At 40.6% G+C, this 72,089-nt stretch overlaps 1 protein-coding gene across 1 annotated transcript; it reads left to right on the top strand.

Moving 5' to 3' along the window:
• The first annotated feature begins 12,127 nt into the window (after window positions 1-12,127).
• On the top strand, window positions 12,128-63,026 carry ADAMTS5 (ADAM metallopeptidase with thrombospondin type 1 motif 5). The gene is made up of 8 exons (XM_054047667.1): window positions 12,128-13,870; window positions 25,339-25,471; window positions 43,061-43,228; window positions 49,858-50,141; window positions 51,621-51,804; window positions 52,297-52,472; window positions 53,949-54,124; window positions 57,404-63,026. Exons 1-8 carry the CDS (start codon window positions 12,830-12,832, stop codon window positions 57,972-57,974), a joined length of 2,733 nt encoding a protein of 910 aa, XP_053903642.1. The 5' UTR covers window positions 12,128-12,829; the 3' UTR covers window positions 57,975-63,026.
• The last annotated feature ends 9,063 nt before the right edge of the window (window positions 63,027-72,089 follow it).

The following is a 72,089-nucleotide window of genomic DNA, read 5'->3' as shown; positions in this document are numbered from 1 at the left end:
TAGGGAACAGAAATTTGATAATTTAGGATTCTTCAGTCTAGCAAACAAAGATATAACAAGATCCAATAACTGGAAGTCAAAACTAGACAATTTTAGACTCAAAATAAGGTGCACATTTTTAATAGTGAGGGTCACTGACTATTGGAACAACTTACCAAGGGTCATGGTGGCTTCTCCGTCACTGGAAATCTTTAAATCAGGATTGGATGCTTTTCTAAAAGATAGGCTGTAGTTCAAACAGGAATTAATTCAAGAAAATACTATGGCTTATGTTATACCAGAGGTCAGACTAAACAATCACAATGGTCTCTTCTGTCCTTAGAATATATGTATTTACATCAGGTTAGGATCTAGTCCTACATTTATACTGATATTTTGAACCAAACCTTAGGAGCAATCCCTTATGTTATTTCTGGTCTGTATAGTTTCATCTGTATGCTGAAGTTTAAAGATACAGCCATTTCTGAATGTTTGACAATTAAGGTCCTGATTCACCATTGTCCTGAACTTTGCATAATCATTCAAATCAGGGTAAAGTGATCCATAATGGTGGAATTCTAGCAAATCAGAATGACCGCATTCTATAGTCATACTGTTGTGAGTTTTCATGGGGCATAAATAACTGAATAAGGTACAGGGCAGCCATGAATTGGGCCCACAGTTTGCTGATTTAAAGCTGCGGTGTCCATGGCAAATACAACAACACCAGTTAGCACAAGTTATATAACTGCATCTGGAGCCATGCGGTTAACCAGGTGCCCAAACTGGTCAATTTTCCAAGATTTGTATAAAAATATGTTGCCATATGGTTCCCCTGTTTTGAAGTTGTGAACTCTTGCTCTTCACAAAGGAGAATAGACCCTTTACAAATGGGATGGATGAGATTTTATGAGCCATGGAAGATGGTGCTTCTCACTGACACGACTCAGTATGCATATTTTTCAGTTCACGTTGGAGAGAACACAGAAACTGGCAAATGCTTCTCTCTCTCTCTTTTTTTTTTTTTTTTTTTTTTTTTTGGTAGTGGTGGTTGTGATCTGAACCTTGGAATGTAAATATCAAAATGTCCCTCTAAAACAATCTGAAGACACAGAAGATAATACAGTGAAATCAAGTGGGAGCAGAGGGTGGGGGGAATTTCTCAGAACTAGAGAGAGGGTCCAGTGAGAGAGAATTTAAGAAGTATCTTTAAAAATGTGTACTGGTTAAAAAGTTTAGGACTCCAGATAAGCAGGAAAGCAGAAGTATGGGCTATTTCAGAGAGTTTTCTTGCCTTGTTTTGTATTCTCCCTATGTCTTTACTTTCACACTAATATCAAAAGACAGGCTGTCCTTTACCCCATGTGCACATGCCCTATAATGTAATGTAAATCTGATGAATCTGACTTAGAGCTAGTGACTGAGATGCAGGATCACATCTAAAACTGACAAACTCCAAGTTTAAAGAAAGAGAAAAGAAATGGGAGATCATGCTCCCATTGAAGTTCATGAGATTTCTGCCAGAGACTTCACTGAGATGAGAATTAAATAACAACTTGGGAACTGATCTTCAGAGGCACTGAGCACCCACTACTCTTGGATTTCTGTGGGAGCTGTAGGTGTTCAACACTTCTCTAAATCAAGCCAATGGTTTGCACAGACAATACACCTATTTAGCAATCAGTTTTTCACTTCTTCATAAATTAATGGGTACTTGTTGAAAGCTATCAAGCATCACATTTCACAACATACATTGGTCTCTGGCTGGGGTTGCAGAGAAATTATTTCCTATAGTATAGTATAGTATAGTATAGTATAGTATATTATAGTATGATGTAATTTTTCAGGTGCACTGTGGGGGTGGGTTTACCCTTTCCTCTAAACCATCTTAAAGAATGGTGGAAACGGCGTGGAAGAAATACATGAATACACGGGGAGTTCCACTGTTCCAGTCATTGAAATGGAAACCCAGACTAAAATATTGTGCACACTGACCCTCAGAAAAAGGATCCTCAAGTTGTTACCAGGCTGGTTGTTCCTATAGAGGTTGCATCTACAGTGGTATAACAAGATGTGCTGCACATTGTGTAGTTTTGCCCTGCACTGCAACCACTTGGATTAAAGTTTCTTGGGGTACTGAAGCAATAAATAATAAACATAATTAATAAATAAAAAGACAGACTTCTCTTATGCCACTTTTATTTCAGGGAGATATTAAGTACAAAGAGAGTTTTGCTCTCAGTGGAAAATAGCCAACTGACTCCAGTTTACTGTATAATCATTAGGAACTGGAAAATCTCAAACTGCTTGTCTGTAGTAGCTTGGATAACACCAGTTGGGTTCATTCCAGAAATGAATATTGCAGCTGTGATGAGACATGCTTTGTCTCTCCTTTTAGGGTGAATTTTATCCTTGTGCACAGGCCAGATTAAGCCATATACAACTCTTGAGTTCCATTTAAGCCCTCAAAATAAGGATTAAGTGAGATTTGAATGGTGCATATACCTTCTCGTCATTTGCATAAGGATGAATGTTATCATTAAGGTCTATGATTTTCACTATTAATGACAATAAAATATACACAGAGAAAGACTTCATTTGTTTCTTTTTATCATTTGAATAGTTTATAAAAGTGTCTGAGATTTTGCAACTGAAAAGGAATATTAGTACTTCAGCGTTCAGCTGGCACTCCACCCTTGTTGTCTCTAGATATTTGTCTTCTGATGCTCATCTACAATTGTCTGCTCACTTTGGGTTGTAAGATAGAACCAAACAAAAAACCCTTGCACCAAATTCTGGACCAACATGGAAATAGCACCAAAATGAGAGCACATTAGCGGCAGAAGCAACATCACAGAGCATCAGTTTTCTGACTAGCAGTGTTCCCTTCATCCCCCACCAAGCCCAGTATATATTATAGATACTCCTACTGGGAGGAAGAATAAGCTACATGAATACTTGTGTCAAACCTCAGCCCACTCTGAGAATGCTCTTCTCTGACTGCTGTCTCAGAGGACTTGCAAAGTTCTCTCTCTGCTAGTTTTTGGGGAACCAGAATTCAGATGAAAAATTTGTTCATATGGCAACCAGAACTCGATCCCTTAATGGGGCTTTGTGTGCATTATTGCCAGGTAATATCCAGCAATAGAATTTTTGTTTTAAATTTCTCTTTAATGACTCCTTCAGTTTTACCTTTGAAGTATAGAGAAGCATATTTTCTAGGTTATGTCTCTGATAACATAGAAAAAGACTTCAGCCTCCAGTACTTGAATATCATTTATGGTGTCAAACCCTCAACTGGTGTAAATCCACACCAGCTGAGAATCTGCCCCATAGTTTTAAAAAAATCCTTTGACGTTTATTTTATAATAAATCACCAGTATTGTGGCTTTAGTGTATGTTCAAGAATATACCCCAAATTGGGGAAAGACAGTGTGAGCTAGATATTTTTTTATTGGATTAATTGGAGCTAAATCAGTTTTTAACTCCTTCTGTTGTGACATGGCCCCATTTAAATGTAAAGACGTATCACTGACTGAAAGGGTAAGCTTGCGAATGAGGGGGAAAGGAGTTGAATGTTCAAATCTTTGGAAAACCATTTAAAGAAATAATAGTAAAAATACGGAAGTTTTTTAAATACACTCGGATTTATTTAAGTTCTGCTTTTTTGCCACAGATGTTCTGTTAACTAGAAGAGAGATGTTCAAAAACCACATCTTGGCTGTTAAACTCTGGAGCTGAGATTAATTAAATGTCTGCTGCTTTCAGTCCTTCCAGTCTGCTGAAGAAACATCTGTAGAATACATCATGTGTATATCTTGTAGTCTTAAAATGTATCCTTATAACTAATGTCATTTTTATAAGGAAAATTTAACATTTTACCCTTCCTCTCATTAACTTGCTGCTGTTCAGAGAAAAAGGATAAGCGTCCAGCAGCAGCATCTGATACTTCCTGCAGACTGCTGCCTCCACCCAACATATGTTTTAAACAAAATTCATATTATGTTCAATAGTCATGATTCTTCATTTTATTTTATGGCTTGTGAGTTCAGCAGTTGCATCAGAGGCGGGAAGGTGAGAGAACCTGGTCTGTTCCAAGGTGCTCTAGATTAATATAGGGGAAGTACCCTTTGTCATTTGTGCCTTCTTTTACTAGTCCCCTTTTTGTACAGTTCTGAGTGGACAGGGCAGAGAGTGTTCCTTCGGACATTGAACAAAATATTGTACTGCCGACAGAGAGACATTTGAATCTTTGACGCAGTATGTGGGATGTCAATTAAATTGGATTGTGTTATGGAAGTAAATGTGATACTGTAAGTTGTGATACTATCCTGCATGATTAATTTTATAGTTAGTCACACTAACAACATTTTTTTTCCTCCCCCAAAAGTGGATACCCTGAACAACCTGATTTTCAGCAGGGCCTCAACTCAGCTTCCTAATTTTAATGTTATTTTGTGCTGCAAATTCACAGCATCCTTCTGTCACTGTAATACAACAATAAAACCATATAAATTTTGCTCAATCCAGCATGAAACCCATATCCCACAAGGCCAGTTCCCTTAGCCCTTAGGGGCTAAATGAAACTGATGTCAAATATAGAATTTTCAGCCTGCTGAAACTGTTAGACACATGCTATGTTACTTACACACACCACTTACAAAAACATAAGGCCTAAGCCAAAGGCGTCTCCTTTGCTTCCCACACGGCTGTAGTTGAGGAAGATGTCATTGACCATAAAGAAGAAAGTAAAACATTTCCCCTTAAAGCTATAGCATTCCACACCAAGAAGACTTAACTTTCCTTACTAAGGCACAGCTGTGATGCTGTCTGTAAAGTTTTGGTCTTCTTGTAATTGAATAAGTTTATCTTGAAATACTAAATTAAGTTACAATAAAAGCAGGTGGTTAACTATCACTTTGCAATCCCATGAAAGAAACAACTGGACAATTGTGGTGTTCATGAAATAACATGAATCAGTGCCAGTGTATAGCTCTTCACTGTGATGATATTTAATCCACTTTAATATTTCAATCTTAATGCTTTATAAGGCAAATATAGTCTCTACTTCCACAGTCTCTTAATTTAAAATAATATTACAAATAAGTTAGGACCTACAAAAATGGTGAACTGGCAGCCTTTGAAACTGAAGTCCTTCCTCTAAAAAAAAAAAGTAGTACAGAGGCAGCTGGAATGCAAGCTTCTCTATGTTACTTCTCCACCCAGGTGCAGGGTGGGTGAGAAGAAGATGTTAGTTCAATCTCCAGATGTATTCAGTCTTGGTTGTCTGCAGAGACTGCCAGTATGAGCGCAGCCCAGTGCTAATTGTGGTGATGGCTTACTTATTTACTAGAGACTGGACCATGCCCACAAACTCATTTCAGTATCAGATGGTAACAACTAGTAGCGGTTACTGGTAACAATTTTTAGTCACTATCAGGCATGGCTAAATATAAACTAGTGGTAGAATTTTCAAAAGCCCCTAATTGTCTTAGAAGCATAGTTCCAAGGAGAGACAACGGGACTTGTGCTCCTATGTCACTTAGGTGCTTTTGTAAACCCCAGCCTGGCAACCTATAGGTGAAAGGATGTATATTCCATTACAAACCCCGACTCACCTAGTCCTTATTAAAATACAAAAGAAACAAAAACACATTAAAATACAAAAGAAACAAAAACAGTCTTAGAACTGTTTGCAAAATGATCTTGTAACATATTTCCTTTAATAATAAGCACTTTCCATGGAAATTGCTTAATTGGTTTTGGATGCATTTTCATAAGAAATGTTTAAAACAAATTGACTAAAAATTAAGGTCTATATGCTTGGATTGTTAAAATTTCTGACCAAATCAATATGCTGCAGTGATGGATTTTTATTGCAAAGACTACAAAGAATTACTTAAGCAACAGAGGGTCCTGTGGCACCTTTGAGACTAACAGAAGTACTGGGAGCATAAGCTTTCGTGGGTAAGAACCTCACTTCTTCAGATGCAAGTAATGGAAATCTCCAGAGGCAGGTATATATCAGTGTGGAGATAACGAGGTTAGTTCAATCAGGGAGGGTGAGGTGCTCTGCTAGCAGTTGAGGTGTGAACACCAAGGGAGGAGAAACTGTTTCTGTAGTTGGATAGCCATTCACAGTCTTTGTTTAATCCTGATCTGATGGTGTCAAATTTGCAAATGAACTGGAGCTCAGCAGTTTCTCTTTGGAGTCTGGTCCTGAAGTTTTTTTGCTGTAAGATTTTTTACAGATTCAGACTAACACGGCTACCCCTCTGATACAAAGAATTACTTGTAGATTATAATAATCTTAATAATTATTAAGAAGAAGAAAAGGATTAGAATTACCGGTAGGCACTATGGAGGTATCTTGTGGGTAGAAAGGATGTTGTAATTGATAGGTACAAGTCTGGTACTCATAAAAGCTTGGGGGTAGATAGCAAAATTTGCTAAGTGCTGTCTATATGTTGTGTGTCTGCTTATATTATTTTTGAATTTTCTAAAAAGCCCATTGCAGAAACATCTGGGTTTGGGTTGACATTCTTTGCACTAAAAACAGTCAGTTTTACATTTTATAAACAAATTAATAATTAAAATAGTCTCCGTCCAGTGAATTACAGGGTCTCAGCTATTCTTAGCGTCAAAATTTTTTTATTCACAAGGAAGAATTAATGAAGAAGTGTAGTTAAAATGGAGAATGCCAGATTGCGCTGAATAGTAAGTCTTTACATTGAGCCTTGACTACAACCAAGGGATTCCAGCAAACAGTGTTGGGGAGAGATTTCCATAGATGGAAATCTATCTGCACTTTTCCCCTTCCTAAAGGACTTGTCTGGTTTTTGTTCTTAAGTATTGTTAAAGCCAACATTATAAAAAAAATATGGAATAACTACTCCAAATGATCAAAATAAATTGTTTAAAATTAAGCCAAAATAGCAGTGTTTGCACTGGTGTAACTGGCTACAGAAGGTGCTAGGCAGTGGGAAATCAGGCCCACTGTGTTTCCCCATAATCAAAGAGGAGGAACTGAATTACTATTTAAACATGTCACTGTCTAAGAAAGAAGATAATAGACATGTCGCTGTCTAAGAAAGAAGGTGCCATAAGAGCATGAAAACTTTCTGTATTTATTGACCAATCTACAAATGGATTTTAATATATGAAACTTATCACAAATAAAGTAAAGGACTTATTAGCAAGCACATATTAAACGAATGTCATAGCAATTGCTCCAAAGGAAAAAACAAAGAGAAACCAACTCATGACATGAAAAAAAATTGTCATAAGCCATCACCACAGTAATCTCTCTTCAAGAAGAAATGAATGGGCCCAATCCTGAGAACGCTGAAACATGGGAGTAACATAGTGAGTTGAGTTATTAGCGTGTGAGTAGTTCCATTGGACTCATTGTACACCCTATTACTACTGCACCAGTGGTTGATACTTAGTTTTCCAATGCAATATCTTTCTAATATTAGTTACAATCCATTGTCAGGTCTGATCCTACAGTGAATTACACAGTGGGACTATTCACATGAATAAAATTATTCAGGGGCTTTAGTATTTGCAGGACCAACCCTGATTATAAAGACTAGGGGTCATAAATTTTTTCACTTCCTGTTTTAAACTACTGAGCACTATTAATATGTGTGAGGTTTAACAATTGCCCTGTTCCAACTCAGGTGGGGCTACAATTCATTTGTAAGGCACTTCTGGATGAAAGGAATTACGTAAAAGTATTATGTTATCATAAATTAATAAAAATAAATTCAAAACATAAAAAAGACAATAAGAATAGTAACAATGTCCAGAAAAAAAATGAAAAAGTCTCTCTGTCTTTATACTTTACAGCATAAGCTGATCAACTGGAATCAGAAAAAATGTTTTGTGATGATATTGCACATATAAGTGCAGTATGGAGTTTATTCCCCCCCTGAAGCATCCAGTATTAGTCATGGTTGTAAATATGCTATTGAACTACAAAGGCCACTAGAGCATTTTTATATGACAGTTTTTGTTCTCTCATTAACATACTTCTTATGGGGAGTTCGCCTGAAAATCAATAAAGGAAAATGAAAATGTTAAGGCTATGAGTTTAATATGAATATGTGAAGAGGAGAAACAAATGGGAATAATACCTCACATGTGATTAACACAAGAAACACAAGTCATAGATTAAAAATGACCCACTGGAGATATAAATACAATCAAATATATAGAGATTAATGATAAATTATTTTTTGATACCTCAGGTCCATGGTTTTCATTCAGGCCCACCTTTGTTAATAAGATTGAAAACTCAAAAAGTGAGAAAATAAGACACGGACATTTTATAGAAAGACTTCTGAGGGAAGAGCAGCTAAACGGATTAACATCATATCAACATTTTCTAAGGGTCGTGGTGGATTCTCCATCGTTTATAATTTTTCAATCAAGATGGGATATTTTTTCTAAAGGAAATGTTCTAGGAATTATTTTTGGAGAAGTTCTATGGCCTGTGATATACAGAAGGTCAGACTAGATGGTCACAGTGGTCCCTTCTGATCTTGGAATCTCTGAAACTAAACGTCTAAATATCCTCTCAAGAAACAGGCAGCCTAAGTTGTTCAATGATAGGAGAAAATACCTTAATGCTGTGATTTGTTACTTCATGGTGAAATATCTCCCATGCAGCAAAACTCCTTTAATCAGAAATCCCATGCTACTGGTACAAATTTATCAGAAGGATTCTAAGCTTTTTCTTGGTCAATAGACAAAGGGTGAGATACAACCTTGATATAAGCAGCTCCTGCTGCTCTATAGTCAATATGACTGGGTCTGTTTAAACCAGTGCTGAAATTGGTCTAAAGTATTTAACTACTTAAATTGTGCTTTATATCTAATTGAGGATTTGTGGCCTTGTATCTTTCAGTTGGGAAAGGTCAGTCCAGTGATTTCCAGGTCAGAACTGTTTGACAAGGATTGGTGCTATCCACAACTTGAGATGTGCTACCAGGCTCTCTAGTTTAAAGGGAACACTGTGAGCGTAAAAGGGGCTAAGAAAGCAAAATATAGAGGAAAAGAAAACTATCTTAAGTTATTTACAGAGACTTGAAAATTCTGAGAATAGAAGGCATAATTGAACTAGCTTTCAGTTATCACAGTGCCGAATCATTACAATTCTGAAATGTAAATTGTAGAGCTTGCCAATACTGTTTCCATAGAATAGTATGTTATAAGCCTGAGTCTTTCTTAAGAATCTAGATCCTTTCTGGGGGAAATGGTGTCTTATATATGCTAAAATTTGGTGGAGTTTCTCTAGCTATAGGACAATCCAGGGCAACAGAATGGATAAGCAATAACATAAACCAATCTGAATAATCATTTTAACATTTTTCTCTTTTTCCTGGGCTATAATAAGGCAGTTGGAATTATATTATAATGTGAAAGAACATTACATTGGTCTCTTCAGTTCTGTATTTCCTTTGAGAACTCACACTATTAATAAGAGTTCTGCATTGGTTATTCAAGCAACTTTTTTATCATCCATCTCGTCATTAGCCCATCTCTCGAAGGTACTTTGAGGGTTCAGACTGGTGCTAAATATGTACCAAGGGCCTATTCCAGCTCCTACTAAAGTAAATATAAAAAGATTTCATTGAGGGTGACTAGGCCTACCCATGACTAAAAATCACTGATGCAAGGTGTTCAAAAAAGGGAAGGAAGGAAATTGAGAATATTTTCTCAAAATCTTCCTCTCTTCCCCCCTCCCCCTTTTTAATGTCAAAAATTGTAAAAATTTCTATCAGTTCTGCAGCTGTCAAATTGAAAGGTGGGAAAACCATGAAAATGTTGACTTTTCATAAATTTACAAAATTCAGAAAGTATTGACCACCTCTGGCAAGTAGCTCAAGAAACTTCAAATGATGAGCCATTCCTGAAGCATAATGTATCTAGCTCTGCAAATCCACAGATATCCACTTTATATCCACAGATAACCACATCCGATGATGCAGATATCCATGGACCATTTTTTCAGATTGCGGATGGATGCAGATTCAAATTTTATATCTAAAGCCCTGCAAATCGGTGGATATCCACTTTATATCCACAGATCTTGGCATCCGTGGATGCAGATATCAGCAGATTATTTTTGCGGATCAGATGTGGATACAAGTTTTGTATCCATGCAGGGCTCTAATAATGTAGCCTATCTTTCATAGCCAACAATTTCTGAGGGTCGCAAATTACTGCAACAGGGAATAAGTAGCATCAGGTTTCCAAGAAATTAACTATTGAATCCAAGTACTAGTATCGCCAGGAAAATGAAGGATTGCATAGAGAAATGAACAGCCGCAAACTTTCATTTGTGAACTCTCATCCTGGCATAATCATTGAATGATATAATTTAAGACAAGGGATATGTCAATTATATTACTTAGCACTTATATGGCAATATTTGTGTTCTAAATGGTTTACAAATGTTAACTTGTGGTCTAGATGGTTATTTAAAGAAGTATTCTATTGTTTAAGGAGTTTCCAGGAATGCTGAATTCAAACCCTAATCTGGCATTCTTTTAATTGCCGGATAATATGGGTCCTGATCCTGCAAGAATTTACACATGTGCTTAAATATAATTCCTGTGAGTAGTTCCATTAACTTCCATGGACTATTCTAAGTATGTAAAATTAAACACCTGTGTGAGATGGCACCTAGATGTACTAACCTGAAAAGACTGGAAAGCTAAGTAGCATGGGCTCTTGGAACCCTTGTAAAGCACCTGATGCAATCTGTCCTTTTCCGGAGAACCTCAAAGGACACACAGAAAATGCATCACACTAAACTCCTTTGCTTCAAGCAATGATTTATCTTTGAGTTACTGCAAAAGAAAGTGTGTGATTTGACCTTCTCTCAGGTAGGTGAATGGGAACAGCAAAAGCAATGCCCTCCTATGTCTGTGTGCCCTTTTCTTCAAGTGGAACAGGTTAGATGAACATCCATGAGGGATGGTCCAGGTGTACTTGATCCTGCTTCAACAAAGGGAGGTGGACTAGATGACCTCTTGAGGTACCTTCCAATTGTAGTTTTCTATGATTCACTGAGAGGTGCCTTATAGTGATTCTTCCTTCCCTTCTCAGGAACTGTCATACTGTTTATCAGACAATTCACCTTGGCTGGGTATGCATGGCTTTACATGTTGTGGTCAGACGAAAAAGTAAATTGTCAATTAATTCAGATATCATCCCTTTGTGGTGTCTCTGCTGGAGCACAAGGACTAGGGTGGAGGGTAGAGGGGTTAATGTGTGTGTGGAAGTAGGGGGATGATCTAAGTATCTGAAAGCATTCCAAAGGTTAAAGTAAGAGTTAACTCTTCCCCACCCTCTCTCCTCCTTGGGAATTGAGGGAAATTACAGCCCACCCAGACTAAATAACAGTTTGCTTGAAATAATGACAGGCGTGTGTGCAGAAGAATCACAGTCATACAGACAAAGGGAGGACATTTTTTGCATTTTCTTCTGACCGGGTAAATGTGTCAGCTCCTGTCCAGAGAAGAGAGGCATGAATCTCCCCAACTTCCCCATGCACCAGACTCTCTAAAGTCAAATGTCATGGAAAACCTCCTGCAGTGATATGTGTCCTTGCAGTAAATACAGGAAGCAGAAAGTCACTGTAAAACACCGGCTTGCTAATTCTTTTTCCCGTTAAACAGAGCAACTCATCCTTTTTGCTGGTTGCACAACCCCCGCCAAGTGGGATATCATGTGCTTTACAGCCCTCTGCGCAAGGGATCACTTCTAAAAGCCCCAACAACTTCCTATCACCATTTAAAAAAAAGGCATAAATCTGTCTCATCCACTTAAAAAAATACACAAATAACAAGAAGGTAGGGAAGGAACCTTGCGGGACATGAGGTAAGCAAAGCTTAGTCAACCCCGATCAGTTGTGAAATATCAAAAGATCCAGGCGACACTGTGGCTTTAAATGATTCAAAGGAAATCTTGTGTTTTTCTTAAACAAACATTTTCTCCCAGTCTCTCTCTCCTCCCCTCGCTCCTTCCTCTCTCTCCTGCCTTCCTGTCTCAGTCCCTCTCTCTCTCTCTCCTTTTCTCCTCCCCCCTCAGTCCCTCTCTCTTTCTCCCCCCCCCTCCGCCCCCCAGTTTCTCTCTGTGTCTGATTAAATGAGAAGGAAGTGTGGGAGTGGTAGTTTTGAAGCTCTCCCTTTAAGAGGCAGCCTGCAGTGACGAATTGTTGAAATTGCCATTGCAGGATGGCATTCCGCTATAAATTCATTGTTCCACCTCCTCTCATCTTCACATTTCTCTCCCTTCTCCTCTTGTTCACATCGACAGACTGGGGATAACAACCAGCATTAGAAAGGGAGAAGTTGTTTTACAAAATCCAGGGCATTTTTTTTAACCATCTCACCGGAGACGATCGAGCCTTTTTTGGCGTATGCTTCTTCTCCTCTCTTCAAACAAAAGGGGGCAAAGGAAGGCAAAGCACTAGCTTCTGAAAGTGCCGATCTGCATCGGATCCCCCTGCCTCTGTTGAGGAAGATGATGCAGTGACTACAAGAGAGAAGTGGAAGAAGAGTGAAAAGTGCTCAAACTTCTCCGCTCGCCGGGTGTGAGCCTCACTTGTTTGCCGCCTGTTCAGCAGTTGTTTTAGGATTGTGGTGTTCTCATTCCATGTGCTCCTGACTTTTCCCTGCAGAGAAACGCAAAGTTCAAACGCGAGCTGCCTTTGTTGACATTTTTTTTCTTCCTCCCACTCACACTTGCTTCAACCTTGGGAGGATTTTTTTCCCCTCTGAAGCTCCTCCGTTGATCTCCACCGGCTGACTTTTTTTTTTTTTTAAGAGAGACAAATATGGTCCTGAAGTTTGTTTTCCTGCTGCTGGCTGCGGAGTTGCACTTTGCTGTTGCCAAGACCGGAGCTCCAACAGCAACAACAGCAGCACCTGCTTATGATAAAACCCAGCCGCCTCCCGGAGCAGCAGCAGCAGCAGCATCCCCTCACCCTAGCCCCCAGCAGCTGTCCCGGACCAGCGGCCTGGTGCAGAACATTGACCAGATCTACTCCGGGGGCGGCAAGGTGGGCTACCTCCTCTACGCGGGGGGCAGCAGGTTCCTCTTGGATCTGGAGAGGGACGAGCTGGTGGGTCCGCAAGCCCCTGTGCAGCATCCCCGCGGCTGGGCTCACTGCTATTACCGGGGCACGGTGGACGGCAGCACCCAGTCCCTGGCCGTATTGAACCTTTGCGGGGGGCTGGATGGCTACTTCGCGGTCAAACACGCCCGCTACACGGTGAAGCCCTTGCTCCGGGCCAAGGGGGCGGCCCCGCGACGGGTCTATGGGCCCGGCTCCGCCCTGATCCCGCACCTCTTCCGCAAGGACCATTTCAGCTTCGAGACGGTGCCTTCGCGCCCCAGCTGCGAGACGCGCGGCTCCGGTCAGGCCCCGCCGCTGGGAGGCAAAGGCGGGCTGCAGGGGGGCCAGGAGCGCCCCGCCCAGCCCCAGCTGGCCACCAGTGCAGCGCTAGCCCCGGGGCCCTTTGCTCCGCCCGGCGCCGGGCGCAGGAGCAGGCGCTCCATCTCCAGAGCCCGCCAGGTGGAGCTGCTGCTGGTGGCTGACGGCTCCATGGCCAAGAAGTACGGCAAGGGCCTGCAGCACTACCTGCTGACCCTGGCCACCATCGCCTCCCGGCTCTACGGGCACGCCAGCATCGAGAACCCCATCCGGCTGGCCGTGGTGAAGGTGGTGGTGCTGGGCGACAAGGAGAAGGGGCTGGAGGTCAACAAGAACGCAGCCACCACGCTGAAGAACTTCTGCAAGTGGCAGCACCAGCACAACCCACTGGAGGACGAGCATGAGGAGCACTATGATGCTGCTATCCTCTTCACCCGGGAGGTAGGTCGCCTGAGGCCCTGACACCCGCAGCCCAGCCCCACCAGGGCTCAGCACAATGTGCAACAGCAAACAGGCCAGACGGGACCATGGCTATCACCTAGTCTGACCTCCTGTATAGCACAGGCTAGAGAATGTCCCCACAATAATTCCTAGAGCATAGCTTTTAGAAAAACACCCAATCTTGATTCCAAAATTGTCTGTGATGGAGAAGCCACCGTGGTGCTTGGTCAATTGTTTCAGTGGTTAATTACCCTCCTTTCTTGTCTGGCCTGATTTCCCTTCCTCCTCCGTTGTTTCCCTTTCTTTGACAGCCCCTTTGCAGTCCTCCAGTCTGCAGGGTAGGTATCTGACCCTGACTTCTGCTGGTATGTAGGTCACTACTCTGGACAGCAACGAGGCTGATTGCAAACCCGGGTTGTGTGGGAACCTACTGTCATTTCTTAACCAGTTGCTTAGTTGACAGCACAACAGAATCATTATGATTTTTTAAAAAATAACCCCTCCACACCTTATGAGTGGTGCTATCTAAACCGAGGTGTAATGAGTGCAGGTGCTTTGCAAGTTTCTCTGGCGCATCTGCCGATGCACTGCCTCCCTGGCCTGCAGCATTCCACGTTTATTCCAGAGTTGAGCCATTCTTGAATAGAGACTGCAGGTGTTTAGGGCTGGTGTTAATTTGTATGACTGGGACTCGTGGCTACTAGAGACTAAACCAGGGGTCGACAACCTTTCAGAAGTGGTGTGCCGAATCTTCATTTATTCACTCTGATTTAAGGTTTCACGTGCCAGTAATACATTTTAATGTTTTTAGAAGGTCTCTTTCTATAAGTCTATAATATATAGCTAAACTATTGTTGTATGTAAAGCAAATAAGGTTTTTAAAATGTTTAAGAAACTTCATTTAAAATTAAATTAAAATGCAGAGCCCCTCGGACCCGGTGGCCAGGACCCGGGCAGTGTGAGTGCCACTGAAAATCAGCTCGCGTGCCGCCTTCGGCACGCATGCCATAGGTTACCTACCCCTGGACTAGACCTAGATCAGCAAATTCATCTCCACTTGAAATATTACATTGCTGTCATAGTCTGTTTCACATATCCTTGTTAACAGTAGTGCATCTTTCTTCATTTGTGTATAGTCACAGTAAAGAACTGACAACACCCATTGGATCAAATTAACCCAAGAATGAATTTGACCCATTGAGAGTAGGAAAACAGAATGAATTGGTAAATAACAACTTAAGGAGCACATGACTTCCCTGCTTAGCTGCTGTAATTTAACATGGTATTCCCAGCATGACAGAAAAATGGCACTAGGCCTGGAGGAATACAGAACTTGTGGTACAAGACTAGGACTTAAATATAAGACACATAAACAAAGCCACACTAACTCATGCAACTCAGTTTGTGGAGGAGCATGTAGTACCTTGCTATCCATATAGTAAAAAATTGGTCTCCTAATCAATTAAAGGCCCAATACCACAATTCTCATCCATGCAAAATTCTGCCTCAGTGCCGTAATTGCATTGCCATACATAGTTAAGGGGCACTGCTCCTGTGGACATGTGGCATAGTTTATGCAATGATCTACTGTAAGAATATCCCTTTCAATTATATTTTTTCTTTCCTCAGTAAGAAAATAATAAAAAACTGTGGGACTTTCTGTTAGTTTGAATTCTCTTGCTTTGCTACATCACAGGAGGCTGCCAAAAAGGATTCTTTGGATGGTTTCTGGAAGGAGGTACTCGAGGAAAGGGGAAGAAAAAAGCCTGGCTTACTTTTATAGCCGTAAATACTTGAAATATTAGGCGCCGTCTCTGTCATCCCAAACTTGTACAGCAGGTGCTTTCTGGTGGCAGTTCAAACCCATCCATTGTGTTTGTTAAAAGCTATATCAGATCTCATTTTAAAACAGTCACCTTGCTAATTACAATCTGAAAGAGAGGAAGCTAGCTTGATTGTATCAGACTGCTCTTGTTTGTGACTAGACATCAATATTGAATAGCGATTCTGGGCCAAATTCTGCCATTCTTACATTTCTCTGTAAGTACTCCTGTCGATTTCAATGGGACTAATCGTGCTTCACGCAAATTAGGGCCACAATCTGCCATCCTTAACTTTGAGATGATCACTAACGACTGGACTGCATTGCATAATATCTTACTCTGTGAGTTAGGCTTCAAAGGGATTAAGGGTGGTAGAATCTGATCCTAAACATTTATTTTAGATGAAAATTTCACAGCAAAGAGCAAAATATCACAATTTCTGCTGTCTGTTTGATCTTAGTGATTATAGTAATAACATTCATATGACACATTAGCCTTCATATGGAAAAATAGTTTGCACTGTTACCAAACAAGCAGATATATGTTCCAAGAAAAATCACTGGCTGCGGTTTGCTTGGTAGTATATGGTTTTTGACACAATTAATTATTTGACATATCCCCAGTTGACGTAAATCAGCATAGCTCAATTCAACTTAATGAATTGCTTCACTGATTTACATCAGCTGAGGAGCTGGCCCTGTATTTTAAACTCATGGAGGTTGCATCAAAAGTTTATTTGGCTTAATGAGAAAAAAAACACAGGTATTTTCTTACTATGTGCATTCCTGGATTGGTTTTGAAGGGAATGTGCTGAGATCCATACCGCTTTCATTTCATGGTGTTGGAAGGTTCAAAATGAATCTCAGTTAGACCTCAGGATGTAAACATGAAAAAGGGTTAAAGGATCAACAAGCAGACGAGATACAGCTCCTAGAAAATAGGATTTTTTAACCTCAAAGAAAGATTCCCCCCACACTCAGAGTTTTATTTTTCAATGAGAAGAAGCAGCAGTTGGCATGAGGCTCCAACTTCTACAACTGTGTTTTGAATGTATGAAGTAGGTTGCTTAGCAACTAGATGCCAAGCTATGGCTCCATGTTTTCATGGGCTCTGAATGCTGCTGTGCTAAGTTTTGTACATCCAGATGTCTTCTTCTAAATGGCTTGTTTTTCAGGCCTGGAGCAAATGTGTGAGATACATTTTCCGTCTGTTTATTAGCCAAGGCCACCTTGAACTTTGCGTCTGTGTGTCAACAGAATAATATTGGCAATTCATTTATCAAACTAGCACATTTCACAAACTTTAAGTAACTCATTATGCATCATCAGTGGTACATTAAGCAAGCATATTACCATATAGCTCTCCAGCATAACACTTACCTTGATTCTGGAAGGACTCTCGTACCATAACTCATATTACACACAGCAAAATATTTTAAAGACACACTGATCTTGCTTGAATGTGAAAGTGCTTTCAAGGTCCTTTCCCTTGTTCTTGTTTTCCTTTCACTTTTTTTTTAAAGACAAATCAACACATAAATGTTCATAGTACTGAATGCACCGCGGGCTTTCCCTCAGTGTAGAATTACTACCAGTAATTATGTTGTTAGTATTTAAACTACAGGTAGTGCCTATGCAATCTGTTTTTAAGCAGAACTACTGAGTCCTGATTTAGAAAAAGCAATTGACCTTTATGGCTCAATGATAGGTGATCTGTTATCTGTATTTCATTTGATAAGTGCTTCAAAATGAGCCATGCTGCGTAACACAGGAGGTCAATATATAATTTGCAAGGGATCCGGGTTTAACTCTAGCTAATATAGACAAATGGCCAGGCTTTGAAAGGTATTTAGGCACCTAGTGGGAACCTGGATCCATAGTATGCATTGATATCAACAAGTGCTTCTCCTGAGTAAGGATTAAAATATCAGACCCATTCGTTTCAATTAATCCTAACTCTTGTATGACAAATTCAATGACTTGCTTCTCTGTTATCAACGTTACGGAAAAGTGTTATAGAATTTAATAGAGGTGAAATTTTTAAATCACTAGGTTCTGTAGAAATGTAATAGGGTTCTACAGAGATTATTTCAAAGCCTACACAATTTAATAAAGAAAAATATTCTTTCTGTAGGCATAGTTCTGTCACTTCTGCTCACTATGAGAGAACCAGGCCCTGTAGGGTATATGAATTCTGTAGAATGGTTAAAAAAATCTAATATAAAGTTGATAATTTTCCATTAAATTCTGTAGGACTTTTCATTAGGGCAGATAAATACATTCTCCATAGATCTGTTATTGTCTTTGTTTATTTTGTGACTGTGTCTCTAACTGTGGTTCTAAATTTCTGGGCCAAATTCACCCTTTGTATAAATTCATGGACTTTAATGGAGTTACACCAAGGATGAATTTAGTCTGTTTTGCTTAAATCTCTTTTGTTTATGTCTAATGCTTAGACTCTGGAAACTATTTATTTGCTGTATTGACACAGCTTATTGACGCTATTTGTCACAACACAAACACATGAGTGATGTAGTTTCCAAACTGTACTTGAACCAACACCACTGTTTTCTTGGGTTAAGTCTTCTCAGCAAGTACCCAATAAAATCAGGCCAGATTAACGAGTGTGAACGTGCACAGCACTGTCTGCCCCTTTAAGGTCTTGCAGAGTCAGGGAGCAGCAAGCCCTGGCCTAAGGAGAATCCATCAGGCAGGTGTTGGGAACCAGCTGATACAGCCAAGCAGCAGCTTTAATGACTGGCTCTGATTCCCAGTTGGCAGATATAAGGACCCAGATCTGTGAGTGGAGGGGACATGAGAGACAAACACTTTCCTGAGCAGCAGTGGAAGGCTGCAACAGGGCAGGAAGGCCCTGTGGTCCCCCCGAGGCTAAGGGAGGGCCTTGATCTCCTTGGGTAGTAGAGGACCCTGCAGTACCAGTCCAGTTCAGGACTATCACTTTCGTTTATCACTATTTTTTGCCTTTGTGGGGCAGAGGAATAAAAGAACCTGTGCTGAAAGCTAAAACAGAGTTAGGTGTGGCTGATTGGCCCATCCACCAATTTGGGAAAAAACAATCATCTTACAGCCCCAATCTCAGGATGGGCCAACCATCTTACAGCCCCGACCACCAAACATCCCTCCCTGCAAAACCTGATTGATTCTGTGAGCCTCTGCTCCAAGTCACAACACCACTCACTCAGATTTGGCCAGCCATGATGGGGCAAATCTGTGTGAATGGCGCTGTGAACTAGCGCTTGGGCCCTCCACTTCTCCCACAACCACCAAACCAAACAGAGGTTTTGCTGCATGCCCCCTCCTGCCCCGAAAATTTGATCCCTCCTCCACCCCCAGTTAAGACCCTCTCTTCAAGGGGATAGCATTGTTAAGAGTGTATTGTTAAGAGTTTATAGGTGGGGAGCAGCACAGTGAAGTTTTGGCTAGGATGACAATTGTCTTCTATATCACATGCTCTGTGTAGTTTAAGGGTGGGGCAATTTCCATAATGCACAAGGTCCCAAAATTATTTAATCTGGGCCTGTGTAAAATTCCCCCAACCTATATCATTCATGACCTAAGCTAAACTTGAATGCAAGCTTCCAGAGGAGAACTACTGAAAACATCTGGACAAAATCCCATTCTCTTTCTTTCCTTTCATTCCACCTTGAATCAAGTGAAAACTAAAATAGATACTTCTCACAACAAATACAGGCAACCAGAACATGAAAAAGTCTTTCCTAAGTACTGGTCAGCATAGTCAATGATAGTACCGTCATGCCTGGCTCTAACAAAAAAGTTCACATTAGAGCCAGAGGCCACAGTCCTGCCCTTTTCCACATAGCAATTATATGGGTCCTGCTTATGTGATTTTGTTTAACTATCAAGCTGACAGTGCTGTTAAAATTTAACAGCAAGCATTGGATTATCTCAGCTCAATGGATGATAATTTCATTGAGTGGAGAACATGCTTTCTTTGGCTCTGTTCTTTTTTTTTCACCATCTCATCCAAATTACTATCCTTTGTTAGTAAGCCAGAGGTCACTCTGTCATTGTGCCAATTGCCAGCAGTATAGCTACATAGGTTTTTGATGTTTAATGTCCAGTGTAACTGATCCTTATTACACTAAGCAATTACAACATTTGCTGTCACTCTTACTTGCAGAGCGGTTCCATTGACCTTATATAAATATAATATGTTTTGTGTAGGAAATGTCATTGGGGAAAATAATATGTGGTAATTTTGTGTGTGTAAGTAGATGTGAGAAATCCGTTGCAATATTTCCCTATATTTGTGTTGACTTCCTCCCAAAAAAAAGCTAGGCCTAACACAGTTAGGCACAGACTTCTAATTGTCTGCCAGATTACCAATTTGGTAGCCCAAGGCACTTTTTTTCTGGCATGTCCAGAAACCTCTTTCAAATAGTTTTTACAGTTCTAACATGCAAAAGATGTTACACTATGAAGAATTAAGTGTGTTTGCTAAAACTGAAGAGCATGGTTTATGAATGGAAGAAGTGTGGGGAAATGTTAAACTTCTTGCTCAAAGTATATCTAGCTAGAGCTTAAGAGACTATTTAATGTCAGGGTTCAAAATTTGCATCTGTTACAGATAAGTTTATTCCAGTTCTCAGATGTACAACTGGAATTAAAGATTTTCAAGTGAAATTAGTTACTAGTCTCAGTAGGGACACTTCACACTTGTCTTCATTCACAACAATGCCACATGTAGGTGGCAAAAGATCAGACTTTCTTGATGAACTTCAAGAATGCCGAGAACATTTGGCCTTTAATGAGCTGTCTAATTAACTACTGATCGTACGATGCACAACTCATTGTTCCTAAATCATTTCTTTGCCAAACCTTTAGGATTACCATCTATTGTCTCCAGTACAGCGAATGCATTTCCTATTGATGCATCATTTTGAAACTACTGCAATCTAGATCAAAGGGCAGGCTGAATTCTTTCTTTAGAAACAGCAATAAATGTTTATTCTTGAAAGTTTCCACCATTATTTGGAGATAATTAAGTGAGCTAAAGATCAGATGAAATTAGACAGATATGAATGGGTATCTAACTCTTTAAATGAACACCACACATTATGTGGAAATAATGCTTGAAAACTAACTAAAAGTATTATATGGGCCCATGCTTGCTTAGTGCTTTTGAAGCAGTTTGAAAAATTGAGCAAGCGTGCAGATATATTAGGTTACATCATTACATCAGGGTCTGATTTTAAGCAAGAATACTCTTCAGGTGCAATAAAAACCTCCAATATACTCCCAGCAACCTTACTTTAGGAGCAACTTTAGGAGCATCTGAGGTTGCATCTGACACTTCCCAGGGAAGCTAAGAATGTTATTGATACTTACAACTAACCATCAATAGTCAATGGGACCACTGAGGTGTATACATCAGGACAAAATTTGTCCTACAAGCTTCAATCCGCATAAGTATAAACAGGCTAGGTTCTTAATAATATAGTCCAAGTCTTTGCTATTGAAAAAGACCAGGCAACTAGGGAATGGGTAGCGAGGTGAGGTAAAGAGTATGAAAGCAATGTAATTGCAGAACAGTTGTCTCAGAATCATCACTTAGTAGGATTAAAAAATGCATGGTGTACATTATACAGAACCACAGTAAAATGAGTTACATAGGTCAAGTCTGAGCAGCCAAGGAGAGGCCGGGGAAAGGAAACGTAGTTGAGATCATGAACTGAGAACAGCATGGAAATGCATGTCTAAAAGTCTGCCTAAGTTAATGTTGATAATGATAGCATTAACTTAAGTAAAAAAGATGCATCTATGCATAGTTACCCAAGATTGAAAAACAGGATAAACCACCGCTGGCAGTATGTAAATCTGAATCTCCAAAACCAAGCCAACGCAAGTTTGACTCTAGTTACAGCCATTGTAAAAGAGCAACCCACAGCCACACTCTTCCAATAATCACTCTACACCAAGAAGCTAACACCAGACAGCAATTCCAATCCCCACACCACAGGTCCTCCTTCCACCTCTACCCCCAACCTCTCCTCTCATGCCCAACTCTCTACCAAAATTCACTGACTGAGCCTGCAACGTACATCTACCCTTCTTCCATATGGCTTGGCACCTACTGCATCACAGGAATGGAGGCTTAGATGACCCAAATGACCAAAGTTTTTTCCACCACCAAATACTGGATCCATGGGTCTGCTCTCTACATCCACAATTTCTGTTGTTCCCTTCATCCCTTCTTCTTTTTCCCATATAGGGGTTTATGATCACATGCTTCATTCCCTCCCTAAGAGGAACATACACCCCTTCCTAATAGCATGATATCTTAGGAACACCATGGCTTGAAAGCTATGGCATTTTCAGTGTAATTGATCTCCTCCCTTGGGATTTTCCGGTTATGACCACTAAATAATGCAGCTCACTGGGGACTCAATCGCCTTATGTGAAGTTCTGTAAAAACAGGAAAAAGGGTTAAAGAAATTATAGGGGACATCTTTCAAGCCTGTTCTATTTTGGCTACATTCAAGTGTTATGAAGACAAGCACGGTAGTAACATTTGTTGGTGGGCTGTTTGGGTATAGGTTTGACTTTGGCATGTACAGCACTTTGGGCAACTACTGGAGATGAGAATACACTTTTTGGGCAGTGTTGCAAAATTTCTGAAAACCTGTCTGTTGTATGGTGACACACAGCATGCAGTCTGATGTGATGTCAGCAACATGACCATATTAACAAAGCATTGCTGAATACAGATGCCCTGGCGTGTTGAAAGCCACATGTATATATGTGAGACAAAAGGTTGGTGAGGTAATATCTTTTATTGGACCAACTTCTGTATATGTAGCAGTCTTGACATTAATAGAAGTGGCAGGGTGAAATCCCCATGCACCACCTTGGAAATTTAAGAGTAATATGTATATTCAGGCAGAATTCATTTAGTGAAGTATTGTAGTTAACATCTCTGTCATGAATCTACCAGCTTACAGAGGAAAATTCAGAAGTGAATCTAAGGGCTGTTCTACACACAAAGGTTATACCTCTTTAACTATGCTGGTATAGTTAAAGCAGTACAATGCCCCTAATGTGGTAGCAGTTATGTGGTATAAGGCACCTTTATACCAGTATCACAGCATCCACATTATGGGTTTTGCCGATATTACTATCGTGGTAAAAAAATCACACCCCTTAACAAAATAGATGTACTGGTACAAAAACTGTGTTTAAAAGCAGGAGTAGCCAAATACGAGTGCACCTTCCTCTGCCTCTCTCCACATCTAACTGTAGCTTACTTAGACTGCTCAAACTCAATTAAACACCTTTACGCCTGGTCTGCTCACAGCTTTTGTAATTGTCAGTGGCTTGATAGAAGCGGTCCATTTTAAATGGAGATTTGAAGGAAGGAAGAGAATCTGAATGATTTTAGAGAACAAAGGTACCAAGCAGAGAGATTTCTTTGACAGATGCATTTTAAAATATAGTTGTGTCTTCAAATGGCACTTTCATCCAACCATTCTTAAGTGGTAGATCGACTGTGGAATAGGCATATTTTGTTATTTTCCCTTTAAGCCATCTGACCACCTCTGTTGCACAGGGTCTGTTAATTGCATTTTACACATTACAGTATGCTAAACTTTCTGACAGATTTAGCAGTCCATACTATGTATATGTAAAATACATAAGGGCCTGATCCAAAGTCCATTGACATTTCAATGAGAGTCTTTCTGTTGACCTTTACATCAGGCCAAATATATGCATGGCCACTCAATGTAACATTAATGCTACCATCTGAAAGCAGAAGCATTGGGAAAGTTAATATTGGTTGTTAATTTTGTTGGTGAGAGAGCTCTGTGTAGCTTGAAAGCTTGTCTCTTTCACCAACTGAAGTTGGTCCAATAATGATTTGACCTCACCCGCCTTGTCTCTCTAATAGCCTGGGACCAACATGGCTACAACCACACTGTATAGTTTTTAGACACTCTAAAGGACAGAAAGAAAGGTTCAGTGGTCAGGGCACTCACCTGGATTCAATTCCCTCCTCTGCCTCAGACTTCCTGTGTGACCTTGGGCAAGTCATTGAGTTTCTCAGTGCCTCAGCTCCCCATCCATAAAATGGAGATAATAGCACTGCCCTTCCTGACAGGGATGTTGTAAGAATAAATACATTAAAGCCTGTGATCTACTGATGAAAAATATAAATATTATTAATTATAATTATGCCATTAAGGCATAGCATAGTTTTGTGGTTACAACAGGAGACTGCGAGTCAAGACATCTGTTTTCATACCCAGCTCTCTCTAAGTGATCTTGGAAAAAAATCACGTACAATTCAGTTACCTCATCTGTAAAATGGTGATTAATAATACATGCTGTACCTATCTCCTATGTTTTATTCTGAGGCTTAATATTGCATAGGAGATATTGGACCATCTCATTTTCTTAAGTATAGGTAAAAAATGACCTCTTTAGAAAGGAATGATGGTCTTGGGGCTAAGGCACTGGACTGGGACTCCGGAGGTCTTGGTTCAATTCGGGGTGGGCAAACTTTTTGGCCTGAGGGCCACATCGGGTTTCCGAAATTGTATGGCTGGCCGGTTAGGGGAGGATGTGCCTCCCCAAACAGCCAGGCATGGCCCAGCCCCCGCCCCCTATCTGACCCCCCCTGCTTCTCGCCCCCTGATGGCCCCCCAGGACTTCTGCCCCATCCAACGCCCCCGCCCCGTTCCCTGTCCCCTGACGGCCCCCAGGACCCTGTCCCATCCACCCTTCCCTGTCCCCTGATGGCCCCTGGACCCCCGTCCTTGACTGCCCCCCGCCATCTCATCGAACCCCGCTTCTCATTCCTGACTGCTCCACCCCGAATTCCTCTGCCCTCTATCCAATCCCCCCCCCCCGCTCCCTGCCCCCTTACCACATTGCCTGGAGCACCGGTGGCTGGCGGTGCTACAGCCACGCGCCCAGAGCACCAGGACAGGCCGCCATGCTGCCCAGCTGGAGCCAGTCATGCCACCGGGTCAGATCACAGCTCTGCAGCTATGCTGCCCAGCGAGAACTCGCAGCTCTGCCGCCCAGAGCATTGCGCCAGCGGCGCAGTGAGCTGAGGCTGCAGGGGAGGGGGAACAGCAGAGGAGGGGCCGCGGGTGAGCCTCCAGGGCCAGGAGCTCAGGGGCCGGGCAGAAGGGTCCCGTAGTTTGCCCACCTCTGGTTCAATTCCTAGTTTGGCCACTGACTTTCTGCGTGACCTCATTGTCTCTGTTCCACAGCTGTAGAATGAGATTTATACGTCTCCCGCACCATCTTTATCTATTAAGATTATAAGATCTTCTGTGCAGGGACTGTCTCTTACTATACGTATGTATAGCGCATAGCACAATGTGACCCTGATGTCAGTGGGAGCCTCTAGGCACCATAGTAATTAATTACAAGTCTTATCCAACTCCCCTCAAAGTCAATGAAAAGTCTCCCATTGACTTTCATGGGGGTGGGATTGGGCCATCATGCTTTTAAACTGCACTGAGATCCTTAGATGACTGTCCAAAGTAGTAGTAGTAGTATCCGGGTCCTGCTGTTTGCAAAGGGCCAGTGACTCTACTTGTTGTTATTTGTGGGTTTAAAAATTTATTTTAATGATTTTTTCCCCCTTTCTTGGCAGGATTTATGTGGGCATCATTCATGTGATACTCTGGGAATGGCAGACGTTGGGACCATATGCTCTCCTGAGCGCAGCTGTGCAGTGATTGAAGATGACGGCCTCCATGCAGCTTTTACAGTGGCTCACGAAATTGGTATGCAGTGCCTTTTCTGTTCCCTTGCCAAATCAAACACTTGTAACAGCTGCATTAGTAACCAAAATACTTCACAATTAATTCCAGATTTCCCCTGGTTCAGATGTACACTTGGGGTTTAAAGCTGTATACATATGCACTTTGGGGTTAACTAATAAGAGATCAGAAGACAAGTGAAGGCACACAGTAGGTGTTTCCTTTCTGACAATGTCATTTTAAATCAGTAGTTGAAGAGAAAATTCAAGGACTGCTACTGTCCAAAAATGTCAGTACATGTCCCTTATGAGAAAGTATGGGCCCGTTCTATTATGGTTTATATGCATCTAGCATACATACTGTGGGAAATAACTTACATTGCAGAATCACTAACTGGACCTTTCAGGAGCAATCATTATGAACATTCACTCAGTATGTATTTTATTGTCTGCTGAGTGGGCTGAAATCAGCTTTCATGGAATGGGCAAATGCCGATATTATTTTCACCCTATTAACATTCCAATTTTATGGTGAAATGCAATATTAAAATCAGTTCTGAAATAGCTGAAAATAGTATTTAGGTGCCAGAGACTTAGTCTCAAAAATCACTCAACCATGTGTCAGCTGATCCTCAGCAGGCAATAATTTACACTAAAAATCCACTCCATGGCCTTCAGAAGGTGACATTTAAGACTGCATTAATGATGGAGGAGGGGTTGCATACCTGTAAATTACATCTGGTATCATATATTCCTCGAGACAGATTGCTCACACCTTCATCAGTTTTAATTTACCGGTAGATCCCACACTATGTTTCAGATCTTCACTTTCCTCAATCATTCACACTATCATGATTGCTGGAGATTTGTTTGTATAAAAACTATTAGCTCTGCAGCATGAACCGTAATGGAAATGGAAAACATAATTTTTTTAACATTCTTGGAAGGAAATAACAAGGCAAGAGACTTTCAGGCAGTGCCAACTTCTGAATTGCCTTGTACCTCATGCCAAACCAAAGTAAAGTTTGTTTTGGGAGTATCATTGCACTAGTTCAATTTTCAAATAGCTAGCAGGTAGGGGAAAAGAGTCCTGTGTCTAATATCCCTAGAATGGCAATCAGAAGTCACTTGGGCTTTACTCATGGTTTTCATGTTCGTGGCTGTAGCCCCTCTACCAGACACCCTCAAATAATAAAGAAAAATTAACCCGGCACTCTTGCAACGACACAGTCAAATGAAACTACAGATGGCTTAAGCTAAATCATTTGCTGTAGGAAAACCTATAAAATGATGTCAGAGTGGATCCTGATCCTGAAAGTTCTTAAACAGGAGGGCTGGAATCATAATAGGAGATAAAGTCGTTCTAAGTCATGAATTCAAAGCATTGGTAGATAGGTGCCACTATATGATAGTTATTCATTGACCCTATAGGAAATGTGTTTGCTTAGTTCATTTCCCAGCAAGAAGAGTCCACATCACAAAACCCACCTTCAAAACTGGAGCTGACTGATTCCCTCCTTGACACCCGTAGCAGAATGGCCAAGGAATTAAAGAGCATATAGACTGAATTATCCTCTGACTTCTAGAGTTGGCACCTCCAGCTAAAGGTTAATGCACACTGGCAGAGAATGATGTGAAGGCTTGCACTGCTGCCATTCATACTAGATCTGTTCTGTGGATACTTTTCACCAGCAATAAATTCATATAATATTTTTAAATATCTTATACATTAAAGAGAAGAGAGGAGATGAATAAAAAGATGAATGAGTAATATGATACCTTTAAACTCAATGAGAAAAAAATATAAACATGCTTGAATTATTTTTAGTGATTTGGAAGCAGATTTTTCTTAAAAAAAAAAAAACCCACCACTTTCTTACCTAGAGGTTTACCGTGGACCTGTAAAAGCTATAATTTTAAATATAAAAAAGGCATGGATTGAAACTAGTGGATAAATAAGTACCCTACTGCACACAAAAACTCTAGTTCTACGTTGTTTAATAGCCAGGTTTTCCTCACCATAAGATTTTAAGAAAGAGAGGGTATTCAGTCACAGAATGGTCTGTGTGTGTGTGTGTGTGTGTGTGTGTGTGTTTGTTACCCAAAGTGTGAGATGCTGGGAAGTGTGTGTGTGTGAGAGAGAGACCCAAAGTGGAAGACGCTGGGGAAAAACACACTAACATTGCTTAGTCTGGTACTTAGATGACAGTAAAGGTCAAGAAAAATAAAAGTGTGGTGGGACTACCTTGTAGTTAAACTCTTTGGGAAAAACCCTGATGTGTCTAAGCTGGAGGCCGAATTCCTTCCTACCATACTGGAGTCTTACAGTTCTCTTTTTTTGCAGGAAGGGAGTGGCTTTAATTTTACAGTAACTTAGTTATTCAGTGGAATTCACCTAGCAGAGCAGAAAACACCCTCAGGGCAGGGGTATTCTAAGTATTCCAAAGCTAGCTGGTCTTTTCTATTAACAGGATTGGTTAAGCAAACCAGCTAAGAAGCAAATCAGAATAATTGTCTGCAGCTCTTTAAGGGATTTGTGATGTGTTATAACATGAGAAACCAAATGTGATAACTAATTAATCTGATCCTGTGAATTGTTGTACACCCTTACTTTGCACTGAATTCAGCGGGATTTGAAGGCCTGGATTTGAAGGCTGGACCTTTTGCAGGATTGTGTCCTTTTTTAGGAAGATCAACAAAATAAATGGAAATAAGGATCAAATCCACAGCTGTATGTGCAACCCAAGTACACAGGCTGGGGCTGGGTAAATGGATAGGGGGCCAGAAGGGGACTCATCTGCCTGCTACAGCATGGAACCTCACTGGTTCTGCTACCAGCAGGACTTCCACACCCACATACATGGGGTTTGTATTTACCCCTGAAAGAGAAAATAGGTGAATTTTGCTCAGTGGTTTTTGAAAGATTGAATATGAATGACTAGCAATGACTGGCGAAATCAACAGAGGACTATGAACATGAAAGCAAAAACAAACTAGTGGAGTCTTGAAATAACAACATTCATAGAGCAGTGGTTAGCAGACAGTAAGTTAGACTTGGAGAAGGTTTCATAGCAGGGAACTCAGCAAAGTTGGGCTTCAATTTTCTCCTACTTATACTGGTGTAAAACAGGAATAATTTAACTGAGCCCAGTGAAGTTAGACTCACATAAAACGGGGGTATGGTGAAGGAGAATCAGGCACAACATTCTTCATGCTAAGGATGTTGCATAAAAAACAGTATTTATGGAAAAGACCTCCATACCTTTGAAGGTAATAATCCAGTTTCTGCCATGAGTAAAAGCAAGCAGCAGGTATGGGCTATGCTTTTAAAACATAACCTGTAAAGATGTTCAATCACTTGTGGTGAATATATATGTATTAATTTTCCTGTATTAAAATATGCATTGGATGTGTAGTTGGGATGGTACTAGTTATGTGATTGATAACATTTGTAATGGTAGAGAAAGGTTAATTATAACCATAAACCCACAGGTTGCATACTAATAGAAAACGGGTGGGACATCTCAGGTGTATTGGAAAGTATGAGGCCAAAGATCTAATGCCTTGAATAACATTAATAGGTCACCAGTAGGTTACTCATGCACATCCTGATTGTGATTTATATTTACCTTTCAGTTTTAAAAATAAAACAGTTCTAGGAGTGGTTATGCAATGTATCCTTCTTCCATGACAAATAGTTCCTAGTAGAAAAGTGAACAAATACATGTAGGAAAAGGTTTGTAAATAACTTTTCCTATTACTTTGGATCTATTTTATTGGGTTCTGTTTTCTGACAGTTGCTACATTTTGTCCTTCCCCTTAAGGAAGAGAGGTCCAGAGTTTAGGGCTCTAACCTGGGACTTAGAAGACATGAGTTAAATTCCCTGCTCTGCCACAGATTTCCTTTGTCATCTAAAGCAAGTTACTTAGTTTTCCCTGTGCCTCAGTTCCCCCACTTTAGAGTGGGAGTAAAAATACTTGCCACCTCACAGAGGATAAACACATCAAAAATTGTGATGTGCTTAGGCACCACGGTAGTGGGGACCATAGAAATGTGATAGCTAGATTTCATTGCTAACACTATGGAAGTCCCAGCTGTGCCCTGTTGAGATATGGTGCATGGGCGTGATGTCATTAAAAGACTCAAGCAGCCAGTCAGAATGTGGCTTTTGACATGATCCAGAGTCGCCAGACATCCTTTAATTTTCAATATTACACTTGTCAATTTAGTAACCACTTGTTGTTGTTGTTGCTCTTTATATTACCACTGCATCTAAAAACCCCAGCTGATTTCAGGACCCCAATGTACTAGATTTTGTTCCTACACATAATTGGAGACAGCCCCTGCCCCAATGAGTTTACAGTCTAAAGAAATAAGACTTGCAAAGGCTAGAAGAAAGGACAATTGGGGATCTGAGGCAAACAGAGAACCAATGATCTGCCCAAAGTTACAGAAAAACTCTACGCCAGAGCCAGGAATCCAGGCTACATCACCCGCATCCCAGTCCACTATCTTTGCCACAAAACAGCATGCAAAACTCCTGTTTACTTCATGGAGAGTTACACATGCATAGAAACTTGCCAGGTGAGGCTCCAATTGAACATTTCATTGTTCTTTATTTCAACTTTGCAGAAGGCAATTTTGGTAAGCAGTAATGCAGGATAACATCAGTCTCTCTGCTAGGAACCTTAACATTCATTTGGCCTTTTGAAAATTGCCTAATTCTCCATATGTGATCAAACTGGCATATCACTGCTGTCTGTATCCTCCTGAGTAATGTGGCTCAGGTATGCTCTTCCCAGTGTTTTATTTTTAGAATGTAACTTGACATTTATAACACTGAATTAATTAAGCTTCTGTTTGTTCATTAATTTCATTCTTTTTCCTGTAATTCCTCCTCTCCACTTTCATCAGATAGGTACAGTCATGACATTATGGAGCTGTATGGAAGCTACAATTTGGGAATAACATGTTTAATACTGAAACCTTTTCCTGTGTCAACATCCTATAGTATATGTTAGCACATGCTCCCATATTGTGAGAACCCAGTTTACAGTTGCAAGCGCAAATACTGTTAATACTGCAAACATGCTTCTGAGCTCAATATAAAGACTATAAGAACAGGAGTACTTGTGGCACCTTAGAGACTAACAAATTTATTAGAGCATAAGCTTTCGTGGACTACAGCCCATTTATTCAGATGCATATAGAGTGGAAAGTGGGCTGTAGTCCACGAAAGCTTATGCTCTAATAAATTTGTTAGTCTCTAAGGTGCCACAAGTACTCCTGTTCTTTTTGTGGACATAGACTAACACAGCTGCTACTCTGAAACCTATAAAGACAATGGTATTGCAATCCTTACTCAGGAAACACATAATGACAGACACAAACCAAAACCCCAGATGCAAAAATGATAAAAGGCTTGAGAGCAGGATCAGAATCTGGACCCAGCTGTGAATTTGATAGCTGTCTCTTATCTCCATAGAAGGCCAAACCAAGAACCTGGATCTTAACCTCCCTCACACTGAAATAGGCATGTTTAAACTCTGCATGCAAACTTTGTGACTCTGACCCTTCTCCACAAGACTTTGAAGTCAATGTGAGTTTCGCTTGATATCTGAGCACCGCTTTTGCTCACAGATAAATTATATTATATGACAGATATGTGAGTAAGCATATCTTTGTCTATGTCAGTGTTTTAACATTTGTGTTATTTTGTATATGCACAAAATGTAACTAAATTCACAGTAGCTTTTTGTTTTTACTGATAAATATGTAGCCTTTGAGTTTAAGGCTGTCAAGATAAAACAGATAAGAAAAAACCCTAGGCTAGATAGGAACAAATCTTTGTAGTCCTTCGATCCCAAGGGGATACATTGCCAAGGGCACAGAATCTCATAGCGCGAGAAACAATGGTGAAGGATGTCTAACTTTCATCTTACTCTTCCCACATGAAAGGTAAAGTTTGGGCAAATATCCAGGTGACTATAATTAGGCTGAGTTCCTTTCTAAAACCAAGACACTACAATTCATCCAAATCTTCTCAAATGGTATCCCTGGGAAGAATTACTTAATACATTCTTTTTATATCTTCTTTTTCAAGCTTACATTTTAACTTTTGATGCTACCAAAGCATCTGGGTTAAGCCCTCAGAAACAAGATGAGCACTCAACACTAAGCCCTGGTGAGAGGTAAGGAACAAGGCAGAGACTTCAGCTGCTGTTTCAAAATACAAACATGAGCTGTACAAAAGGTTTGTAATTAACGCCAGGTTAAATTTTTACTAAAAATTTTTGGCTCATCCAGAAATATTTTTATTAACTTGTAATGATGATAATTGTTCCACCTGCTGCACACATGGGGCTTAAAAACAACCCTTCTCCTGAAGCTGGGCCAGTTTGTTATTGGCTATAGGTGGGAGTGGAAGGTGGGATGGCGGAAGGAGGTTGATTTGATTTAGAATACCTGAATCCTCAATTTCTGAACATGCATAAGTTTTCTTTCTCTAATGCTTGTTTTTAAGCATGTTAAGTTCCTTGCTTTATTGAAGGCTGTAAAGTGATTGTGAAGGAGAAGTGAGAGGATCCAAAATCAGAGCAAAATGTTCAGCCAGAGACTTAGGAAATGGCTTAGACACAACAGCCTCACTGCCGAGTTTTGCTGCTGTGGTTAGAGGTTTTTGGGAGTTGTGCTGATCTAGGTAGGAATATACCCCCATACATGATTAGATTAAACAAGGCTGTGTTTTGAAAAGCTGCAGTGGATCTTGAAACATCATAAATTAAAGCCACAGAGTCAAATATCAGTGTCCCAGCCATCTGAAGGGAAGTGGGAATGAAACCAGATTTTGCCTGATGTTTCAACATGATCATTATTATCAGTAAAAGTGTATGTTGGGCATGTGCGTCCCATCCCATACCCTTTCATGTTCTAGAGGAGAGCAAAGAATTTTTTAATGTTCTGGTAGTGCTGTAAATGAAGATAAACATTGTGGTCCTGATCCCTGTAGTCCTCATGTTGTAGTCAGAGAACCAATGAACCTGGCACAGGGAGATGTAATTTATACATTCCTGCAGTATCTAATCTCCTTGTGTCTCGTTAGGGGATTCATGTGGTGTTCCTCAAAATTTGGGCTGGGGGAAACAGATTTAAGGCACAGGAATCCTGCTGACGCAGGCTGCTGAGAGAATGTGCTGAATCAGCACATCCTCTGGCCGTGCCTTCTTCTCAGGCAATGCTAAACATTTTTTGGAATGAGCTACTTTTCTACAGTCCTCCCTCAGTGGAGGCAAGATGGCAGCTGTTTTCTTCTCTTGAACCTTTCCTCAGTGGCCTTTCTGCCACCCATGTGCTCCATCAAGGATGACACCAGCAGATCCTGATGTAGATCCTGGACTGAATGTATATGTGAACTCCCATTGAAGCCTGTTATGATAAGTGACTGGTAGGAGTTCTGTGTATGTGAGGTCTGTAAGACAAGGCCCTTTTGGCTGTGTTGTTTTCTGTTTTTGTCTGCTATTGCATTGAACTTTAATGAAATCATTAAGGTGCAGGTCAGTGATCCAGAGCTTTATCAACTATAAGATTTTAAAATTGCCTCTGGGCTGAAGATTTAAATTAAAAAGTATTTTTTTTGCCATAATTGAAGAATACCAGTCAGAGAAAATGAAGATTCAAATGGAAGTAGAGGGAAAAGCACATTGTTAGATATCAAGTATCAGGGGGTAGCCGTGTTAGTCTGTATCTACAAAAACAACAAGGAGTCTGGTGGCACCTTAAAGACTAACAGATTTATTTGGGCATAAGCTTTCATGAGTAAAAACCTCACTTCTTCGGATGCATAGAGTGAAAGTTACAGATGCAGGCATTATATACTGACACATGGAGAGAAGGGAGTTACTTCGCAAGTGGAGAACCAGTGTTGACAGGGCCAATTCAATCAGGGTGGATGTACTCCACTCCCAATAATAGATGAGGAGGTGTCAATTCCAGGAGAGGAAAAGCTGCTTCTGTAATGAGCCAGCCACTCCCAGTCCCTATTCAAGCCCAGACTAATGGTGTTGAATTTGCAAATGAATTTTAGTTCTGCTGTTTCTCTTTGAAGTCTGTTTCTGAAGTTTTTTTGTTCAATGATAGTGACTTTTAAATCTGTAATAGAATGACCAGGGAGATTGAAGTGTTCACTTACTGGCTTATGTATGTTACCATTCCTGATGTCCGATTTGTGTCCATTTATTCTTTTGCGGAGGGACTGTCCGGTTTGGCCAATGTATATGGCAGAGGGGCATTGCTGGCACATGATGGCATATATAACATTAGTGGATGTGCAGGTGAATGAGCCCTTGATGGTGTGGCTGATGTGATTGGGTCCTCTGATGCTGTTGCCAGAGTAGATATGGGAACAGAGTAGGCAACGAGGTTTGCTACAGGGATAGGTTCCTGGGTTGGTGTTTCTGTGGTGTGGTATGTAGTTGCTGGTGAGTATTTGCTTCAGGTTGGGGGGTTGTCTGTAAGCGAGGACTGGCCTGCCTCCCAAGGTCTGTGAGAGTGAGGGATCATTTTCCAGGATAGGTTGTAGATCGTGGATGATGCGCTGGAGAGGTTTTAGCTGGGGGCTGTATGTGATGGCCAGTGGTGTTCTGTTATTGTCCTTGTTGGGCCTGTCCTGTAGTAGGTGATTTCTGGGTACCCGTCTTGCTCTGTCAATCTGTTTCCTGACTTTCCCAGGTGGGTATTGTAGTTTTACGAATGCTTGATAAAGATCTTGTAGGTGTTTGTCTCTGTCTGAGGGGTTGGAGCAAATTCGGTTGTATCTTAGGGCTTGGCTGTAGACAATGGATCGTGTGATGTGTCTTGGATGGAAGCTGGAGGCATGTAGGTACGTATAGCGGTAAATAGGTTTCCGGTATAGGGTGGTGTTTATGTGACCATCACTTATTTGTACTGTAGTGTCCAGGAAGTGGATCTCTTGTGTGGACTGGTCCAGGCTGAGGTTGATGGTGGGGTGGAAATTGTTGAAGTCCAGGTGGAATTCTTCAAGGGCCTCCTTTCCGTGGGTCCATATGATGAAGATGTCATCAATGTAGTGCAAGTAGAGGAGGGGCACTAGGGGACGAGAGCTGAGGAAGCGTTGTTCTAAGTCAGCCATAAAAATGTTGGCATACTGTGGGGCCATGCGGGTACCCATAGCAGTGCCACTGACTTGAAGGTATAAGTTGTCCCCAAATCTGAAGTGGTTGTGGGTGAGGACAAAGCCACAAAGCTCAGCCACCAGGCTTGCTGTGGCCTCATCAGGGATACTGTTCCTGACAGCTTGTAGTCCATCCTCATGTGGAATATTGGTATAAAGTGCTAATCCATGGTGGCCAGGATGGTGTTTTCAGGAAGAACATCAATGCATTGTAGTTTCCTCAGGAAGTCGGTGGTGTCTCGAAGATAGCTGGGAGTGCTGGTAGCATAGGGTCTGAGGAGAGAGTCCAAATAGCCAGATAATCCTGCTGTAAGAGTGCCAATGCCTGAGATGATGGGGCGTCCAGGGTTTCCAGGTTTATGGATCTTGGGTAGCAGATAGAATACCCCTGGTCGGGGTTCTGGGGGTGTGTCCATGTAGATTTGTTCCCGTACTGTAGCTGGGAATTTCTTGAGCAGATGGTGTAGTTTCTTTTGGTATTCCTCAGTGGGATCAGAGGATAGTGGCCTGTAGAATGTGGTCTTGGAGAATTGCCTGGCAGCCTCCTGTTCATAATCCGACCTGTTCATTATGACTACAGCACCTCCTTTGTCAGCCCCTTTGATGATAATGTCAGAGTTGTTTCTGAGGCTGTGGATGGCATTGCGTTCTGTATGGCTGAGGTTATGGGACAAGTGATGTTGTTTGTCCACAATTTCAGCCTGTGCACGTCTGTGGAAACACTCTATGTAGAGGTCCAGTCTGTCATTTCGACTGTCAGGAGGAGTCCACGCAAAGTTCTTCTTCTTGTAGTGTTGGTAGAATCTAACATTGTTAGATTCTCAGTAGGTATTTTGTTGTGCTTTTACAATTCAAAACACCTTATAAAACAGAACTTTGTAAATCACTATTCCTTAGCGTCATCAGTTTTTATGTAAAGCTCCCATTGACTTCAAGTGATCTCTCCCCATGAGTGATAGCAGGATGTGGCTCTTAATGAAGACCAATTGTTTTTCATAGTTAGAAAAACAATGTAAAAAAAAATGTTTTTATTCTAAATGAGTTACTGCACGGAAGTGAAAAAAAGTGATTATCCAACATTTTTGGACTGGTGATTAGAGCAAAAACCTCTGAACCAGGATATCACTGGACTCTAATCCCATGTGAGCTACTGACTCATTGTATAACCTTGGGCAAGTCTCGTGACCTTCTTGTATCTCAATCATCCCAGCTGGAAAATTAGTTGAAAGTTATGACCTCACTGAAAACAGATGCTTCATCTGAGCTGAGCGTTCCTAAGTAAACAAATTACAATGTTTATAATATTTTTTAGCATGCTGTGTCATCGCATATGTCCAATGATCAAACTTAGTTTATGGACTATACTTTAGTATGCTGTTTAATCCAGGGACTAAACTTTAATGTATACCCATAACAGACTTTACTCCCCAAACACCATTTTGGATGTTTGATTGCATTTTACATTGTAATTTACATGCTATATGTTGGGCCCGATTCTCATTTACTTTGTTCTTGGGACAGGCAGGCCTGGCCTTATCATGAGGTGAACTGAGTCGGCTGCCTCAGGTGCCAGACTCTTGGGGGGCGCCACTAGGACTCAGAGTGTAGAAAATTGTGTCTGCTGCTGGTGCATATGTATTCTCTCTGCTCTAGATGCACAGAGATGGTGGAGTGCTGTGCTGGAGGAAGGAGGGCACAAGAGACATAACAGGCAGGCAGGAGAAAAGGTGAGAGGGAATAACAGAAAGCAGCAGGAGCTGCACAAAGAGAGAGGACGAGGAGCCTCTTATGTACCTCTTTAGCACCCCCAGGAGCCTGGACTGAATAACACCAGCTTCTCAGGGAGCTTCCTGTTTCCTGCTGCTTCCCTGAATCCACTTGAGGAGAACAGGCAGTCAACTGAAGTAGTAGGAGCCAGTTAGGCCCTTAAGATGCTGATATCTTCTCTCACTCAGGCCCTGCTACTAGCCTGCTTATTTGTCCCTTTCAATTGAGTGTTGAGAACCACTACAGCTGGCACAGAACAGCAGTCATGAGTGGAAGAAGAAAACGCCCCTCTGGGGCAGCATTCAGAAAAAGAAAGAAAGCAAAGGTAGCTTTTTTATCTAAGCAGGAAGGAGCTCTCCTAAGATACATAGACACAAATGTTCATGGTGAGTCTTCCAGCCCCAGTGAGGATGTGAGTGGTGAGGAGACGCCTGATCTTCGAGTTAGTCAGAGTGAGGTGATCTGGCAGCTACTGCAGCATCCATATCTCCATCTCAAATGGATGTAACCGTGCACATTCCTGAAGAAGTGTAGCTCAGAGAAGAGTGTGGTGGAGGCGCAAGAAACAGCTACTGCTGAGTTTAGTTCCTTAAGTCTAGATGATCCAGGACTGTGGACTCACTTGAGAAGTAGCCTGAGGGACTTCCTTGTACTGCATGGGCCACAGCAAGTGAAAAACTTCATGTTCCCCAAAGACAATGACAATAGAAGTTTCCATCCAACACATTACTGGCATCAAGTCCCCAATGGTGACAAAGTGGAGAGGCCATGGCTTATGTACTCAAAAACCCAGAATGCTGCATACTTTTTTGGTTGCTGGAAGATATGGGAAATGCGATAACTGTCATGAGAGGTCAGGGCTACGATAATGGTGCCAACATGAGAGGAAAGAACAGAGGAGTGCAGACACAGATCTGAAAGTTAAACCCTCGAGCTTTTTTTGTCCCATGCAGTTCTCATTCATTGAACTTGGTGGTCAGTGATGCAGCATCAGCTTCTAGTGAGGCTGCCGAATTTTTTAATGTAATTCAAACATCTATGTATTTTTCTCCGCATCAACTCACGGATGGCAAATTTTGAAGCAACATCTGGGAACATCCTCTCTGACACTGAAACCACTGAGTGCCACACGATTGGAAAGTCGAGTGGAGGCAATAAAGCCTATCAAACACCAAATTGGGAAGATAGATGATGCCATAGTTGCCATTATGGAGGATAATGCTATGACAGGAACTGTTCGTGGGAGAACAGTGCCAGAGAGAAATGGAATCACCAGAAACATACATAACTTCAAATTTCTCTGTGGCCTAGTGTGTGGCATGACATACTGTTTGAAATAAATGTTGTAAGCAAGAGACTCCAAAGTGTTGACCTTGATATTTCTGGAGCAATGGAACAACTGGACAAAGCAAAGTCATACCTACCGGTCAGATGAGGGATTTCAAAATGTTCTGAAGAGTGCACAGAAGTTGGCAGAGGAACTTCACACTGAAGCTATTTTCCCACCCATTCAAGAATACAGAAAAAAGTCACCAAAGAAGAAGACATTTTGATTACAAGGCACAGGATAATCCCATAAGAGACCCCAAACAACAATTCAAAGTTGAATTCTTTAACCCGGTGCAAGAATGTTCAATACAGTCAGTTGAAGAACGTTTCATGCAGCTCAAGGAACACAGCAGTATATTTGGGATGTTGTATGATATTCCAAAACTCCTCACTATACCTGAAGAAGACCTACACCAGCAATGCAGGGCACTAGAGACAGTGTTGACACATGATGACATGTGCAATATTGATGCGAGTGATTTAGGTGATGAACTGAAAGCCCTTTCAAGATACATTTCAGCAGGATCAACTCCAAAGGCTGTTCTGGAATATATGTGCACAAATAAAATGACCACCCTCTTTCCAAATGCTTTTGTTGCTCTGCACATACTTCTAACACTTCCTGTAACACTTGCCAGTGGAGAACGCAGCTTCTCCAAGCTGAAGTTAATAAAAACACTTCTACGCTCCACAATGACACAGGAGAGGCTGGTCGGCCTTGCAACCATCTCAGTAGAGCATGAGCTAGCCCACACTGTGGACCTTCAGGAAGCAGTTCAAATCTTTGCAACCAAGAAGGCAGGGAAAGCACCACTTTGATTATTCAAACAGATAAAAATGCCAGTGTTTACTATGCAGACAAGAACAGTTACATTTGCTGTTCAGGTGTTTGAAAGTTAAGTGTTACTTAAAATTTTTGAACAAGGCATTTTAAGTTGTTAGTTCAACTTTATTGGGGTAGGTAGTAGAGTAGTACCATGAGAGGCGTAAAACAGGAAGAAGGCAGAATTGAGACCTTTCAAAGTTTTGGCCCAAGAGAGCGAGCATGGGGGCATCATTTGAGCTCCCCGCCTCAGGTGCCAAAATGTTGTGGGCTGGCCCTGGGGACAGGGATGGAGAGTAAAGGTGGTTTGAATGTTTTGGTTTGAGGTGCTTTGCACTCCCCACGTACAGAGGCCTACCTGGGATCTACTTGACCCTCAGCATAAGTTAGAGCAGACACGGTGCGCTCAAACTTCTGTTCTGCTTTCACAGTCCCTGGGAAGAAGAGAACAGCCAAAATGTTCTGGTCACAGCTCCCAACACACCCTTTATGTGCCCGCAAACCATTCTTTATGCCAGGTGCTGTGAGCAAGGCTAGCAGAAAGCCCTTTATGCCAGTTCCACGCTGGCCAGAGAGACCCTCTGCACCCCTTTGTTCTGCCAGAGCACAGTAAAGGAATTGTGGTCTAACTGAGAATCAGGCTTATTGTGCACTGGTTTTCAGAGAGGATTTAGGCTTTGGTGGGTTTGTGACAGTCCCTTAGGAGTATTCTCACTTTTCTGCAAGATTCTGTGTGTCCAGCTGAGAATATAGGCCCCAACCCTGTGAGGTGTTAAGAATTCCTCCATGGTGCTGAATTCTATCCTCTCCCATTGGCATCAAGAGGTTTTGAGGGCACTGAGCACATTGACAAAGGGCATTCAGCATTTCTGAGGACAAAGTCCTTATACTGTTTTAATGTTGCTTTTAATAGTTTGGAAAATAAGCAGTCCTTCGCTAATTTCAAAACAGATGCATTAATGAGGGTGTGAGTCCATTTAAATTCTCTTTTGCTGTTTTGGAAGAACAGTTTAATGTGTAAGCAGACTAGCATGCACCAGGGGGAACCTTGCATCATCTACTCTCTGTTTCTTTTACCCTTTTGTGCATTCCTGCAGCATAACATAACTAAAAACCATCCTTCTGGGAAAATGAGATTGTGTCATTTTCACTCAGTGGGAACTGTCAACGCCAGTAAGATGCTTCATTAAGTAAAAAACATAAGATGATCTACTAACTCAGTCTGAGTCAATCATTGTCAGACAGCTGTTGGGAGCCTTTTTTAGTGTTATTATTATTCTTTCCTGACTTGAAGTTCATAGTAGTACAAAATAGTGTCATGCTGCAGTTGGCACCATTTATAAAAACACTTGTTAGAAGAATAATTTTCCAAGATTTCTGTTCTTACCTGTAGCTTTCAGTGTGGTTTTGCTTGCTTATAGGTTGCATGTGCAACTTTAATTCAGGCATTCCCTAACTTTTGAGTGCTTGACTTTGCTACCCTACTATTCGTTCAATGTAGGGGTGAGTGTGGGTGTTGGTGTTGGATATGTGGATGGATGGATAGAAAGGAAGGTACGTGTGACAAGAGGGAACAATAATGCCTGTGCCCCACCTGTACAATGGCGATAATAATTGTACCTTTTTCCCACTCTTTTTTTGTCTTGCCTATTTAAATTGTAATTTCGAATTTACTGTCTCAGAAATCAGTAAGCTACTAAAATTGTTTTCTGACAATTGATTTCTCACTTTTTTTAACGTGCCAAAACATTGATTCTTCATTCTCTAAATTTGCTTTGGTTGACAAAATTGTAGCAGTATGAACAAGCTCCAAAATCATCTGAACCTTTTACTTTGAGATAGGAAACCCAGTAAGATCTAAACTAAAGGTGATTAATAGTTTCCCAAGCAGCAACAATGTCATTCATGAATTATAGTACTGAGTTATTGCAATATTTTAAATGAAAAAATAACAGGAGGCTATATTGCTCCTAAAATCATAGGCCAAATTCTGTTGTCGGTTACCTTGATGTAAATCTGGATTAGCATCAGATTCTGATCTCAATTACACAGGTATAAATCTTGAATAGTTCCAGTGAACAGTGTGAAACATTGATTAACTACAGCACTTGCAATTGTGAAAAGTTGAGTAGTCCATTGGGTGACTTAGGTCACCATTAATTTTGTTAGGTAGTAATTGGACTACATGAGCAGATGGCATATGTTTATAGGGCCAGCTTTGTGGTGATCCAGCTATGTTACCCTGGAACATGCTGGGGAATATATAAAAATGTATAAATACATTTTTTATTTAACCTCACTGAAGCTTAATATTAACTTCAGTGGGTCTTCCCTTTTTATTGTTAAGTTTTGTACTTGCTGATTCACACTCAATAACTATCCGTATCCAAATACTTAGTGTATAGCGTGTGCCATGTAATATTATGTATCCCTACTTTCTATGGTAATCACAGAGTATTTATAGGCACTTAATGGCAAATATTTAGCACAATGCCCAAAGACTTAGAAATGCAGCTCCTCGTGTTGTTAATGGGATTTGAATGCCTTATTTCACAAACATACTATCCTGAAAATAATTAATGCAACCGTAGTGTCCTCTAATGACCTTTGATATTTAGATATCATGCTGTTAATTGTTTTTGAGCCATTAAAGCTGCAATCCATTATGCTGTTAGATCTCATCAGCATAGCATTCTCATGGCTGTTGGGCTATTTTAAATTATTTTTTGTGTTAATACTCCTATTATTTTGATTGGAAATATATATAATCAATGCATCAACAAGTTAATTTAGCTTTAGCCACGGTAATAGCCAGTTGTTCTCATTAGAAACCGACCAACGCTCCTGCAACATGTGAGCAGAGTTGTGGGAACTAATTGTGTAAATTTGTTACAAGGCAGTGATTTAACAAGTCAGCACAAAGCAGTTCTAGTTACAGTGGCTAAGAGTCTTATGTGAGTCAGACTTTATTAATATGTCAGTTGGATTGCACCTAGAGTTCTTTTCAGACATTGAATACACCCTGGTGCCTGCCGTTCATTTCATGAATATGATACAAGTACTCTGAACTGATAACGTCATATGGTGAGACAGCAAAAAGAAGCACAGTCTTCAGGTTTCTTGAAGAAGCCCATTGTTTGAGTAAAGGCTTGCAGGGCTTTTGGCAAAGTCAGAAGCAGAACATCATAGAGCCTTCATTGTTAAATTAGTTGTTGATCTGCTAAGCTATCAGTCTATAACATCATAGAGTTTGTAATATAGGTTACCAATGGCACATTGATTATTCAATCGCTCTTTCTAAGAGACCCATCTCTTCAAGATAATAATATTGCCAGTAAGTTTTATTCCGCATCAATAGTTGCCTTAAACAAAAAAAAATTCAACTCTTTTAAGCTGGTGTTTGTATGGGGTTTTTAAATAGTAACATAGGGCCAGAATTGACCACCCTAAAACATGAGTACTGCCTTCCTGCAGAGTGAGGGTAGCAGAATATGGCTCATACATAATAAATATTCCCAAAGGAAAATATTCATATGTACAGAGAAAAAAATGCCTACATGTCATAGATATCACAAGTCTATAATTAGACGTTCATTACGTATACCGGTAAATATTTGATTTAATATATTGTTATAGGAATGTATGAATGAGTGCAAGCGTACTGTTGTATAGAATTGTTATTTACATTGTATTACCACATAATAATATCACATTACTATAGCAGACAGTAATGGGGCTCAATTTTCATTGCAATGTACAGGTTTTAACTATATGAGACTAATTACATTTAAAGAGAGTTGTATCGCTAAATTCTGCTGAACATTTATGCCACAGTACGTAGCAATACATTATATGTTTTCTTGAAATAGAAGATGTATTTGAATGAATAGAGCAAGCACATTGCTTCCCAGAGACTGAGAGAAGTAGATGTTGTTGCTAAATTTAGCAGCTGATTAAATCTGGTATTTGAGCACACTCAGAGATATTCATCTTGAGCACCCTCCTGACCAGTCAGTCACAGAATATCAATGTATTTGTAGAGATCACTGTTTGTCCTCCTTGTTACACCTTTTGTCCCCGATCCTGCAAACACTAAGGACCAGATCTTCAGTTGATATAAATCAGCATTGCTCCATTTATGTCTCAACTGGTGTAAATCAGCAGAACGCTATTGACTTCAAGCTGAGCATCTGACCAATGGGAAGCTTAAAAGTGATCATCTTCATGTTGTCATTTCATAGAATCATAGAATCATAGAATATCAGGGTTGGAAGAGACCTCAGGAGGTCATCTAGTCCAACCTCCTGCTCAAAGCAGGACCAATTCCCAACTAAATCATCCCAGCCAGAGCTTTGTCAAGCTGGGCCTTAAAAACCTCCAAGGAAGGAGACTCCACCATCTCCCTAGGTAATTGATGCATCTCACTCTGAATATACAGTTCACCTTCTCAAATCCTATCCACTGGGAAATAATATAATTACATTTCCTACTTGCATTCCTACAGGGCACCTGCTTGGGCTTTCCCATGATGACTCCAAATTCTGTGAGGAGACCTTTGGCTCCATGGAAGATAAGCGCTTAATGTCCTCCATCCTGACTAGCATTGATGCTTCCAAACCCTGGTCCAAATGCACTTCAGCGACCATAACTGAATTTTTGGATGATGGTCATGGTACGTATTATTATACCTGGTGTCAGATATAGGTTTCAGCTTTGCACACTCCTGTTATATATCACAGTAGTGTTTGCAGAAAGCTCATTCTTATGTTATCAGGAAAATTGTGGACCATATTCTGCCATCCTTACTCCTATTGAGCACTACCAAGCAGCTACTTGCAAGCAGTAGGTAGTACACAGCATGCCTAGGAACTTGTTTGTATGAACAGTTAGCACATGGCAAGCTGGGGTGTAAATCGACTCCTGTTTCAAAACGGTGCAGCTCAAAGCACACTATGGAATGTTCAGTGTGTGATGTCCACATGGACAGTTAGTACACAGCAGGCTGGTACAAGATAGATTTACACCAGCTTGCACTGCATTTTAACTGTTCATATAGACAAGCCCTAAGGCTGGCAGAATCTAGCCCCTTGAGTAGTCTGCATAACATAGATAAGCATGGATAGAATGTAGATGGATTATGGTCAGTGGTGTTTTCACTGGGAACGTTGGTGAAGTTTAGCTAACAACCCCAGTATTACTTTTTGTTTCCAAATGCTGAAGAAGAGAGTCCAGAGAGCATTTTACCCAAAAGATGCATGAACACCTTGGCTTATCAAGTAATGAAAATGGGCATTAAAGGTTATCAGATATTCGGCTAAAAAGTGAAGATGCGACACTTAGAAGCCTCATTCCTCCTACTTACTATTATTTATTATTTATGTCATGTTAGTGTCTAGAGGTGCCAGCCAGGAATTAGGACTCCTTTGTGCTAGGCACTATTGACACACATAACAAAGACAACCTCTGCCCCAGGGATCTTACAGTCTACTATACAGTACTTTAGAGAACAAAACTAATATTCTAGCTCTTGCCAAAACGAGACAGCTATTTAGAAATGGCTAGCATACTCAGAGGCGAAAGGCTCCTCAGCTAGCAAGCCAGAGTCTTTAGTCAGGGTCTTTAATTATTAACCTGATCCTGAATAAATACTATACACTGTAGTATGTTAACATTTTATTTAACTTTTACTTAATACAAAGCTTTTTTAAAAAAAGCATAATCAATAATCCTAAATGCATTTTAAATTGTTCATTGTGCTTGCAAAGCAACTGCAATTCTTAAACAAGCCAAGAAAATTCTAAAATACTGAGATAAAAAATACGTAATTGAGCGAATGAATCAAGTTGTTATGGTAACTTCAGTACTTATGGATGAACGGTACTGCATGCCTGCAGAATGTACGGGATTTTTTTTTTAAGCAAGTAAAGTAAATATTTTATTGGCTAATTTCAGGGCTGTCCAAAATGCTTTATCCTATTATTGTATCTGGAAAATTACTTCATTTTTTCTCTCCTAATTTTATGAGCTCTATTAATCTAGGGTTGTCCTGTTTTATGGTACATATCACTTTGGCATTAATCTAATTTAACAGGTTAGTTTCCATATGTGCAAGAGCAGATCTGTATCACATAGCTGTGTCAGGCCTGGAGCAGACCAAAGAATGAACTGTGATTCAGAACCACAGTTTATCCCCTTTCCCCCCACCTTTCTCTGGGGAGGGAGTAAGTTACTTCATCCCTTTTGTCCCCATACTGTGAACCCAGTCAGCTACTCTATGAGGGGCAACGAGTATGAGTGCAAAAACAGGGCTCCTCCCATTCTCCTCACTGCCAATTTGCTTGCATTGGGAAGTGTATAGTGAATAGCCCTTGCTCCCTACCCCATGGCTGGAGTCATGATCTGAGCTGGAGAGTATCTGGAGTTGTGACAATCAAGCCCAAGGGACTCATGCCATTTACTTCAATGGGAGCAGGATTGGGCCCAAAATCATTCAGGACCATGTTCCAATCCCCTTACTCACAATAAGTAGTACCTTAGCACAAAAGACATCCCCAAGATTTTGGTGCCACTTCTCCCACAGTAACATACTACACAAAGTGAGGAAGGCTCTCAGAATCTGGCTTTCATTTAACATGATTGGGTCAGGTTGTGTTGCCCTTACTAACCCTGCTGAGCACTTAGTCACTAACACCAATAGTTCCATTGAAATCTCCAACATGGTGAAGTGCTCCACAATCTGACCTACAAGCCACTTTCATGCCTGGCATTACTCCATTTATTTCAAAATCATAATGGAGTCCCTGTGGAAGCTCAGGCACTCTGATTGTTTGAGTGTCTGAACTTTCAGAGACATCTTTTCTAAACAAAGACATTTTTTGTAATAGAGTTTTGTTTCATTCTATTGTATCCCCTGTGTGTGGGATCTTCCGTCTATTTTTAAATCAAGGATTTGTATTGACAAAAGATAAACGTAACCTATGAAATCAATCCCCTCTCCCAAAAAAACCCTATCCAACAGTCTAAATTGTTAAATTTCCCTGAATAACAATGTTGCAGGGGCATTCGGTGTACAAGGAATGGGAATCTTTTCATTTATTCTTTTTCAGACTCACTGAAATCACAGATCAAAAGCTCCCACTTAGATTAATGCTCCAGCATGCGCTATACAAATGATGTCACTTCAGCCACTGAACCCTATTGGATCATGAAGCCAGTTTGAAGGCTGGGGTGTATTAAGAGTAAACAGGACCTAGATCAGTGGTGGGCAACCTGCGGCTCGTGGGCCACACGCAGCCCATCAGGGTAATCCGCTGGTAGGCCGTGAGACAGTTTATTTACATTGACTGTCTGCAGGCATGGCCGCCCACAGCTCCCAGTGGCCGCGGTTCGCCATTCCCAGTCAATGGAAGCTGCAGGAAGCGGCAGTCAGCATGTCCCGGCAGCCCGCGCTGCTTCCCGCAGCTCCCATTGGCCAGGAACAGCGAACCGTGGCCACTGGGAACTGCAGGTGACCTTGCCTGCGTACAGTCAATGTAAACAAACTGTCTTGCAGCCCGCCAAAGGATTACCCTGATGGGCCGCATGCGGCCCGCGGGCCACAGGTTGCCCACCACTGACCTAGATACATCAGATTTTCAGGGCTCCCCAAAATAATTTTGTGCCAGTCCTTCCCCACTGCACCCTTTCCCCTCTTGACCAACTTCTGGTGGCTGAAGTTTAGGATGGCTCCCTCTGAATTTTTCTTTTGAAGAAGTTACCTTTCTGCAATGTGGACAGGTGAAAAGACCGTGACTCCAAAATGCTATCAGGCAGAGAGAGGTACCTACCCATTCATTCAGACATAATGAGTGCGGAGCTGCAGTTGCCACACTATAGAGGAGGAGATACCTTGCAGAACACACTGTAGCATCTCTGAGAGAGAGAATATCTCCATATACTTTGGGGTTGTTGGTCTCTGGCTTTTACGGTGTCATGTGCAGTCTAACATAGGAGAGATTGTACAAGAAGAAGATACTTTCTTTCTTTGGAACATAGTAAACTAGCACTGTATTTTGCTTTGGACAGACAGGAGCTTGTGAACCATGAACTGTGACAACTAGAGCATGTGAGCATTGACGTGAGAAAATAAATAAATAAAGCATTCCATCTTCTGCATGTTACAGCTAAACTTACAGAAACCGAAATGAAATCCAAATTGCTGGACTTACTGGTAGGCTGCCTTCGTAAAAGAAGGTGACTTCCTTACTAAGACTTTAGTTAACCTTCCTATATAGTTTTTTTCCCCCATCGATCTAAGGTGCTTTTATGGCCCTGCTACCACAGTATTTGAGCATCTCACAATCTTTAATATGTTTATCCTCACAACACAACCCATGAAGTAGGCAAGTATAATTATTCCCATGTTACTGACAAAGAATCAGAGAAACTAAGCGACTTGCCGAAGGTTACAGAAGAAATCTGTGGTGGAGCAGTGAGTTGAACTGAGGTCTTCTGACACCTAGCTACTACCCTAACCACCGGATCCTCCTTCTTCTCCTTTTGCAGCCATGATTTAATTGCTGACATTGTTACTGATTTGACTTAAGGTACCAATATAATATTGTGGAAAAAAAGGCCTAGTTACTCTTCAGAAGACAGGAGAAAATTCCTTCCATTTGCTTTTACCTTCTCTCTACCATATTGTACAGATTATCTGTATTTTTGGTCATTATTTATTGCATGCAGGCAATGTGTTCAGTACCATACATAGCCTAGACAAAGAGAGTCTCTGTCCCAAGAAGTTTACAAGCTCTGCTCATCTGCCTCATGCAGAGTTTTATTGTACAATTCTCTCTTGTGCAACATGTGTGTAAGACTGCTAGAAGAGATAGTGAGATGGCTTGGACTGCATTGCCATCAAATGTCAATAACGTGTACCGTAATTCTAGATCTTTGTTTAATCAGATCTGGACTATGCAGTCAGTCACAGTGCGGTTGTGTTCATAGATCTTGGCTGAGATAGAGGCTTGGAAACTGGCTGAAGCTCACCCTGCCTACCTTTATAGTCCCTAGATATATTTGTCCGGGGGCTGGAGACAGGGCATTTTCAGTAAAGAGAACTCATCTCTGGAATTCATTCCCCACCCAGTTAGGAAAAACCTGAGTTTGTTGATTTTCTGGGCATGAGGGCCCATATGTAGAATGTCTATTTTTAAATGAACAATTGGGTTTTAATATGTGTTAACTAAGAGAACAGAAAATTCTAGTGTATAGAAGGACACAATCATTTTAGCTGGTCATGGTTAATCCAAGGGTCAACTAAAATGACTGTGTCCTCTCTGCATTAGAATTTTCAATCATGTCAGTTAACACATGTTAAAATCCAGTGGTTAGTTCAAGTGTAGACAAGCCACTGGGGGCTGAGGAATGTTTGAGTATTAATACTATGGCAGTTTTGTATTATTTTTGTCGTATGTTTCAAACTGCGGAATAGTTGGTGCTGTTAGAGTTTGATAAGCACTATGTATATCTGATAGTAATGAATACAGCCAAGTCTAACAAGCTGGCCCTCTCTCTTGTCAGCATCCCAAAGTGGTGCTAACTTCCTCCATTAGCAGGAATGGTGTGACGGGGCAGACATTTGCTGTTTTTTTATTTTTACTGAACACAGTTTTTGACAGAAACTGCTGCTAGTTTTTGTTTTCCTTTTAGAAACCCCAGCCCTTTGTCTTGTAGAAAACATCTGTGTGTCCTCACCCTCCACTATGCCTTTAATATTTTATGTTACAAGACACATTTCACAGTAGGGTCCTTTTAATGACTTTTATCTTGGGACACCAGCCTAGCTGTTAGAAGAAGCACACCTTGTTTTCATTTTTAAAAAGGCAGTGTAGTCCAGACTAAAGATAAGATCAACATGTTGGGTAAGTCAAGGCCACTAGGGGACAAATGGAGGAACAAACTTAATGAGATGGGTCTTCTCAGTAATAAATAAGTGATGATGCTGAAAGGATTTTTGGCTGAATTTAGCTGTTGAGAGCCCTTAGTGGTCTTTAGGGAAAGCAAACAATTGCAGTAAATGTGTTTTCTTGAGGGAAATGAAACCTGTTGTTCATTTTTTTTAAAGCCTCTAAACTAGGTCTTGAAACATGATGCCAGACCTTGACTTCTCATATTTTGTAAGCTACAGTAATTGTGAAGTATTTATATTACACATTTTTTACCCATGAGTGGGCAGGGGTTGTGCTGGTGTTGGTTGCAAAGCAAGATGGGTTGTGGTAAGTTATTCTGGCTGCGGATAAGTGAAGTATGCCCATACCACATGATATGACAGAGTTTAGAGTGAAGACCGAGTTTCCCACGTCAGCATGTGAGTTTGTCAGTGGTGTGAAAAAATTTTTTAGAACAGGACTCTTGAAGAATGTGAATGTGCTTTACATTTTTAAAGAGAGAGGGAGCCAGGCAGATTTTTGATATTTACAAATAACAGCGTTCTATCTTATATTTTAATTTATTTTCTATTTAAAGATTAATAGAACTGTTCAAACTGGGTCCAGAAGTGATTAACTGTGATTCTTTACATGAGGAGCCCAATGCAAATTTACCACCAACATAACCTTTGATATGCTGCATATATTTTTTTTTAACTGATGTTTTTTTCTTAAAGGGCCCTACTGGCTACAAATCTATTTTTTCATGTGTTTTCTGGCTTTCCTTTAAAAGGTTTGCCTTTTCAAATGTTCTGGCTCAAAATTCAAATGACAGCTTTGCTTATTTTATGTGTCTCTTGATCCTGCCTCAAATCACAGATTGATAAATAGAGTGGAACCCACTTTGAGTGAACTCAGATACAGTGAAACACAATACAAGTCCCAAATTGCCTCAATGCAGTTCAGTGTTCTAATGTTTAAAGTTTTGGGGGGCAGGGAGGAAGGGCTCACCACCAGATGAAATAAACAGCTAGACAAACAAGAGTTTGATACCCTGTTCCCTGAAGAAGTGAGGTTTTTTACCCACGAAAGCTTATGCCCAAATAAATCTGTTCGTCTTTAAGGTGCCATCGGACTCCTTGTTGTTTTTGTGGATACAGACTAACACGGCTACCCCCTAATACTTGGTTCCCTGGAGTGCTGTAGATAGAGAACCCAGTTGCAATAACAGTGCCTGATCCAAAGCCCACTGAAGTCAATGGGAGTATTTCTGTTGGCTTCATTGAGGTTTGGATCAGGTCCATAATCATTATCACTCTGTCTGGCTTGAAAGCTAGAGGTCCTATAGTACAGATAACAAGGAAGTGAGTAATAAACTGGATTGTTCTTTCAGGGAACTGTTTACTCGACCAACCACGAAAGCAGATCTTGGGCCCTGAGGAGCTTCCAGGACAAACGTACGATGCCATTCGTCAGTGCAAACTGGCATTTGGACCCGAGTACACAGTGTGTCCTGGCATGGACGTATGCTCTCGTCTGTGGTGTGCAGTTGTTCGCCAAGGTCAGATGGTGTGTCTGACCAAGAAGCTACCTGCTGTGGAGGGGACACCATGTGGGAAAGGAAGGATCTGCCTCCAAGGAAAATGTGTTGACAAAACGAAGAAGAAATATTATTCGGTATGTTATTGCTCCAAAGGCCAAAGCCTGGGGAAATCTTAGAAGGCTTGATCCTGCAATGTGCTGATTGTAATGGGTGTTAAAGGGACGTAGCATTGGCAGGATTACACCCATAGTCTATAGCAGGGATCGGCAACCTTCAGCCCGCAGCCCGCCAGGGTGCTTACCTGTGGACGCGGCTGGTTTGTTTACCTGCCGCGTCCACAGGTTCGGCTGATCGCGGCTCCCACTGGCCACGGTTCACCACTCCAGGCCAATGGAGGTTGCGGGAAGCGGCACGGGCCGAGGGATGTGCTGGCTGCGGCTTCTTGCAGCCCCCATTGGCCTGGAGCGGTGAACCACGGCCAGTGGGAGCCGCGATTGGCCGAATCTAAGTGCATTCTCTCTTTATATAACTGTATTTTCCCAAATGACGTATTCCCATCCTCCTAGTACAAAATGCATACATTTCAGAAGTATAATTACAGTGCAAGTGGTGCATTGTGCACAGAGTTTTTTCTCTTAAGTGAGCCAAGTTAGTAGAGTGGCAGGCTTAGCTGCAAACAGTATCTGACTGCTCTCTCTTATGCCAATGCCTCTCAGCACTTTAGCTCGCTGGTTGGAAGTTGCTTTAACTGCACTCCTTTTTCATGCTCTGTTTTACCAGCTCATACCTTTGCCTCATGAACTTAGAACAGCTATGAAATTCAATCTGTATTTCTGTTTATGTGCTGAATAAATTAAAGACAGTCACTTAACAGGGGAAGATTAGAGCAATATAATTCAGGAAGATCATTTAATTAGCAATGTGGTAGGCATTCTGTGATATGGCTGGCATGCATGTGAAGTGTAACTTTGAAAACAAAAGTGATTTTGGTAAAGGTACCATGAACACTATTCACATTTCTTGAGAAATCTAAAATGCAAATCGGAGTCACATAATCTTGCTTAGGTTGGTCAGGTCATAGCTATTTATATAACTGATAATTAGCAAAAGGACTCCATGATGAAGAATAATATCTCCTTAACACAAGCAGTGCCATATAACTGTACTACTTAATTATTCAGGGATCACAATGATCAATAATAGCAGCATATTACCTAGGCAGAGTAGAGCTAAGTGAAGAGGCCCTGGAAGAACAATCATTACAAAGAAAGAATGGAAATGTGATTAGGAGTCCTTTAAATTGAAGTGTGTCCCCACAATGAAATGGGTAGAATTTGGTTCTGTAGAGTTAGGCCATATACTGCCCTTGACCCACATCCAGAACTCCCCCAGACATCATGCCACCTACATGAAGATCAAGGGCAGTAAATGGATATGACTGCAAGTGAAAAGTTTCTCAGAGTTACTCCACATCCTAATATGAGGAGATCCCCAGTTTAAACAAGAGGAAAAACATCTGCCATTTTGGGGACAAGTATCTGTGCTTTTGAGATATAGTATCTTCATTCAGGTTTGGATCATCTTTTCACATCCCACTGTTTCATGTGTTCTAGGCTTCAAACCACGGTAACTGGGGTTCCTGGGGCCCGTGGGGACAGTGCTCCCGAACATGTGGTGGAGGAGTTCAGTTTGCCTATCGTCACTGCAACAACCCAGCTCCTAGAAACAACGGGCGATACTGCACTGGAAAGAGGGCCATCTATCGCTCCTGCAATGTTGCATCCTGCCCAGCAAATGGTATGTTCTGCAGCAGTAAAAGCTGCTTGACTTTACAGCCTTTGTTCCTGTTATATGGTAAATACTAACCTACATAGGAGAAAAAAAAGAAGATGGTGTCCATTATAGCTTCCCTCAAATGTACACAATGTAGAAACATTAGCAACAAGTGATAACAAAGTCACTGTAACACAGTTTAAATTCAAAAGCATAATTAACCCTGCAAAGAGATGATGCCTACTGACAGGAGGATTCCATAAACAGCAGCCCTGTTCTGGAGAAATGAACCAGATGAGCAGAGTTTTGTCATTAAGATGCTTATAATGCCATGGGAGCATTGCCAAAATAAAAGAGTCAGAGGATTTTCAAAGGCCATTAACAAGTGTTGGGGCAAGAATGAGGAATGGTGTGAATTAAATATGGTATCACAAGACCAAAGAAGGTAGCTGTGCATACTGACATTTGCAGTATATCCTATGATAAACACTAATGAGATGAATGATAATTCTCCAGCTAAAGCCTTTCGACAAGAACAATGTGAAGCAAGAAATGGCTATCAGTCTGATGCAAAGGGTGTCAAAACGTTTGTTGAATGGGTTCCTAAGTATGCTGGAGTGCTTCTTGGAGATGTGTGCAAGCTCACCTGCCGAGCCAAAGGGACGGGTTACTACGTCGTGTTTTCTCCAAAGGTAATGTACCTTCAGTGACAATTTCAGTGCCAGGCTCTGAAGGGTATTTTGGAAAGCTCTGTAGCTAGGCTGTATCAAGGAGAAGAATACCTTTTGTTTAATCATATGTTCCAGAAGAGCATTGGCCAGAATTGACCTCTAAAATTAGTCAGTTTTCCACATCTAAACATGTGCATGCACATGAAATTGTGTTTGCTAATTCAGTCAGTACTACTTTCACATCAATAGTAGGTAAAAAGGTTTTTCTATTTATAGATGGCAGTGCACATTGGGGTCTTTCTAGTTGAAAGAAATTGCTTTGTCTGTCTGCAAACTGCTAAATTTTGTTCCAAGTTGCATTGATATGAATCCAGAATAGCTCACTTAAACCCAATGGTCTGTTATGTGAACTATGATCAGAGTTTATGATATCTGACATGGTAGACTCAAGAGTGAAGTGATTCCTATGTATCCCTTAGTTATGTGCCTTTCTTCCTCTAGATGTTCTGAGGCAGAATTAATTCAAGTTTTATAAAGTCCTTTGAGATGGTCAGATGAAAGTCTGTCTATAAGTGCAGTCTCTATGCAAAAGAATAAATGGACACAAATCTGACATCAAGAATCATAACATTCAAAAACCAGTAGGAGAACACTTCAGCCTCTCTGGTCACTCAGTAATAGACTTAAAGGTGGCAATTTTGCAACAGAGAAGCTTCAAAAACAGACTCCAATGAGAAAATATTGAATTAATATGCAAACAAGATACCATCAACTTAGGTTTAAATAGAGACTGGGAATGGCTGAGCCATTACACACATTGAATCTATTCCCCCATGTTAAGTATCCTCACACCTTTTTGCCATCTGTTTGAAACTGGCCATCTTGATTATCACTACAAAAGTTTTTTTTTCTCCTGCTGATAATAACTCATCTTAATTAATTAGCCTCTTAGAGTTGGTATGGCAACTTCCACCTTTTCATGTTCTCTGTATGTATATATATATCTTCTTACTATATGTTCCATTCTATGCATCTGATGAAGTGGGCTGTAGCCCACAAAAGCCTATGCTCAAATAAATTTGTTAGTCTCTAAGGTGCCAGAAGTACTCCGGTTCTTTTTATAAGTGCAAAGTATCACTGTTCATAAAATCATCCTTAAATCAGAACTTCTGATTTAGTGCCTTAGGGTAAACAGAAGAGCCATATGGCAGATCCCTGTGGCCCTTTGTTAATGTTTCTGCTGAGGGTTAGATTGCATCAGTCCTGGCTGGCAGAATAAGAACTGTATTCTGTTAATCATCACACCAAATGCCAAGCAAGCAGAAAAGTGTGAACTAGAATTCACACATGCAGAGGGCACTGTTAAAAAACACATTGAGTAATTGCTCCTTTATAGTACAGCTTTAGATAATTCACAGTAGGTATACTGTGCTTGCCAATCAAAAAGCAAATCTTTTTTCTTTTACAGTTTTAACTAACAAAGACTTAATTCCATAGGTGACTGACGGAACTGAATGTAGGCCATACAGTAATTCAGTATGTGTCCGGGGAAGATGCATTAGAACTGGTTGTGATGGCATCATCGGTTCAAAGCTCCAATATGACAAGTGTGGGGTGTGTGGAGGAGACAATTCCAGCTGCACGAAAGTCATGGGAACCTTTAATAAAAAGAGGTAATAATTTTGTATGGAAATAATTGTACCCTTTTGTGCAAGCAGAATTATTATCAGGCTTTAATAACTATAGATGCAAATGAAGCTTACTGAATAGATGTGTCTAAGTTAGAAGTAAAAGTACTGCTCATAAGTAAGGCTGCGAGTTTGTCATGGAGGTCACGGAGGTCACAGATTCTGTGACTTTCCATGACCTCCATGATTTCAGCAGTGGCCGGTGTGTCTGGTTTAGGGGCCGCTCAGGTGCACTGGCCACTGCTGGGGAAGTCTCAGGCAGCAGCAGAGTTTGGGTGTGGGGGGGGAGGGGCAGGGGGTTGGGACTCAGGACAGGGTGAGGCGGGCTCTGGGCGGTGCTTACCTGGGGGGCTCCCAGGAAGAAGCGACATTCCCCTTGCTCAGCTGCTAGGCGGAGGCGTGGCCAGGCAGCTCAGGGTGCTGCCTCCGCCCAGAGCGGCGGCTTCGCAGCTGCCATTGGCCGGGAGCCCCAGCACCCACAAGGCCCCCGGGCAGCCCCCTCCCCCCCAAGTTTTATTCACTGGTATTTTTAGTAAAAGTCATGGACTGGTCATGGGCCATGAATTTTTATTTACTGCTCGTGACCTGTCTGTGACTTTTACTAAAAATACCTGTGACTAGAACTTAGCCCTACTCATAAGACCTTGTAAAGGCACAAGTCTGACTGGGTGCTAGATTTCTATTCATGAATTTTATTCATATAAGACATCCCAGACAGGTGTATTTCCTAAGTTTTATTGCACTTCTCAGATGTTTAAAACAAGCTTCCTAACACTATCCAGGCTATGTAATAATCAGAGAAAAACATTGCACCCAATTCACTTCTGAGGTTCTGATAGAGAACCTAGGCTGCAGCCCCAGCAATGGAAAATTTGCCCAGAATAGGGGCATAGTTTTACAAGCTACCTGTAACCATCGATGTATCAGAGGGCCTGGAGCCAGGTTAATATCCCCTAGAATGTGGGGAACCAATCAGAAAGGGTTGGGGCTGGAACAGTTAAGTGATGCACTGATATGGTGCATTTCCCAGGTGACCTGTGCTTGTGAGGGTCCTATGGAGTAACAAATTGAATTTAAAACTGTTCAACTCTGTTGGAGGGCTGGCACTATTACTTACCCCTTGCTAGGTTAGGTGCAGTTTGGAGGCATGGTTGCAAATTACATCCCTCTATAATCATGTGCTCAAATCAAGCATATTGCCTTTAATATCTCATTGTCTGTATATCACTCTCTACCTATGGACACCAAATCAGTCAACCTTTGGTGCCCTTATTTCCCAGGCAGCTGAACAGTTGTGATTAATGCTGGCCACCAAGGATGGATTTTTTATTCAATTAAAAATATTTACCGCAAGTTGTTGATCAAAATTTTACCACCATCACTACAAATACAATCGTTAATTTAAAAGAAAACCCTCCGTTTAAAAAAAACATCTCTTTGTCACAGAAAAGACAGAATTATTACTGATCTCAATGGTATTATTAGTTTCTTTCCCACCAGTATATCCTTCACAGTAAAACAGTGGCTGTTGTTTTTCTGTTTATAAGGGGAACAGTAACATCCCTTATATTAAATTTATCTAATAATTCCCATTATAAAAAAAATCTCATAATAATGTACAATATGTTTATACCTTTTTTCTTAATTTTTAATGTAATTTTCTAGGGGTTTTTTTAATGTTAAAGAACTTTAAGGTTGCAAAATCAAGTACTCAGAAGTTAGAAAATGCCAGAATTAAGACTATCTGTGTAATCTTGTGTCTTTGCATTATGATACAGTCTTTAATTATATGATCACATACTGTTTTTTCCATGAGCAACCTTAATACTGACATTTCCTAACTTTTGGGCTCTTGACTTTGTAACCTTAATAACATTCTTTTAACACAGATTTTTGGTTATGTATTTTATGTAAATATTTCCTGCAGTGGTGGATGGTGCAATTCTGTACTGCATTACTCCTGGCAGTGTAACTCGATTTTAATCATTAATTAATCCAGCAAAACAATGGAATAATACAAGTACTTAATCTAGAGTAGCACAGTTACTTAGTCTTTACATAAATACTCAAAACTTCATAAACATAGCAGCCTGTCAGCTAACTGGCTCCCAGGGAGACGTCTTCATTTTTTATATTTTTATCACATTTTCTCATGACCCCTTCCTTTTACTTTAAAAAGATATTACACTGCCCTTTTCAAACACAAATGTGATACTTCCAGCATCAGCTTATTTGTCAGAGATTTATAAATGAAAATAAATGTATCAACAGTCCAGCTAGTAGTTTATAATGATGTATTTATTATTTTTCTAGATGTATTGTATCCCTCTTGAGATATTAAATATTCTAGAGAGCCTACAATTCTGAATGCTTGTGACCTTGAGTATAAGAATTAGACATCTCTTTCTAAATCTGAATTGAAATAAGATACCTTGCAAGTAGTGGTTGACAAATGAAGTAAAGGTGCTGTAATTATCTGAATTAAGCATTTGGCCGTGCCTTTCATTAGACATTTTGCAATTAACCTTTAGCTGTATGAAGTTTCAAAGGAAACACAGTTTTTTTCTCAGTGATCAAGATTATTTTTAAATGTTCCCAAGGTACCTTACCCAGCTGTTAGCTTGCTCACTCTTTCCTTAATCATCATTATAGCAAAGGCAGTATGAAACAGCTGTAACCAATGCATACAGAGGTGGCAGAAACTCAGTTTGAAGGGGTTAGAGCTGAGGCGCTCTGCATGGGGAGTGGGGGAGCAAGCAGCGATGGAAGTTTGGATGCTCTGCATGGGGAGTGAGGACTGCTACAGAGACTCAGCTGTAGGGGATGGCTACCTGCTCCTGATGCATATCTTTTTAGCTTTCCTTGGCAGACCTAATGTGCTTCAGATTTCATATCTCCCCTCTTATGCGCAAATACATAAGTTTCAGGTATATAAACTGTTAGTTATTGTTCATTCTTCTTGAATCCAATTCATATAAAATTAGTACTGAAACCAAAGATTAAGTCCTTTGAAGTAAGTGCAGTGAATTTTTTTCAAGGACATAAAAATGAATTAAAAAAATATAATGAACAACATGTTAAAAAGTAATTGGATAGCATCAATCTGAGATGGGCCTCAAGCTGAATGCTTTCAAGGCCTGATCCAAAGCCCATTGAAGTCAACAGGTGACTTTCTATTGACTTCAATGAGCTTTGAATTAGGACCTCAAAGCATGTCCATTTTTTTCTCACTAGCTACTTAACATGCTCCTTTCCTCCTTGCAGTAAGGGCTACACGGATATAGTGAAAATACCCATAGGGGCAACTCACATCAAAGTGCGGCAGTTCAAGTCTAAAGACCAGAACAGATTCACAGCTTACCTGGCCCTGAAGAGGAAAAATGGTGAGTATCTTGTCAATGGAAAATACATGATCTCCACTTCGGAAACAATCATTGACCTCAATGGAACTGTCATGAACTATAGTGGCTGGAGTCACAAGGATGATTTCTTGCATGCAATGGGACATTCTGCCACAAAGGAGATTCTTATAGTACAGATTCTTGCCACTGACTTAACTAAAGCAGTGGATGTCCGTTACAGTTTCTTTGTGCCAAAGAAGCAAACGCAGATGACTAACTATGTCACAAGCAATAGCAACAGTAATAAAGTAACACCACAGATCACGCAGCCACAGTGGGTGACTGGACCTTGGCTTTCTTGTTCTCGAACATGCGACACAGGATGGCATACCAGGACTGTCCAGTGCAAAGATGGGCATGGAAAACTAGCTAAAGGATGTCTTCTCTCGCAGAGACCATCAGCATTTAAGCAGTGCTTACTAAAAAAATGTTAACCTGTGGTTATGATCTTCTTAAAAAGAGGTCTAAGTAAGCCATTGTTGACATACTAGTATTAGGTCTACCTAGACAGATGAAGCCAAGGCTTCAATATACTTACATACAGTCTCAAATTATGGGCAGAATCTGCCTATTTGGACCAAATGAAGATGTGCACTGCTCTAAGTGACAGTGGGGTGATCTTAGTATGTCACAGAAACTAAACATTAGAATTGTTATAAGCCCTCTGTGTCTGCAAAAAAGGAAGAGGAAAAACCAGTGAATGGACAATCATGGGATATTTGAAGGTTACAGAATCATCTCCCCCTTTTCACCTACCTCTAATACAGTATGTCCTTAGACAACTTTGTCATACTTACCCATGATACCACAGTAGCTTATTTTATACAGTTTATAAATATCTTCCCTTTGGTATGTCACTTTATATCACTTGGTTCTACTCATTAAAAAAAAACAATCTTTCTATAAGCAAAATGATTGACCAAAGTATGTCTGCAGCCATTGTGACCTCTTACATTTTTCAGAAATGGCTGTGGATGTTTTACTGGAAAACAAAGCGCTTGCTGTTGTTTTTAAGAGTTGTTACAATTTTCTGACAACAGGAAATGCATTTCCTTTCTAGGAATTTCCTGACAGCAAAACTTAATTGTATAATAAACAATGCTCTTCCTCCAAGAAATTCTCACAGAGGGAGCATCTCAGCAGCCATGCAGATGAACAATAGCTGCTAGTCTTTAAATAAAATAAAGGCATATATTATTTTGTAGAAGCAAGTTATAGAACCAAAAATTACAGTTCAGATAACTCAGATATTTTGAGACTGTTCTCAGCTGCTTTCTCTGTTATTTTCTGTATGGCTTCCATGTGAAATCTAACAATGTGTAATGTACCTACATCTACTGAAGAGACTATAAAAGGTCAAAAAACACAGCAAGCCGTTAATAGTATTTGATCAGTGTTTTGTCCACCATATCTAACTCTGGTATCCATTTTACCAGTAGAAGTTTGTAAAAAAAAATCAGTTTGTTTCATTGTGTTTTAAAAAACTGTAGAAGTCATTCACATTTTGTACACCTTGCATATTTTGGAGAATTAAGGGTCACAGGGAAGTTAAACCACGTCAGGATGTGGTGGATATAACCAGTCTCAGTAAGACTGTTTCCACAGAGTAGGTAGAAGCTCTTAATGTTTTTCAGCAACTCTTTCCAGATCACGTTGTTATCTGACAGAAGATCTGCCACTGCACAAGGCCATTTCATTGTAGGCAAGTAACAGATAGTGGGCTGATCCAAGGCCCATTGAAGTCCTTTCTTTTGATCCAAAGCCCCCAAAAGAATAAACGTTGCTTAAAGTCTACATAAACCTGCTGATGCACCTAATAGAACCTAGATTTAGACCAAAATAGATTCTGACCCAGACCTTATCCACCAGTTTGTCCACATGGTGTGAGTGTATGTAATTAGGTGTCTGTTTTTAAGTCAGGATTTTCAAAAGAGCCTAAGGAACTGAGGGAATCTGACTCCTTTAGACTCTTCTGAAAATCTCAGTCTTTGACATCACCAGTAAGTCAGTAAAGGAAACTGGTTTGTTTGCAAAGCCCAAAAGGGAAATTTCCCTTCAGGCTGGCATAAGCATGTATTTGGGACTCTGAACTCTAGAAAGCAGATAGTCATTTTCAAATAGCAGAGAATTACTACAGCTGTACATTTGGAACTTGGAGAAATGTCTATTTTTGTACAATATATTAATTATACTAATAGAAACAGGACATATTAATTTGTGATAATTGAATGTGTGGGTATGTTACTAGATATAAGACCAACTGCTGTTGTCAAGAGTAGTGTGGCCTTATTGCTAGAAATGGTCCTGGACAAAAAATATTGATTTTTTTTAGAATTCCTACACTGAATTGAATGAAATGAATCTAAACAGACACTGACCATCCCAAAACTTTTGGACAGTTCAGATCCAAACTTTCCATCTCTGTTCATTACAAAGAAAGACTATGCCCACAGTGTCAGTGTCACTTCTAAAATTACATTACTTATGAAGACAGAATGTCCAAGCAGTTGTGTTTGAATTATATTTCTCATATATTAAACAGTGATGAGTAAACTTTTTTTGGATGTTATACAAATTCCAGAAAATGAAACCACAAAGGATTCTAAATTTAAAGCATTGTTAGATCAAATGTATATTTTTCCTAGAGTTTTGTGTAACAAGTAGGTATCAGAACAAACCAAATAGTGAATATTTCCCTCTCATGGTCACCCATCCTTTAACTAAAATTAGTTTTTCTAACTCATGTAGCACCTTAGTGGGATAGCCAAATACATAAAATTGGGCAACTGAGTGTGGAGTAGGGGAAACTGGATTGTCAGATCTTCAGACTGATGTTCAAGAGTTGATTCCCTTGAAGTTGTAGAGAAAATGTGAGGGGGAGTAGACAACAATCTCACAATGGGACTGATTCAAAGCTCACTGCCTTCAATGGGCTTTGGTTCAAACTCTGATTAGGGGCGTGAGATTTGTCTTTGTGCATGTGCGTGGAATGTTCCCTGTCTCTCCCCACAGCTGCATCACGAGCAAGTGTCACAAAGACACTTGAAATCAGTGAAGTTACACCAGAGATGAATTTGGCCCTTGCTCAGAGGCAACCTTTCACAGTAAAAGGCAGTGCTAGAGGAAACTTATGAAGTGAACATGGACTGCTCAGGTGCAGGAGAGGGAGGACTCAAAGGAAGAGGAGCAACTTCCTTAGAAGTCTCCAGGCCAAATCTTGTGGTGGTATAACTAATAGTTTAAGTTAGGCATCAGGAGTAAGTTGGCCAGAACGCAGGTGAAAGTAGTAAGATAGTATAAATTCCATCGATTTAGCATTCAGTGAATATGCAAAACAAGTGTAATTTACACACTGAGGGGGCCAAGAGTGGCATAGCAAGAAAAGAAGCTAACAGGATGGTGAAAAGTAAGGTAAGTTTGCCTGCTTTATTTTACACCCTCCTTTTAGCTGCTTTCTTCACATGTCAGTTACATTTCTTTTGTGCATCTGCTGAATGCAATTTTGGTGCAAGTTACATGACTTTATCATTTTGACTCATGTTTTGACCAACTTAATCCCTAAGTATTCAATTAATATTTTACATCACAGTTTATATCACTGCTGAGTTTTGCCCAAAGTGCTTCAGAAAATGCTTCTAGCTAATGGAAACCCAATTCAAAAACTCCAAATAATGTACTCTATATAGAAGTGAAACATAGAAGGAATCTCCTTTAGTGTCTCCAGTGCTAAATTAACAGCTGATGTATTGGGATTCAGTTCCATTGTCTTCCACTCATATCACTATTATTTGGTAGTCTTACACTAAATAAGACATCACATTCTTAGAATAATTATTTTCATTATGACAAAGGTTATCACGTTTGATCTGAGCTGATCAAGAAATTCAACTTAGTCACCTTCCTGTGGAAACAGTTTTATCCCATGGGGAGGGGGGGGGAAGAAAGGGGGGAGTTAGGGAGTTAATCACAAATGTAAAAAAAGCAACACAGCACTGAAAATAAATAATTTATTATTTTTACAACTGGTATGTGAATGGATGTAATGAATTTATTTATTCTTATTTAACAAAATTAACAATTGTGCAAATTCTATATTTAAAATGTTTTGCTATCATCTTTTCTTTTCTTTTTTTTATTTATGCTTTGTATTTGTGTGGAAAGTACACTTTGTGAGTTTACATGATGTGTAGCACTGGTTGCTTTTGAGTTTTGTTTGTTTTGTTTGGTTGTTTTTTTAACGAAAGTTTTCTGCATGAAATAGGTGTGTGTGTACACATATGCACACACACTGTATATATGTATATTCATTTTCTGCTACCAGATTTTTCCTTTCCAAAAGAAGTTATGATTTTTAATTTTTGTGAAACAGTGTGCAAAGCTCCTTGATCTACTTAATGTGCTTCTAAAGTCTCATAACAACCAAATCGTAGAGCCCATTGACCTAAAAATCACTGAACCAGAAGTGCCAGATTCTCATTTCAGATGCACGCATACAGATTCTCTTAGAGGCCTCAATCATTGACCATTCAAGTCAATGGGAGTTGCCATTTAATTCAATGGAAGCAGGAGCAGGCCCATAATGAATGGGAGATGTGTATATGCTTCCAACAGTAAAATTTGTCTGAGTTGTCGAGATGGTGTGTGAGCGTTCAGTCGCACAACCGCTTGTACTTTAATGTGGACACTATGAAAAGTTCTTCCTTTGTGCCTTTTAGAAAATTTACCCCAAATACTGTAGGATTTGATTTACAGTGACATATGCTACTTTTCCAATCACATCAGCACTAGTAGTTCAATACTATCATCTTCCTATCATCAGGTATAATGAAAAGCCAACCAGAAACACTTGCTTCATTTTAGTTTTATTATTTTCTAGCCATGCATACTATATTGGACTTCAAAAAGGCACACAAAAAAGTCATCCAAATGTGCATTTGCCAAAAAGCCCACAATATGTCCCTATGAGCTCTCATTGCTTCCACTATTTGTCTGATTCAACTCCAGTTGAAGTCAATGGGAGTTGGACTGGGCCCTATTTGAGGAGAAATTAGCAATGTAAGCAAACTTACAACATCTGTACAGTCATTTATTTAATGATGCAAAATAACCTTCTGATCACTCCAGCTTAATGCTAGTGCCATACAAAGCAAACAACCTAGTCCAAATTATTCAGTTGTGTATCATTTATATAGTGTGTACAGTTCTCCCTCACTTAGGACTGATCCAAAGTCCACTGAAGTCAATTAAAGCCTGTTCATTGATTTCAGGGAGCTTTGAATCAGACTCTAAAAATAGACTTGTGGGGAAGGAGAGTTAATCATTTTGTCCTACCGAGCAATCTTTTTTGGATAAACATTCTCCTCTTATTAAAACTGATAAGAAAAATTATATGTTGTCCTCCGCAAAGAAATGATAGGAGCAAGGAGCACCTTGCTATATTGGTGTAGCCAAAATTGAACATTCTCTAAGTGAGGACTGCAATTTGCAACCGAGTTTATTTTTGGCACATCCCTGCGATAGTGCATAGTTTGTAAATAGCTGCCAACACATGTCTATGCATTAATATACGTCACTAGGAGCATTCCCAAGAGGGTTATTGTTTGTTGTTACCATCCATATGAGTGCACAGAATATTGGCTTGTTTATAAGGCTGGTTCTCTAGTTTGAAACTCTACACATTTGTCAGTGCCTTTGCAAATACTTGCTTATGTTTACGCTTGTCAGTTCCATTAACTGTTCCTTCAGCTATTTCGAGTTTTAATGTGCACACCTGTAGTGATTCTTAGTATGAGAAAAATTGTCAGTGACATATCTTCAGCTGGAGTTAATTGACATAGCTCCAGGATCTGGCCCATTGTTGTTGCAAATTCAAGTTTTCAGTGGTGACACAAAAGTCTTGGAAGAACCCAACTAGAATAACAATCTTCTGGGTGAATGAAATGAGAACTTGTTTCCTGACACACAATATTTCTCCTGAATGTCTTGGCAGATTTGTTGTCCTGCTTCTTTATCTACTGCAGCTTTAATTGTCAAAAACAAAAGCCACACAATTGTTTCTCCTTACTTAGATATTTACAATAGCTGTCAGGACATTAAAAACACTTCTGTGTATATCAGCTGAAATCTTATCTATTCAAAATTGAACAATTAGGAATCTGTATGAATGTATAGATTAACTCAGTCTATATAAAAATGTATTTTGTATGTATGGACGGGTATATGGGTCTCCAGTATACTCACATATACAGGGCCAAATTCTGATTTGTTACACCAATGTAGATCTAGAGTAACTTCATGGAATGATTTGACTTCTATTTATACTATTGTAACTAAATGCAGAATTTCTCATAATGTATCATAAACTGGTTTGCACAATTTGACATAAAAATGTGATGAAGTATGCAGTGAACACGGTTCATCACTGAAGCATTACTCAGTGAAAGTCATGCAAATGTACATTACTAATGCCTCGTGAGACACAGGAAATATGCTGAATCTAAATGCTTTTGGGCAGTTGTTTAATAATCCATTTCAGTTTTACCACAGGGGCATGTACATAAAGCCATGTAGGACCAAAATGAGAGGTGTCGTAGGGAAGACTAGGGGAAAATCACATAATTATTGTCTTTAGTTAATTTCACATATCTCTTAATAAGCTGTACCGGAGGCCACATATTCAGTGAGGCATTACATAGTGTGTTGTTGAAATACCAGTACCTTTTGGGAAACTAAGAGATATGTTACTAAAATTTATTTTTCTTTTGATAAATGACTAATCAAGGTGAATTAACAAAATAGAGCACTACCATGTCAGCCAGTTTACACCATAAAATAATCTGTTATATAGGCTAAATCTGTTTGAACTTCATTGTATGAGATCTGTACTGTGTCCTGACAATACTTTGCCAATGTACTATTCCCTGTGTATAATTTACCAGCTGTAATTTTAAAACACTTGATTCTGTGGTTTCAGTGAAATTAATAAATATAAATTGTATCTTAGGTTAAAATATTCATTCTATATGGTATGTCTGTGGACTATTTTCCAGTTGTAACCCGAAGATGTACAAGCTAAAAGAGAACAAGGAGTCCAGTGGCACATTAAAGACTAACAGTGTTGACAGGGCCAATTCCAGTAGGAGAACACTTCAATCTCCCTGGACATTCTATAACAGATTTAAAAGGAGCCATACTTGAACCAAAATACTTCAGAAACAGACTTCAAAGAGAAACAGCAGAACTAAAATTCATTTGCAAATTTAACACCATTAAGTTGGGCTTGAATAGGAACTGGGAGTGGCTGGCTCATTACAAAAGCAGTTTTGCCTCTCCTGGAATTGACACCTCCTCATCTGTTATTGGGAGTGGACTACATCCACCCTGATCGAATTGGCCCTGTCAACACTGGTTCTCCACTTGTGAGGAGAATTCCCTTCTCTTCATGTGTCATTATATAATGCCTGCATCCGTAATTTTCACTCCATGCACCTGAAGAAGTGTTTTTTTACCCACGAAAGCTTATGCCCAAATAAATCTGTTAGTCTTTAAGGTGCCACCGGACTCCTTGTCGTTTTTGTGGATACAGACTAACATGCTACCCCCTGATACTTAACACCATGCAAGCTAAAAGAGGTTGACCTCATCCAGAAAACAAGGCATACATTTCTTCTACCATGTAAACATCATACATTTGTATTGTTGGGCTTGGGGTCTTCCATAGTGGTTTTTGTGTGTTCTGTGGAAAATGGAAACACCTATGTGTTTGTTCACAATCACAAAGCTCGCATTTGCCCCAATCCTTAAATATGATGAATGTAGGTGGACAACTGCATTCACAGAGCCCTATTGGAGCCTCACTGATTTCAAGTGAGTGCAGGAATCAGTCTCTGAGCATCATATTCCAGGAGCAGGGCCAATGACTTCAGTCATGCAGAACAAGACACATAATAAGCAATTTAGGCCACATTTCTATAAACCAGACTAAGAATAGTTAAAATATGATACTGTCAAAACAAGTAATAGAAACATACAAGGTATGCACAGAGGAGATGGAATTGTGTATATATATAACAAAGGAAAGAAAACAGTAGCATCTCTGTGATTAGGGAACTGATATGTAGATGGAGTGGCATGCTCCAATGATTAAGAAAGCAAAAACACATACTACATAAATATAGCCTAGTTCTGGCCTTTAAAGGGACACTATCAAGCTAAAATTATTTTTTTTAAACCCAACAGTTATGTTGCTATTTATTAAAACTGAATTTAAAATAAAAACTTTTTTTGCTGTTTCCTTGGTTATTACATTTCCTTTGAAACTAAATTGGTTTCTGGTTCTCTTTCCGTAAAACTATCTATATTCATGTTTGTGGGGGTTTTTTTAATAAAATCATTTTTTAAAATTGATTAGAACAGCGGTTCTCAAACTTTTGCAATCCAAGGACCCCCATTTTGATTTTAAAAATTTTGGGGACCCCCCAAGCCTCCCCGTCCTCCCGCACAGCCCTTGCCCTGTCCTTTCTCCCAGGCCCCACCCCCCGCTTACTCCATCCTCCCTCCCTCCGTCTCTCACTCTCCCCCACCCTCACTTTCACCAGGCTGGGGCAGGGAGTTGGGCTTCAGGAGGGGGTGCGGGCTCTGAGGGAGTTTGATTGTGGGAGGAGTTCCTATGCACTTTAGATGTTGCAATACATGTCTTGTACAAAACCTAGATGATTTGAGAGTGTGGGTCTGGTTCTCATTTAAACAAAGGGGCCTCTACACCATTCGTACCTGTGAGAATCCGGCTTTAGTATGCCTATATTTAATAAATAATAGTATTAAAAGACAAACCCAGAAATAGTTTAATAAAATCTGATACATAACAGATTTAAACTGAGATATGGTTATTATAAGGCTTTCTGGTTATCATACGTATGATACCAACAGTAGCTACTGTGTATACATTGGAAACGCTGGGCTAAAGTATGTTTTACCATCTGTCCTGCATAATGAGTTTAAGGGGTTAGTAATCTGCCACTGGGCCTCACAAGCAACAGGTTACTATCTTCCTTTCCTGCCATCTCTGGTGCGATCTGCCAGTGCCTGAGAGGTGGAGCTACAAGTACTAATATTTCATTGAGTGTTTAGCATTGATTAAATGTTTTTGCCTGCAAAGTGAACTGCATTATCACTAAGCCAGTGGATTTAGTTTCATAAGGCCTATTCTGTGTTTCCCAAACTTCCATATTCATTTCCAGTGTTAGTATTTGTGATAGGTCAGGGAAAGTCATTACTGGGAACACAAAGGCATTCATACACAAATCAGACAGCATGAACAGCAATGCAAACTTTCTCAAATGTCCTACTCTATCATCATCCCATTATGGGGAAGAGAGACCTTCCTGTACAAGGGAGAGGAATTCATTCTCCTTTAATGCATTTTCCATCTTTTACCAATGTAACATTTCACCTCTTTAGAAACCATAAATAATTGCATCTGATGAGAGAGGAGACTATTCCCAGTGGTCTCACCTAAGGAATCCACCAATCGGATTTGATTGACTTTTAGTATTCTAGCTAAACTGATTTTTTAAAAACTTTTGGAAACCTCAAAATATAGCAACTAATTTGGATAAATAAGATGCTAAAGCAGCTTCACAATTCATCAGAAAGACCAAGGCATATTGCATATATTATAATCTCATTTTCTGTATGCCAGATTTAGAGTAATTTATAATGAGGACATTCTAAAAGATGGGGTCAGGCAGAATTTGGAAAAATAATTGTAACATAAGTCAAAGCGGAAGAAAGTCTATTCATTTCCACAACTTCAGAAATAAGGAAGACAAATTATTTGTTTGTTTGTTTCACTGGGGCCAGGACCATTTTTCATGCTTTCCTTTGGTTACCCTGGTAAAGTGTACATTAAATGAAAATAACACCTTTAATTGATATTTTCTGTAACAGCAGCTCCATAAAGCTGCAGTGACATCATTAACAACTGAATGATTGTAGAAAACAACCTAGGGGGAGTAACAATGCAAATGAGCTGAAGGCCACTGTATTATTAGTAGGACTACTACTAAAACACTAGTGTAGTAGAGGACAATCAGGTAAGGTTCCTGGGGCTGTGGTTGGATAGGGCACCTAAACAAGTAGGAGACATATGACAAGTATAAATGTAAGGCCTGATCCAGAGGTGCTGTGGACCTGCGACTCCCATGGGTTTTAACAATTTTTGCCAGAGCAAGTCTGCAGATGTATATTTCAGCCCAGTTCCGCTCTGCTTCACCCATCTTTCCCTGTTGTATTTCTACCACCTATACCAGCTTCTCAAAAACAAGATCCTTCCTGGAAAGAGTTCACCTGTCTTTGGAATAAAAGAAAAATACCTGTTCAGCATTTGCTCCTAAATCCTCCTATAACCTACAAGAAAAACTCACCCCAGTAGTGGAAAGCAACGGAGGGTCCTGTGGCACCTTTAAGACTAACAGAAGTATTGGGAGCATACACTTTCGTGGGTAAGAACCTCACTTCTTCACTTGCATCTGAAGAAGTGAGGTTCTTACCCACGAAAGCTTATGCTCCCAATACTTCTGTTAGTCTTAAAGGTGCCACAGAACCCTCTGTTGCTTTTTACAGATTCAGACTAACATGGCTACCCCTCTGATACTTGACACCCAGTAGTGGAGTGGCCAAAAACTGCCAGTTAACACTTGAAGACATGGTTTATCACATATCGGCAATGCATAGGAAGATGTCTAATATACAGAGCTACTGTGCTAACTTACATAGCAATTTTCCACATAAATTAAGTTCATTTTCCCTGGAAGCATACCACATACGATTGTTGCTCCTCAACAATTGGCCTGCTCCACTCGTATGCCCCCTGAATACTCTTGGAGCTTAATCTGTGTGTAGTCACCACAGAGAGGACGCACAGCCTGGATGGAGCGGGCTGGAATATACTACATAACGAAGGCTAAGATTTTGTCATGGTTATTTTTATTAAAAGTCTTGGACAGGTCACAGGCAATAAACAAAAAGTAACAGAAGCCATGACCTATCTCTGACTCTTGCTGCTGCAGTTCCCTGGTTTCCCAGGCCACGGTGGTGGCTGGGAGCTGAAGAGTTCTCTCCACACCTTCCGCGAGGCTGTCCCCAGTTGCTGGAACCCTGAGGAGGGCCCCCTGAGGAGGTTGTAGCCTGTCGCTGGAACCCTGCAGGGATACCCTGAGCAGGCTGTCGCCTGTGGCCGGAAATCTGTAGGGGGCCACCTGTTGCTGCTGTTGCCTATCGCTGGAACCCTGCCAGGGCCCTGCTGGCTGCCAGCTCCAGTCCTGCAGCCCCAAGAGCTGAAGCAGAAAATGTCACGGAGGACTCTGCAAGTCACAGATTCAGTGACTTCCATGACATAAACGTAGCCTTACACATAACTGATTTTTTGTTCCACATAACCCTGACCCTTGCCCCAATTTCACATAGTTTTGCTCCACAGCATGCAGTGGGATAACCATAAGGGTATTACTTACAAAAGATAGGTGTCAAAAAGCATAACTATTGAGTAGACAGGGGTATTCTATATATTACTGTTTTTCTAAATCTCAGTGCCCAGTGGACCATAGTTTCAGTAGGTCTAAATTCTTTCTTCAGTGTAAAGAGAAGAGTACCATTTGCTCCGAGGTCCAAGAGGAAGTGAACAGCAGACCTACTGAAAGTCTCTGGATGAAGATAAAAAGGGAAAAGAATAGTAGTGATGTTATGGTGGGTGTGACGGGGTGTACATGCCCCGCACTGGGACTGCAGGGGTTAATTCCTCTCTTTGAGCCAAGGAGGCCAGGCTCCCTCGACCCTGCTGGGCATGCTCCGGCTGGAGGCCAGGTATAAAAGGGAGCAGCTTTGTTGATTTAGGGCTGACTGCCAGAGAGGAGGGAGGTGTGCTGCAGGCTCCTGCTGAAGGACAGCCGGCACTTCAGGACACAGAGGCCAGCCAGACGGCAGTGACCCATGACCCCCGGGCTCCGGATGCCACAGAGGGAGGAGAGACCAGGGGCACCATGAGACCACAAGCTGCAGAGAAGCGGGTAGGAAGTAACCCAGGGAGTCTTTGCAGGGAGGTGATTGGAGAACCAGAGACTAGCTTGGTGTGTTTTGGCCGGATCCCCACCAAGCTAGTGGCAGGCAACCCCACCACCAATGGGCCCTGGGTTGGGACCTGGTGGACAGGGAGGGCCTGGGTCCCCCTATCCTGGCCGCTGCCCATCCCGAGTGATGACCCACCTCACCAGCTCTACCGACTCTGATGGGGCCGCATGGACCTGATTGTGAGGGCAACCTTATTGACTCTCCCTATTGATGCTGGTCGCTAGGCTGCACAGCCCTAATACAGAGGGTGGTGATAGGGACTCTGACTGTTAGACTACCCTGCCTTGATAGAGAGGGCAGGTAGATTGACTTTGGCTGTTAGGCCACATTATTCCGAGACCCAGGGGGGCTGTGCAGACTTGGCCACAGACCTATAACAACCCATGTGCCATCCCAAAAGGGGACGGGGTGTGCATGACCCGCAACAGAGGGGGGTCTATTATAGACCATCAAATCAAGAAGAGGCATTCTACAAGCAGGTAATAAAATTAGCTAACACACATAAGCTAGTAGTAATTTTAACTTCCCTGCTATCTGTTGGGAGAACTATTACAGCAAAATGAAATTTGTACTGCAAGTTCTTAGCATGTCTAGAGACAACTTTCTGATTCATTTTGGATCTGGTATTGATCAACAGAGATTAATTAGTTGCAAATATGAAGGTGGTCAGGAATTTGGGAGGAAGTGCTCATGATCTCATAGAATTCAAGATCCTATGGCAAGGAGGACATCCTATGGCAAAACAAGGACACTGGACTTCAACAAGGATTTCAATCAACTCACAGAAATAGTAAGCAGGAAGAAAAGGAGTCGAAGGGGCCTGGCAGTTCCTAAAAGATGTAATATTAGAGGCTCAACATCAAGCTAGTCCTACGCAAAGGCAAGATAAGCAGACCCACAGGAAGCCAATGTGGCTGCACAAGGAGCTTTTTATCTATCTAAAAACCAAAAGGAAAAGGAAGGAGAGGCATGTCACCAAGGAAGTATACATGGGAATAGCATGAGTGTGTAGGGTCAAAAATCAGGAAAGCCAAGGCAAAGAATGATTTATGGCTGGCAAAGTGTGTTAAAGACAACAAGAAAGTTTCTACAAATATGTCAGACAAAAAAGAAAGATCAGCAATGGTGTAGGTCCATTGCTCAATGGAGAAGGTGATTTGGCAACAGACAATGATAAGAAGGAAGAGCTACTCAATGCCTACTTTGCTTCTTTCTTCTCACAAAAAATAACGTGACCGGATGGCTAGCAAATTTACCATAGACAATAAAGGGGCCAGGATGCAGATCAGTATAAGTAAAGAACACAACAGAGCTCTTCTGACAAATTAGAATGAACTCAAGTCAGTGTAGGCTGGTGCTATTCACTACACAGTGCTGAAGGACTGAGCTAAAGAAATCTTGGCGCCATTGGCAATAATATTTGCAAACTCATGGATAACAGGAGAGGTCCCAGAACACTGGAGAAGGGCTAATGCAGTGTCCATCTTTAGAAAAGGAAAAAAAGGAGAAGCTGGGGAACTATAAACCAGTCAGCCTGACCTTGATACCTGGGAAGCTACTAGAGCAATGTATAAAATATTCAATTTGTGAATACCTGGAGGATGGAGAGGTAATTGCTAGCAGCCAGCATGGATTTAGCAAGAACCAATCATGTCAAACCAGCTTAATTACCTTCTTTGACAGAGTAACTAGATTCGTGGATAGGGAGTATGCAGTGGACATAATATACCTGGACTTCAGCAAGGCTTTTGGCACAGTCCCACAAGACATTCTGATAAGTAATTTGGTGAAATGCGGCTCAGTGGAACTATCATTAAGTGGATACATAATTTGTTAAACAGCCACAAACACTGAGTAGCTAGCTATTAATGGAATGATGTCTGATTGGAAGGAGGTCTCGAGTATTGGGGTTTCACGGGGATCTGTTCTGGGTCTGGTTGTTATTTAACATCTTTATTCGTGACCTGGATGTAGGAATAGAGAGCATACTAATCACATTTGCAGTTAATACAAAACTGTGGAGGACGGTTGTAAACACTTTAGAGGATAGAGCTAAAATTCAAAGGGATCTCAATAAATTGGAGAACTGGGCTATAGACTACAAAATGAAATTCAACAAAGACAAATGTAAGGGTCTACATTTAGGGAAGGAAAACCCAATGCACAGATACAGAATGAGGGATATCTCACTTGGCAGTAGCACTGCTGAGGAGGATCTGGGAGTTGTGGTGGATCACAACCTCAACATGAGTCAACAATGCGATGCTGGAAAACAAGCAAATGCAATTTTAGGTTGCGTTAACAGAGGCACAGCATGCAGCTCACGGGAGATGATTGTATTGCTCTACTCCATGTTAGTTAGGCCTCAGCTGGAGTATTGTGTCCAATTTTGATCTCCGCTGTATAGAAAGGATGTAGAGAAA

The sequence above is a fragment of the Malaclemys terrapin genome, chromosome 1 (assembly GCF_027887155.1).
Source record: "Malaclemys terrapin pileata isolate rMalTer1 chromosome 1, rMalTer1.hap1, whole genome shotgun sequence".
NCBI lineage: Eukaryota > Metazoa > Chordata > Testudines > Emydidae > Malaclemys > Malaclemys terrapin.
This window is presented reverse-complemented; position numbering and strand designations above follow the sequence as displayed.

Bases quoted from the DNA above. Each gene is read 5' to 3' on its own strand.
- ADAMTS5 (XM_054047667.1), top strand. From the start codon at position 12,830: ATGGTCCTGAAGTTTGTTTTCCTGCTGCTGGCTGCGGAGTTGCACTTT. The intron at 51,805-52,296 runs GTATGTTCTGCA...ATAATTCTCCAG, and splicing joins TGCATCCTGCCCAGCAAATG to CTAAAGCCTTTCGACAAGAA. The intron at 52,473-53,948 runs GTAATGTACCTT...TTAATTCCATAG, and splicing joins ACGTCGTGTTTTCTCCAAAG to GTGACTGACGGAACTGAATG.